Source organism: Hevea brasiliensis, chromosome 1, assembly GCF_030052815.1.
Source record: "Hevea brasiliensis isolate MT/VB/25A 57/8 chromosome 1, ASM3005281v1, whole genome shotgun sequence".
In the NCBI taxonomy this organism is placed as follows: Eukaryota; Viridiplantae; Streptophyta; class Magnoliopsida; order Malpighiales; family Euphorbiaceae; genus Hevea; species Hevea brasiliensis.
Window position 1 is genome coordinate 25,842,498 of NC_079493.1, and position 72,089 is coordinate 25,914,586.

At 32.5% G+C, this 72,089-nt stretch overlaps 3 protein-coding genes, 1 long non-coding RNA gene and 1 pseudogene across 4 annotated transcripts; 2 read left to right on the forward strand and 3 right to left on the reverse strand.

The window, feature by feature from the left end:
• The first annotated feature begins 15,931 nt into the window (after window positions 1-15,931).
• Window positions 15,932-17,124, forward strand: LOC131177851 (uncharacterized). Its single transcript, XR_009147122.1, has 2 exons — window positions 15,932-16,458; window positions 16,632-17,124. It is a non-coding gene; the product is annotated as an uncharacterized LOC131177851 (long non-coding RNA).
• Window positions 17,125-19,958: 2,834 nt separating this feature from the next.
• LOC131179134 (rust resistance kinase Lr10-like) lies at window positions 19,959-21,584 on the reverse strand. The gene has a single exon (XM_058145090.1). It carries the CDS (start codon window positions 21,213-21,215, stop codon window positions 20,130-20,132), a length of 1,086 nt encoding a protein of 361 aa, XP_058001073.1. The 5' UTR covers window positions 21,216-21,584; the 3' UTR covers window positions 19,959-20,129.
• Window positions 21,585-21,657: 73 nt separating this feature from the next.
• On the reverse strand, window positions 21,658-26,853 carry LOC131183089 (uncharacterized). The gene is made up of 2 exons (XM_058153001.1): window positions 25,839-26,853; window positions 21,658-21,685 (listed from the first exon to the last, which is right to left on the reverse strand). The coding sequence occupies exons 1-2, from the start codon at window positions 26,537-26,539 to the stop codon at window positions 21,658-21,660; spliced, it is 729 nt and encodes a 242-aa protein (XP_058008984.1). The 5' UTR covers window positions 26,540-26,853.
• A 1,262-nt stretch (window positions 26,854-28,115) lies between these two features.
• LOC131169260 (uncharacterized) lies at window positions 28,116-30,340 on the reverse strand. The gene is made up of 4 exons (XM_058153005.1): window positions 29,483-30,340; window positions 28,708-28,740; window positions 28,573-28,602; window positions 28,116-28,267 (listed from the first exon to the last, which is right to left on the reverse strand). Exons 1-4 carry the CDS (start codon window positions 30,243-30,245, stop codon window positions 28,116-28,118), a joined length of 978 nt encoding a protein of 325 aa, XP_058008988.1. The 5' UTR covers window positions 30,246-30,340.
• Window positions 30,341-64,544: 34,204 nt separating this feature from the next.
• The window catches only part of LOC131183092 (protein GAMETE EXPRESSED 2-like), an 8,325-nt pseudogene continuing 780 nt past the window's right edge, over window positions 64,545-72,089 (forward strand).

Here is a 72,089-nt window from a genome sequence, read left to right on the forward strand (position 1 = left end):
TGATCATGTAATAGTGAAAGTAGGTTTTAATGGTCAATTAGTGACCATTTGGTTTTGTTTGAATAAGAAATAAAGTGGTTGGTTTAGTGGGAATTGAAGTTGGTGTGGCTGCCCTTGGTGACTTGCAGAACTGGGCATGAGTCCGGCAGGTTTGGGCAGCAATAACTAGAGTTGTATAGGCTTAATTGGTGTAAGGCTAATTGGACATGAAACTAGACACATAATAGCACAACTTTGGTGAAGAAACTATGCCCAGAAAACCAAACCAAGTTGGCCTAAAGATTGCCCTAATCCGGGTGACCTGCATTCTGCCTGGGCAAAATGACCAAATGAATAGTGTTTAGTCATTTGGCCATAACTCAGTGTAGAGAGGTCCAATTGATCTAAACTTTTACCAGCAACAAGCTGAGATATAGGCCTACAACTTTCATGAAAAAATCTAACCCAAATTATGATCATAACATATTCAAAAAGTGACATGCAATCACTGTTCAAAATACTGTAGATTTGGTCAGTCCAGAAAATCTGGAAAATTTGTAATCCGGCCAGTTGTGGTTTTTAGGCCATAACTTGAGTTACAAAACTCTAAATGGAGTGATTCAAAAAGGGAAATGTAACTAGACAAAATAAGGAACAACTTTCATGTTGACCACTTTGCCAAATTCCCACTGTAAAAATGACTAATAGAACAATAAACACAAAGCTTGAAATCTGAAAATTTTGAACAATTAACATTAAGCTTGGAAATGGTATTGGTAACCAATACCAATAATTTTAGAATCAAAATGTGGTATGTTGGGAATATTATAACCAATGTACCTATTATCCATGCAAAAGTCAACATTTTTGTTGACTAATGAAATGAATAGTAACACCTAAACTTAAATTTCAAGAATTGTATAATTTAAGAATGTAATATGCCCTAATACACTTAGCAAGATTGGTTTGGATAAGTTGACATGCCAATAGGGTTCTGTTAGCAGCACTGTATATGGCTTCATGTCATTCTGTGTTTTATGGCCTCACGTGCCATTCTGTGACATAATAGCCTTTGGCTATGTTATTTGAGTTGTTATACTCGGGTTTTATCCCTGATAATTATTACAGCTTATTAGCTGTTCTGTTGCACACTGAGAGACACAATGTGACCGATGGTGTGATGGCCCGAGGTACTTAGTACCCAGTGTTAGTTTACCAGTTTATCCAGTCTAGTCGACTAGTAGGGGTTACTCGGACAATGATAATAAATCTTACCAAATTTTAATCGAATAATACTGTAATAAATATCAGAAATTAAGTCTACCAAAAATGTAAACATACATTCTGCATATTTACTTTATTTTAGTTATTTTATTTTATATTGTCACCACTAAGCAGAATTGCTTAGCGCATCGCTTTTGCCACACGCAAGTACTGGAGACATAGCTGGGGAGTCCAGCAGACCTCATACAGGGTGAGCTTTCAGATCTGCACACGGGAGTCTAGAGTCACCTCACATTTGCAGTGCATTTGGTAGGACATTAGGCCACTTTTGGTATTTTGTATTTTGTAAACTTCTGTAATGAATATTATAAACTCATGTAATTATGCTTTTGATGTAATTATCTATGAACTATGATCAGTAATAAATGTGAGCATTTCTCATTGAGTTGACTGTGATATGAATTGAATTTAATTTTAAGATACTGAAGTCATTTGAGAAATTATTGAGAATATATTGGTGGTTGACTGAGAATGATGTGATGATTTTATTGGAAGTATTTTTAACAGATTCAGAAGAACAGTTTTTTCAATTTACAGCCGGCACTCTGCCGGATTTTTTATAAAATTTGCAAAAAATTCAGATTAATAAAAAATTGTAAATAAATAAGTAAAAAGAGCAAATTGAATTGAAATATGATTTGGTGCTCCGGCACACTGTGTGGCATATCTTGCTCGGTTATACTGTAGACGGGTAAGGGGTGTCACATTTTATAGGATGGGAAGGTTTAGCTGCTGATGGGAGAATACTTAGAGATGCTCTTAACAGAAGATATTCATTAAAAGTACCTCATGGTGAGGCGAATTATGATTGAGTAATGCTAATATAGAAAATAAAAAGTTACTAAGCATTTTTTTTATTTTATTTAGGTTATTATTATCTTGTTGATGCTGGTTATACCAATTGTGAAGGATTTCTTGCTCCTTATAGAGGGCAATGGTATCACCTAAATGAGTGGAGAGATGGTCGACATCCTGTAAGTTGTGAAGAATTTTTTAACATGAAACATTCGGCTGCTAGGAATGTGATCGAGAGATGTTTTGGTCTATTTAAAATGAGATGGAAGATCCTTTGGGGTACTTGTTGCTATGGAATTGATACACATATAGATATCATATCTGCTTGTTGTCTTCTTCACAATCTCATTAGAAAAGAAATGCGATATGACCCTTTGGAAGTTGCATTAAATGATGTAATGGAGCAAAATGCAGAACAAGGAAATGATGAAGAAAATTACATTGATGTGATAGAGAGTTCAAATGAGTGGTAGATATGGAGAGATAATCCATTTAATGTTTTTTTTTTCATTAATGAAATTAGACTATATTATTTGAATATGGGTTCTTTTAGCATGTTAATTCTTTTATCTTGTAATTTATATTAACTTGCTTTTGGTTCATTACTTTAATTGGCCATAGCATAAGTAATTCTGAATAAGTTAGAAACCAAGCCAAAGATAAAGCTCCTAGAAGAATATGGACTAAAAAGGAGGATAAATGCATAGTTGAAATTTTACTAGCAATGCACCGTGAAGGAAAGTATAAAGAAGGTAATTTTAAACCAGGTTATTTGTTTGAACTAAAGAAATGAATGGCTCAAAAAATGCCTGAAAGTGCTTTGAAAGCTACTAACATAGATTCTAGATTGTCTTATTTGAAAAGACAATTTTATGCTCTTCATGAAATTAAGGAGAAAGGTAGTGGATTTGGATGGGATGATAAGCAAAAAATGGTCACAAGTGACAGAGCAGTATTTGATGAATTCGTGAAGGTAATTTTTTTTTAATAATATATTCATAATTTAAAATTATTTGGATCTCAAAGTTTTAGTGCTTTTTTTATGACTTGTTGTTTATTGCTATTTTTTTACAGAGTCACAAGGATGCAAAAGGGTTATTCAGGAAACCCTTTACATTTTATGATATTTTTGAAGAAATTTATGCTAAAGATAGAGCAACTGGAGTTAGTGCTACTAATCGAGTAGATGCAGAAAACAATCAGTCCACTAATTGCATAAGTGAAAGTAATCCTGCAGATGATGATGCTAGTGGACAATTTATTGGAACATCTCAAGATCCACCTTCTGGGAGTAAAAAGCAAAAGAGAAAATTTGAAGAAATTGAGAAAGTACAAGGACAATTCATAGACATGATGCAATAAATTATGAAACATGATCAAGAGGTAATGACTCAATTGGTAAGCACTCTTTCACGAGATGAGAGGAGTGATAGAACTAAACTTCGACAAGCAATTAGTGAGATTCCTGGATTGACAACAACAAAAATTCTAAATGTTATGAGAGCAATGACTTCTGGTGATGTAGCTATGTTCTTGAGTTTGGAAGATGTGGATGAAAAGTCTAATTTGTCTGCACGATCCTTGGTTACTTTTGATAATATAGTAATTATATATCTGTTGAAACTTTATGATAGTCATATACGCTTTTTTGTAGCTCAGGTCATATTAATTTGTATGTATTTGTAATAGACAAATGACTATCTCCAATAGTCATATATGCTATTTTGTGGCCTAGGCTATAGTACTTTGCATGTGTGTTTGTGTGTATATATATATATATATATTATTTATGTGCCAACGACAGTGACAATATCAATTATCAACATCTTTATTATGTTTATTGCAATGGTGTCATTTATTAAATTTAGTTAATGTTTATTTATAAAATTTTCATAATAATAAACAAATAAATTGAGAAATATATATTATTTCTCAATTAACATCTAAAATGTTTAAAATGGATAAATCTTTTTTTTTATTTCTTTATATGACTTTTTATTAAATTAAATTATTAATATTTGTTTCCAAAATAAATAACTATATAATATAAATTTATTTTTAATAATATATTCTTTAATTAAATTGATAAAAGTAACTTATATCTTTCATTCATATAGACATACCAAACACACTTAACTATTTCAAGTGCAATTGTTACTCTTCATTCGTGGTAATGCTAAACATACTTAATGGTATTGATTGTTGCATCTATAACTATTACACTCTTAATTATTACCCTTGTAATCCTTAACCCCCATTTCGTTCACCCTGTACCAAACGCACTCTTAAAAGCAAGAAATAATTTCAAATGGGTAAAATAATGTTAGGTAGCTTTCGATCATTTGAAACAATTTTTATTATCACCACTGTCACTTGCCAAAATTGGGTGAGGTTTGTTTCTCTATCTTACAATGACAAAAGAAATAGTCAGTTCGATCCTTGTTAGGGAGGAAAAAGGCAAACAAAGATAGGTGTATTACATATGTCAAGTGCTAAAAGGATTTGAACTCAACTACCCAATCCTTGAAAAGCTTGCTTATGAGGTTCTCTCAACTACAACAAACCTAAAGCCATATTTCGAACCCCTTACCATAAAGTTCCAAACAAACTACCCCTTATGGAAAATCCTACATAGACCAAAAGCATCCGCATGATTAGCAACATGGTCGGTAGCTCTCTAAGCATATAACATAAGATACATCTCGAGGAAAACATTCAAAGCACAGGTACTTTTAGACTTTATAGCCGAACTAATGCTAGTGCCAGAAACCAAGGAAAAACCAAAAGAATAATGGAGCATTTAGGTAGACGAAGTGTTAAGTTTATCAGGTATAGGTATAAATGTCGCCCTTAAAGGGCCACACAAAATAAAATTAAAATATGCAGCGAAGCTAGCATTCTGGGCAATAAATAACGTAACCGAATATGGAGCTATCCTCATGGCATTACGAACCATCAAAGAGGTAAGAGCCCAAAAGGTCAACATTTACTGTGAGTCACAATTGGTTGTTAATTAATTATAAGAAACTACCAAGTAAAAGACCCAAACTTAGGTAGTTATGAGCTATGAATATAAAGCATGCTAGCACAAATCTGAGTAGATAACAGAAATGTGAAATCCTTTAAACACCAAGGGAGGAAAACTAAGAAGCAAACACTTTAGCAAAAATAACCACAGTAGGAGAACAACTCTTCTCACATCCCATTTCTTTGGAAGAGATAGCAATACCAATTATTGATAAGGAAGAGGTATTACTAATTGATATTAGAGAAAAATGGATGACACCCATTTTTGTCTATCTTGACCAAGGCTCACTCCCTGACGATCAATTGGAAGCCAAGAAGATAATACAGAGATCAACAAAATACAATACACTCGGTGGCTAGCTATACAGGAGATCCTAACTCTAACCATGGTTCAAATGTATTAGTAGAGAAGATGGTTTATTAGTCTTGCCCGAGATCCATGAGGGGCTATGAGGTAGCCATAAAGGGGCAAGAATGATCGCCAAAAAAGTATTCAGACAGGGTTATTTTTGGCCCACTATCGTTCACGATGCTAAAGACTTAGTTCAAAAATGCCAAAAATGCCAATAGCATAGTAACACTCCTCTTCTCCTAATAGAAAAACTTTCGACCATTGGCAGTCTATGGCCCTTCTACCAATGGGGTATAGGCATTCTTAGACCTTTCCCAACAGCATCAAGTCCACAAAAATATGTTATAGTTTCCATTAATCACTTCACCAAGTCGCTAAAAGCAGAAGCATTGTAGTATGTGATAGTTAATAAAGCAATTACCTTTATTAGAGAGAACATTTTCTGGAGGTTCAAAGTTCCCAAAGTCATCATAATAGACAATAGGACATAGTTTGCTTGTAATAAATTTAGAGAGTTATGTGCCAAGTGGGGGATTGATCTTCATTTTGCCTCAACCTATCATCCACAGACAAACAAAATGACCGAAGTCACAAACTGAACGATTCTTTATGGATTAAAGAGATGGTTAGTTAAAGCAAAAGGAGCATGGCCTGACCATTTGCTGAACGTCTTATGGGCTTACCGAACTACACCAAAGATGGCCATATAAGAAACTCCATTCTCACTTATATATGGAACAGAAGTAGTAATCCCAGTAGAAGTCAATGTTTCATCGACACGAACAGAATGCCCTGAGGAAGCTTCATAAGAAGAAGACCTACGATTTAACCTCAACACAACAAAAGAGCTAAGGGAGATAGCCTTTGTTTAGATGGCACAATACAAGAAAAAGATGATTAGCATGTACAACAGGAAAGTCAAAAGCTGAGCATTCAGGGTAGGAGACTTGATTCTTAAAAAGGACAATGTCAGAGGTGGTGTGGCTGAAGTAGGGAAATTAGGATGTAACTGGGTCAAACTTTTGTTATTTCTAAGGTTATCCACCCAAGGTCTTGTAAACTAGTTAAGATAGATGGAAGAGTATTGCCCTGAGCATGGAATATTTGTAATCTTTGTAAATATTATCAATAAAAGAGGAATTTTTTAGTGTATTAAAATTTAAGGGTGCTGCCGTGAGAGCCACTCCTCGGCTTGCTAATAACTAAAACTTAGAGATGATACTAATTCCTATAGATGAGTTTCTTCTTCTGATCAGAGCCTAGAGATGTGGAGCAGTTTGGCCATGGTGTCATGAGCTTTATTATATTCCTTTTGTAATTCTGAAATGAGCTCAGCTTTCTTCTATTCTCTAGCCTGGAATTCAGTTTTGAATTGAGTAGCTGCATCATTGTAAGCAAGGATGGCAGCTTCTACTAGTTCATCCTTTGCCTTGCAATCTTGGAACTCTTTTAACTGTTATTCTAAGGAGCTATCCTCAGAACCCCTTTGATAACTCTTGAGGAGATGTGCCAAATCTATACAGAGGGTGATAAATGGGCTCGATCACCATGAGATAAAGGAGTCCAAAGCAGAAGTGCAATAGAGCCATCAATAAGAGTAAGATCATCAACAGACAATCGGTCCAAGGTCTGAGCCAGAAAATTATAGAGTTTTTGCTGAGCTTCCTAAATTTCAGCTGGATCGAGATCAGAATCTAAAGATGGTGAAGTAACTGCCGAGGTGGATAGAACCAAGAAATCTAGTCTAACTGGTGGACTCTCAAACTTGGATAACTCTGGTCATCTGAAAGTAGACTATGGAAAGAAAGGCATCATTGAGGCCTATGATAGACAAAAGCAGAGTTAGCAAGCTGATTGTTATGTGACTAACTAGTAAAGTGAAAAAGATACTTGGGGGACAGCAGCTATAGAGCTAGAAGGTTCCTTTTTGGAGCTTTTATTGGATTTATAAGTTGGCTTTATAGGATCCTCCTCAATGGATGTGGAACCAGATATCAATCTTTCAGCCTAGAACATAGCATGGATTTCCCACATGAACTTCATCAGGTTATCATCCTGGCTAGTGAGAGGCCAGCAATTAAAAGAAGTAGGAGCAACTAGCGGCTTCACAACTGAGATATCTAATGGAGCCCAAGGAGTCTATTATATGGACTATCACAACCAATAATGGCAATAGTCTCTGATAAGTTGCATAGTCTTAGAGGTGGATGCCTTGTAATGTTTAGAGATTGCCAAGGAGGTGCAGTAGCTTTGGTGAAACTCTGTGGCTTGTGGATCTTAACCCTAGATGGAGTGATAGTTAGTTTTGCTTTCTTTAGAGGTGGAGAGTTTAAGGCATGACCTACAAGGAGATGGTTAGCACACAGTAATAGAAAATAAGCCAAAAATTAAAAGTTTTGAGCCATACCTGATCGAGGAGTGAGGAAAGTTTCTATTCGAATCTTCCATTAATCAGAAAACATAAAAGTATAACCAGTAGACATATCATGAGCAAAAAAGTGCTTAAGTGCTCTCTGAATCTCTTTAGTTGCATGATGAATGTCATCTACTAAAGTCCATCTCAACCTATTAGCAAAGGCTAGCCCATTAGACAGTAAAAGAGGAAGGTAAGGTACAGCCTAAACATACCCCTATTAATATGCAAACAATTAAGGAAGATACAGCTCATAGCCATAAAGAGAAGTATGAGGCCAGTTGATGGAAACTCCAACATACAACCACCGACTAACATCAAATTTGGCCCATACCTCAGTAACTAAGCCAAAAGTAGCTCTCATGGTATTAAGATCTAGATAGCATAAGACCTAATCAAGATGGTAGATAAAGAGGTAAAATTATTGTGCTAGAAGATCTGAGCTAAGGGACTAGAAGAAGTGAATCAAGTCTAAAGGTATAAGTGCAGTCCGTCATCCATCTACAGTGATACTATATGAGGAGCAGCGTGGTAGGACAGTGTGAGAGGATGGCTAGAGATTAAGAGAGTAATGAAAAGCCTAGAGTTAAAGTAGCCATAAGATGCTATGTCCACCACCAGAAGTAGCATTATCTCCAACCAACGAGCCCAAAGAGGAGTACAGACAGCCTAACAACATCTTACCAAGATTCAAGGGTATGCCATCAGATAATGCCTTAGCTATGGGTAGCAACTCTTAGGATGGTCTGCCTAAAGGTGGGTAGAAGACAAATTTACTGATGATACCCCACATAAAGAGGATTTGTTCTTCATTGGTGATATCACATTTCCTAGCATTAAGTGAGATAAAGTTAATAAAGAATGTCCCGAATATATAGTAGGCCGAGTGGATGCCATATCAGTAGCTAGAGCTGGTGAAGTCTCTCTATGGATGGGTAGACCAGTAAGAGCTACTACATCTCTCAAAGTAACAAACACGGGTCCTGGTGGGAGTATGAAATAGTTGTAGTTTTGAGACCAGAATGGCAACAGAGCAGTCAACAATGGCTCATCATAGACAATATCAACCAAGCTCAAGTCTATCAACTTCATCAAGTACATATCTTGCTAAGTTTGCTCATATTTGGGGCGAAGATGTTTAACCCATTCCATCTAGCCATCGTGTAGCAAGGGCTAAGATTTCATGAAACTAATGTTCCATGAAGTAGTCTATTTGCCCAGAAGGATTTCATATGAATTAGACAATGGATAGGGTAGGACACATTGAGCAATCTCTTCAGAAGTGGCAACTGAGCCAAGACAAGAATCGGGAGGATTGAAAGAATTAACAATGGTGGCCCTATTCAAATGAGATAAGAGCAAGTTATGGTTTGAGTATAGAAAGAAAAGTTAACGATGGTAGTATTACACTTACCTTGGATCTGCTAGAATAATAGTAGCAGCCAGTGGTGGATTTGTTTGATTGGTAGATGGGCCTGAGGAAGGAAATCTTGCTATGGTGATATGTAAAAGGCAATGGTTAGCTTAGAAGGAAAGCATGCAAGAAGTAAGTCATGATCCTAAAGGACTTACTAGAGATGTAATAGTAAGCAGTGCTGAGAATAAAGAGCTGGTGCCTTATGCTGCCTACAAATAAGTTCAATTATGTCAAAAAAAAAAGCATATATGTTATACTTGAAAAAATGAAGAAATTCTCCCAACTGGAGCAGAAGATACAAAAGCAGATGAGGGAGTCACTACAAGCAAAATCAAGTGACAATAAGTTCATTGCAAATGGAGAAAGTTTGAGGAGGTACCTAGAGTGATAGCTGTTGTAATAGGTGATGTCAACATTCCCATAGTTGTACTAAAGGGATCTAAAAGTTCATGGAAAGTCAACACAATGGAGACAAGTAAAGTGGATGGTATGTATAAAATGGACAATAATACTCACTAGGTTTGGTGGATGAAGGCCTGTCCATTCTGGCAACACAAGGTGGGGAGAAGATTGTTAAGGGTGCCAGTGGGGTGCCAACCCAATTCTAGTTGTGAAAACAAAAGCACAGTCATCAATGGAGCTTGAAAGGTATTTCTTATTGCCCACAAGTTTCACTATTTAAAGATTTTGGCTATGTTAGAAGTGAGTTCTTAGTTGAATATGTGTGCTCTATGTGTTGAAGTTGAATGACTGGAAGTGGGTTTGGGTAGATTAAGTTAAATTACAATGTGGATTGAGGTTTAGATTTTTGGTATGAGGTGTGTTCCATGGGTACCTTACTAAAATATTCTTGGTGATGGCCTTGGATTTTGGAGATGGTTCTTTAGGATGCATAATTGGTGCTAAATGTGGCTTGATTCCTAGTTTGGGGAGAGAAGGTTTTGTGTTGATGGGCTAAATTTTGGTGCCATGAAGTGCATTTTAAGTGTGCGCAAATCTGGTGATGGATTAGTGTAAAATTTAGTATGAGGAAATTTGAGAAATAATGAAGGACATTGATAGTGTGTGAAGTAAAAGTCAAGTTGATATAGCTGTGTAAGATTATTTTTATAGTTTATCCATATTGGGCAAGCAGTAAAATTGATGATAGTACCACAAGTCAAGATGCAAATAGTTTGGTCTAGAATTTCCCAAAAAGAATAGCAAAGTGTTAATTTATGTAGTTTGCGGTGAATAAGAAAATTGGTATTATAAAGTAGATTAGGATTCTACGAGAATTTTGGCAGCATTTCCTTATAATAGTGCTATGCCAAAAGTTTTCAAACACCACAAAGGGTCGCAATCAAGACACAAATCACAAATCAAGATGTTGTTCAAGGTCTACATATTTTTGGGTCATGCAGTTAGGTCCAAAATAATTCACAGAAGCTCAAATTGTAAGTATCATTCGTCAATTACATGGAACAAGTAAGAATTATGCAGCACAATATCAGTTTTATCAAAGGTGCGTTATCCAAAAATATTCTAATACTAAAAAGGTATGCTACCCAAAATTTTTTTGATACTCAAATTTCATCTTTTCCATCAAATTCATTACTCATAGATTCTAGTATCCTAGTTTGTCAATTTCTATCAATTTTTCCTTACTCAAAAAATTCTGATATCGATATTTGCTAGCTACGTCAATCCTAATTGTTACCTGAAAAATTCTGATACCTAAAAAATTCATAGAATCTCATCAAATTAATCAATTTCTTATTTTTTGAAAATTTCTAATAAATCAAAATCATCAGAAGATTTAAAAAAAAAAAAAAACCTTTTCTTCACGTTCTTTCCTTTTTCTTTACTTTTCTCTTCCTTTTCTTTCTTTCTTTTCTTTTCTTTTCTTTTCTTTTCTTCCTTTCCTTCCTTGCGCCGCCCACTCTTCCTCCTCTTTCCTTATGCCGCCTTGACTTCCTCCTTTGGTCGGCTATTCTTCCTCCTTCCTCCCTTGGTCAGCTACAATGGATATCTTTACTCCTTGCTTGTTAAATTTTTTAGTGTTTAATTGGCTTGGATTGCGATATTTGGGAGGTTTTAAGTGAGTTTTCTTGGAAAATTTGGGAAAAAGTGTATATGGTGTGTGATAGGAATAGGAATTGAGAAAAACATTGTGAAATTAGGAAAGTGAAAGAAAGAAAAGTTGATGGAGAGTGAGAGAGAGGGCGAGCAACAGAGAGAGTGAGAAAGAGATCAACAGAAAGAGAAAGAGAGTGGTGAGGGTCTTGATCTTTTGTTAATTTGGTTTATTTGTGAGGTTTGGGTGTCTATGTGAGCTAATGACCTTGTGTTTGGGTGAGCTAAAATGGTGATTTTAAGACATTAGTGAGAGTGATATGAGTTTGGGTTCAGTCCAATTGAAATTATTTGTGTCCAATGTGTTTGGATAACATGATTAAGAGAATGGGCTTGATATTGTCAAAGGATTAAATGGAGTTGTGAATCAAGCCCATCTTGAGAGAGCTAAAGTCCATTATGTACGGGTAAGGAAATTGTAAGACTAGGTTATCATCCATTGGTAAGAGAGTTAATGGGTTCATTGTAATTGGGTGAGAGAAAAATAAATTATGAGTGGGCCTCTAAGAATTAAAATATCATATTATTTTAATTTTCAAGCTCTATTAGGGTTGTAAGAAAATTGATCCATGGGGTTATAAAATGAAAAAAAAAAGTTGGTGTGTATAAAAAAAAAAGAAATAAAGAGTTAAGAGAAAAATGTGAACTTAGTCATAAAAAAAAATTTATTAAATAAATTTTGGCTGACACATCGCTAGTTAAATTTTATTTAATGGAATTAAAATGTTCTCTTATTTAATTTATTGGGTAAAATTTTGGCTCTACCAATATTGCCAATTTTTATCCAATGGGTTAAATTTTTCAAGAATTTCTTCTTGGAAGGAAGACAACAAGAGTAACATACGAGCTACAGAATTCCAAGTCTAGTTCAAGACAGCCAAGTGACAGCTGAGGTGACATCCAACTTCTTCTTTACATGTGTATAGCCTAAGTCCTCAAGCTATACACATGGAGAGGGATCTATTTACACTATAATTTAATTTTAATATTTTTGGGCACAATTAATTAATGGGTCTGAAATATTAAATTAAATTTCCAATTTAATGTGATCAAGCCCATAGCTTAAGCTGGCAGAAGACTAACAGTCAGTGATTATCAATTGCATGGAGCTAGACTGATTAAATAATTACACGTACCAGTGGGTGTTATTTATTCAGTGTCTAAAAATATCTACTGAAGATAGTGGAGTAGTGGGCACGTGGACAATGAATAAGTGGTGTAGTGGGTGGTTATTGGAAGAAAGTGGGTGGTTATGAGAGTTACTTGATGGTTGTGGAGGTTACAAAAAGTGAGCTAGTGGGGAGAGAAAGGTGGCTAGTGGTGGAGAGATGGTAACCACCTTGCTTGGTCACCAAGCAGATTTTTCCTATAAAGAGACGTGCTGGGCAAAAGCAAAGACACACAGCCAATCAATCAACACTTGATAGACACAATGTCTTAGCTCAAATTATCTCTAGTTCAGCAATATTTACATTTTCAACCATCTTTTATTTTTTCAGCTAAGCAATTAGTCTTTTATTTTTAGTTCAAGCAATCCTTTACAATTTTCAATGCACATATTTTAATTCCTATAAGCGATCTTTACAATTTTCAATGCATATATTTCAATTCCTGTAAGCGATCTTTACAATTTTTAATGCAATCTACATCTTTTATGTTCATATTTCTTTTTAAGCAATCAGCTCATTTAATTCTCAATGTCCAATTTATTTTTCAAGTGATGATTTAATTTTTTATCAAGCGATCATTTATTTTTTTCATGCACAGATTTACTTTTCCAAGTGATAAATTTACTTTTCTGCAAAGCAATGAATTCACATTTTCAATACACAAATTTGCTTTTCCTACAAAGTGATCAATTTACTTTTCAAATGCACAGATTTAATTTTTAGTCAAGTGCTCGGTTTACTTTTCCAATGCAATCATTACATTTCTGTGATGATCAATTTACTTTTCAAGCACACTTTTACTTTTCAATGTATAAGCTCCCTTTCATATTCTCTTAAGCAATCAAGTCCTTTTCCAATTTTACAAAAGCTGAACAAGTAGAGATCCTAACAAAGAGCATCCTAGTGGAGTTAGGAAACCCAAGGGAAGATTAGGTCCTTTCTTTCTCATTAATTGTCCTGTTCAGAAGTTAGACTAGAGCACATTTATTTTACATTGGGATCATACGCGTCTTTGACATGCCTGCAATCCAGTTCACACGTAAAGAAAGGCCATACGTGTTTTTGACACTTATAAATTGATTCAAATCAATTTCACTAGGAAATAGTTTCTAATTTTTATTCTTAAACAATAGAACCATACTTCAATTCAACTATCTGCTGGGAGGGGTAGCCCTAGCTTTACATTAGTCATTAGCAATCACTTGCAAACTGGTTCACTTTGAGGTTTCAAACTTTGTGTCTCTCTCATCACTTGCAAGAAGTCATTGGGCTCCTTTCCACCACTGTTGTCTACGTCTTAGCTACCTTTAAAATTTTCTTTTACATACAAACAACTCAAAAGAAATTCTTGACAGATCAGTCACTTAGGATGGGTTTAGGAAATGAAAGTGGAAAGTTATAGAAATAACCCATAATTAATATTTTTAGATTTTTTTGTCATTTATTTCAAAATATTTTATTAATACTTTATTAAAAATTGGATTTTCTAGTCACCTCATTCTCTAAACTTTCTCTCTTTTCTTTCCTTCTTCTTCTTTTTTCTTTTTTTGAGTTTTTTGGAGTATTTTCACATATGGTTACACCTCTCCTTTTTCTTTCTTTATTTTTTATATATTTTTCTCAATAATCTCCAAGTCAGTATTCTTTTGAGATAAATCTATATTTATTCACAGTCTATTCTTATTAATAAATCTAAGTTTTATCTCCTTTTTTGAGAGTATTTGGTGTCTCCTCTTGTACGAAGATTTAGTATTTTCTCCTGTGCAAGGATTTGTTGTTTCCTTCATTGCCATGATCTATTTTTTCTTTTTTTTTTTTTTTTATCATAGAGTTAGTTGTTCTGTCTTGTTATTTGGATAGGAGAGTAATGATAAAAAATATAGATTTTCTCTTCATGAGTATATAAAAATTTGATTGTTTTCATATTGGACTTGTAGAAAAATTGTGATTCAAATAATGGCATATTACCATTGAATGGAGCGTACTTCCTGTTGAATGGCCAGATCAAATACTCTTCTTTAAATTAAGATAATTGCTATTATATTTTGTGTAATTAGTTTATTTTAAATTTTCTTATGCAAAATTATAGTAACATGAAATTTTATATTTTAGAATTGTATTCTGTCTCCATTTAATGAAAGCACTATCCCTTATTTTCTGAGAAAAAAAAATTTCAAAAACAAGATATAATTAATGGTTGTACATGACATAATAAAATCTTAACTAGGAATGATAATGGGTAAGGCACCCCCTAAAATTTTCTTACCCAAATTCAAATCGATTTAATTTTATCAATAATTAAACCTACCCTTTTATTAATACCCAAAAGCTCCCAAATTCGTTTAATTGTATATATTTTAATTAATAATCTACATAATTTTTTTATTAGTAATTTATATTTTAAAATTTTAATAATTTTATAAAATATTTAAATTCCTTTCATTTAAAGTATACAAAAATTTATAAATATTATTATAAAAAATATATATTTTATATTTAATTAATTATTTATATAAATGTGTTCGGGTAATAGGTATCCAATATGTAAAACCCAAATCAAACCCAAACTTGATCATGGACATTATTTCTCAAACAAGAATCCACCTCAAAATTGGTTATATACTATTTAAAGCCATTCTATTAGAATTTGGTCGGATCAAGTGCTCATAAATGCCCGACCCGTTGCCGTCCCTGATCTCAACTACTGGTTTTAACATTTGTAATTAAAATTGCACAAACATTTCATGTTTATTAAAACTTCAGGGAGTCTCATGAATCCACAAACAACTCATTCTCTTATCTTTCAAATAGGTCATAAAAAAAAAATTATAAATGTTCAATTTTATGTCCAAATATATATTGGTGTAATAGATATAATGTTACATACCAAGCAGAGATGATAATTAATAAATTCAATCCATCAATTTAACTAAAATATATCAGATTCATAATGTGATTAAAATCGCAATCAATCTAAAGTGAATTAAATATATAAATGATTCATAAAATTATGATGAATTTAACAATTTTTATGATTCGATTTAAAGAAAATTTGTTTTGATTTATCAACTTAAATGTGATCTAAAAATTAAATGAATAAATTTATTTTTTAACTAATTTTTTATAAAGAAAATTAATATAACCTAACGCAAAAAAATTTGCGATACACTCGATGTCAAATTAAAATTATTTTTTAAATTCGTTTTATAATTAAAAATATTTGATTTTATAATCCAAATATTTTTTAATAGTATTATTAAATAAAAGAAAAATATTCTTAATTTGCTCAGTTGACTAGCTAAGAAGCCAAAGCTATACAAATAAGATTGCAGATAGCAATGGCGAGATGAATATGCCTTTGATTTGCTTCTTGTGTTTCATTATGTTCCTTGAAGATCATGGATTATGTGTTAATGATTGCAACACATCAGCATGTGTGAGACACGGACCAGCCGTCCAATTTCCCTTCTGAATCAAAGGCAGGCAATCACTCCAAGTTATTTATACTAATGATCCAGAAGGTTGCCTTCGGAGAAGTCTTTTGAGCTTCGATCTATCTGTTTCTCCCTTCCATCTTAAGGGGCATTATGCCTACGAAAACACATTATTCAATTGCTCTTCAACGGGAGGCTATAAGCCAATCCACTGCTTTAGTAGTCCACAATATCAGGTCTATGCCGTTTATTCAGAGAGTTCTATTGGTGACTTGGACCTGAACGTTGTCTTGCAATAAGATACATGATATTTCTCCAGTTCCATATCATTCTCTCTATTCCCTGGGAACATCGTTTGAGTTGGGACAATCCCAAGTGTAAGAGTTGTGAAGTAAAAGGCAAGTGCTGCAGATTGGAGAGCAACAACACTAGATCTGAAACTCAATGCTACGGCATGCTCAAGCCACAACAAGGTAATTATGTATTAATCTGTTTTTGCTTCAGATAAATGAATTACATAAAATTTCTTGAAGGTTACCTCTCTACTCTTATCTCCACTTTTATACATGGTTCATTTTTAATAAGCTCTTTACATAGTTATCTAGAGTATGGCTTTTTTGACTGGGAATGTTTTATATATTCACAGGTGTAATCCTGGGTTCAATCCTTCTTGTACACTACCGCAGATATATGTTCAACAAAATAGAAAGACAATATTAGTCCAAGATTGAAAAATTTTTGGATGACTACAAATCTTTCAAGCCTACTAGATATTCTTATGATGATATTAAGAGGAAGACTAACCAATTCAAAGACGAATTGGGCTAAGGAGCTTATGGAACTGTGTTCAGAGGAAAGCTATCTGATGAAATTATGGTAGCTGCTAAAGTCCTCAACAACTCCAAAGGAAATGGAGAGGACTTAAACCGCATAAACCGCATGACATCTTGTTTGATTACGACTTCAATCCCAAAATCTCATATTTTGGATTGGCTAAGGTTGGTGCTAAGGATCAGAGTGTGGAGCCCATGACAACGGCGAGAGGGACCTCTATTATGTGAATTTAAACCATGCAATGTAGAGATTGGAGGAATTGAGAAAACATTAATCAGATTGTGTTTTTGCTTTAAATTACTTTACTCAATTTGAGCGTATCAAAAGTAGATATGGTATTTTTTGCACGTGTATGTTAGATTGCAGATGTGCTATGGATGCGTATAAGATTGCAGGTGTGCCAGAGATGCATATAATCCCATTTGTAAATGTACTTGCACTAGTCTGACTTCTAATTGGAATGATTGGTAGGAAATAAAAGATTGAATTTTCATTTGGGTTCCTTGATTCCACTAAGATGCGCTTTGTCAAGATCTCTACTTTGAAAAGTAAAGGTTGTTCATAATTGATTGCTTTGAAAAGTAAATAAGTGCAAAAAAGGTAAAAATTATGCTCGATTGAAAAAATAAATTACTTGTTGAGAAAAATATTAATATGTGGAATAAGTGTAAATGAGAGCTTTGAGAAATTGAAAGACTGATTTGCTTGAAAATGTAAATATTTACTAAAAATTGTAAACTAGCATGCTGAAAAATTAAAGAGTTTATTTGCGGAAATTAGAATACTCAACTCAACTCAACTCAACTCAACTCAACTAAGCCTTTATCCTAAAAATTTGGGGTTGGCTTTATGGATTCTCTTTCTCCACTCTAAACAATTTTGGGTTAAATCCTCAGAAATGTGTAATGCTTCTAGGTCATATTATACTACTCTCCTCCAAATCAGTTTAGGTCTACCCCTTCTTTTTTTTCTATCCTCTAACCTAATATGCTGTACATGTCTAACTGGACCCTCTGTATATCTATGCTTCACATGACCAAACCACATCAATCTCCCTTCTCTCAACTTATCCTCAATTGGCACCACTCCTACTTTTTCTCTAATACTCTCATTACGAACTTTATCTAGTCTAGTATGGCCACTCATCCACCTTAACATTCTCATCTTTGTAACTTTTATCTTAGACACATATGACTCATTCAGTGCCCAACACTCACTACTATATAACATGGCCGGTCGTATGGCTGTACGATAAAATTTTCTTTTCAACTTATTGGGAATCTTGCGATCACATAAAACTCCCATGGCACGTCTCCACTTCAACTATCTGATTTTAATCCTATGACTAACATCCTCCTCACATCCCCGATCTACTTGAAGAACTGAGCCGAGATATTTAAAGTGATTACTTTGGCACAGTACCACTCCATCCAAACTAACTCCTTCCCTATCACTAGCTCGGCCTTCACTGAACTTGTAATACATGTATTCTGTCTTCGTTCTACTTAACTTAAAGCCCTTTGACTCTAGAGTATTTCTCCAAAGTTCTAGCTTTCTATTAACTCCTCGCGTCTCATCTATTAGAACTATATCATCTACAAACATCATATACCAAGGGATACTCTCTTGTATGTGTTTCGTTAATTCATTTAAAACTAATGTAGAAAGGTAAGAGCTTATAGCTGATCCTTGGTGTAATCCAACTGAGATAGAAAAATCTCTTGTGTCCACTCCCACTGTGCACACAATAGTAGTTGCTCATTCATACATATCTTTCAATACTTGTATGTACCTAATAGATACCCTCTTTTGTTCTAACACTCTCCATAGGACATCTCTTAGAACACTATCATAAGCCTTCTCCAAATCGATAAAAACCATGTGTAGATCTTTCTTCACATCTCTATATTTCTCTATCAAGCTTCTAATGAGAAAGATATCTTCCATAGTTGAATGACCGGGCGTGAAGCCAAATTGATTAGGAGAGATAGAAGTATCATGACTTAGTCGATGCTTCACAACTCTCTCCCACAACTTCATCGTGTGGCTTATGAGTTTAATTCCCCTATAGTTTGAGCAACTCTGTATGTCTCCCTTATTTTTAAAAATAGGTACTAAAATACTCCTCCTCCATTCATCAAGCATTTTCTTTGAGTTTAGAATCTTTTTAAATAATTTAGTTAACCTAAATATTGATTACAAGAATTGAAATATTTGCAGAAGAACTAAAAAAATAGTTGCTTGAAATAAAAATTAAAAGCTGGAATTGAAACTGATGTTGGACTAAAAAAGCAAACGATCGCTGAACTATAGAAAATTAAAACTAAGTCATTGTGATTGTCTGTTGCTGAGAGTTGTGTTGGTTGTGCGTTTTTTGGTCCTTGAAATGAAGTTCATCACATCTATTTATAGGCAAAGTGGCTTGGTGGCCTAGTTTGCTGTAACAAACTTACTTGGTGGCCTAGTTTGCTGTAACAAACTTACTTGGTGGCTAAGTCTTTTACATTAGGAAATTACCTATTGTATCAATTTCTGCACCTTATTTTACTTGTTGCACCAAGCTTCTCTGACAAAATTCACGTGATTTTATCCAGAAGAAAGTGGTCCATTACTTGTACCTTTCTCTCTATTTGTTGTAACCACTTGTAACATTCTGTAACCGCCCATCTACTATTCCACTTTTGATGCCACCATTTAATCCAAATATGACCCGTTATCTGATACCTATTATCTTTTGTAGATATATTGGAGATACCAAATATCTGTAACTACCCAATAAACAACCAACCATTTGTATAAGTAATAATTTAATTGTTCTAGTTCTAAATAATTAATACTCAATGGCGTTGATCTTTTGTCAGCCTGAGCTATAGGTCAAACCATATTAAATAGGCAATTTAATTTAATATTTTAGACCCATTAATTAATTAGGGTCCAAAAATATTAAAATTAAATTGTGGTGTAAACATATTGTTTTATTACTATTATTGAAACATATTCTAAAGATGCTTAACTCAAATAAGGTTTTTCCTTGTCAAACTCTGTTGTTCATATACTCAAATAAGGACAACAAAACCAATAAATGGTGAAACATCTGCAAATGCTCTAAACATCATAAAGTTTAGAAGAACCTAAAATATGATGCAAATATAAGTAGCGATCACTTGCAATTTAAACATAGAATTATTACAAACTATCATCAATTCATCAATTAACTCTAGTGTTTAGAGCAATTTTAAAGGATACAAGAGGAAGAAGATTATTGTTCCATCATTTGAAATGGAAGACTGCTATTTTAATGTGTGGTATGTTAGCCTTCCCCCACCACACTGAGCAGAATATTTCCTGAGTTCCCTTGACTTGGATTTTCAGCCAGGCTATTCGATTCTGTAGTCACTGAATCTGCAGGAAATAGAACAGGCCTAGGAGGCATTTGTAGGCTTTCAATATCTCCTTCAAGCATCTCTACAACTTTGTTCATTGCTGGACGATCGGAAGGCTGAAACTGTACGCACCATAATCCTGTTATAATCATTTTCCGAGCTTTTATATTTTCCTCTTCCGCTGTCTCTTCTATTGGTAAATTTCCACTAGAGAGTTGGTCATAAACCCGAAATGGACTATAAACTTCACTTAAACTTTCAGCAAATCCATTTACTTTCTTCCCTCTATCTGCAACTTCTAACACCAACTGTCCAAAACTATACACATCTGCCTTGTGTGAGACACGTCCAATGTTTTTGTAGAATATCTCTGGTGCCATATATCCTAATGTTCCCCTTTTAGCTGTAAGAGATGCAATGCTTCCCTTAGTTGGATAAAATTTAGCAAGGCCAAAATCAGAGATCTTTGGAGTGAAATTTTCATCAAGAAGAATATTGTGAGGTTTGATGTCAAAATGAAGGATTTGCATGTCACAACCTAGATGTAGATATTCAATGCCATGAGCAACTCCAAGTGATATCTTATATAGTTTTTCCCAACTTAAGGAAACGGATCCTTTATGACAATCAATATAATTATTAAGAGATCCTTTAGACATGAATTCATATATAAGAGCTTGCTTTGATCTCTCAGCACAAAAACCAATCAATTGTACCACATTAACATGGTGAATCTTCCCAATTGTAGCGACTTCATTGATAAAATCTTGTCCATCATCTTTGGGTTTATTTAATATCTTTACTGCAGCAAATTGACCACTACGAAGCTTTCCTTTATACACAGAACCAAAGCCTCCTTCTCCCAACTTTTCCTTGAAACCTCCTGTTATCTTTTTAATGTCTGAATAAGAATATCTTATTGGCATGAGGTTATTGTGACTCTGAAGGAATTCTTCAATGGTATTGTATCCTGATAAATGTCTCCTTCGCCATTTATAAATGATAAATGCCATCACACATGGAGTCCCACATAGGCATTTTGCAGCAAGAAGCAAAAAAAGAAGCTTTCCTGGATGAAATTTTGATTCAAGAGGGGTATAAAATTATCATTAGTTTTTTGATGTTACTTGTGATCGCACAAATTTTATTCCTTGGTTAAACCAAATTCAGTAGACTAAATCAATGAAATTGCAGTATTTTGAATTAAATTCAAAAATTCTGAAATGAATTTCAAAATCCTGCAATATCATAGGTTTGGTCCATATTTAAAGACATAGCCAATAAAGTCTAAGTTGCTATACATAATGTGTCATGTTTTTATGTTGTCTCTACATATAATTAGACTTTATGTCCCTACATTCATTAAAATGAAAGGAATTCTTACCGCCATAAATAGAGATGGCTGCCAAAATCGCTGCGAAAAAAGTGAACCTATTATGTAAAAAAAGAGTGATCCTACCTCCTATCATGTAGATGTTTACAACTGCTTTACCAAAGAAAAAAAAAAAGTCAGTATTAAAAAAAAATATTTAGCTTATTTTTGTGATGAGGTCATATGAAAAAGAACAAAACAAAAATAAAATAAACATACATCGCATAGATTAGATCCTTCATGCAGATCTTAACTATCAATAATATATATTTTGCCTGTATTATATACATTATGTATTTATCTCATAATAATAACAATAACAATAATAATAAACTAGAAAGTCAGCCATTTCTTCCTATTGTGTGATTTATGAATCGAACGAAAAATGGTTGAAAGCATTACTTACACCACGCGTTCTTGTACATGCATCGAACACTGTTTCTGCTGTCCAGAATGCAACTCCGAGAATAACATTTTTCACATTTGATGATGTACTTGTGACGCCCCTTACCCGTCTATTGTATAGCCGAGCAAGAAGTGCCACATTCGGTGCCGGAGCAACCTATCTTGTCTTGTCATGTCTATTGTAAATTTTAATGTCCTTTAAATCAGGTAATTTAAGCGTAGAATTTTTTTTTTTTTTTTTATATCTTATTTCTGTGGAGACCCGAACAGATCCTTCTCTATTTTATTAGCATCTAGCGGGTTCCACTATCACCTGTTAATATATTCATAGTCATCTCACATATTTCCATATCATATTCTCTTGTATCATATCATTCACAACTATTTATGAGATTTCAAAATGAAGTGTCATCTATTGCATTCATATGGAAATTCATAGATAATAAATTATAAGTTTTCATTTCAAGTCCAAAATGAAATACATCATAAACTAGTAATTACATTATGCCTAAACATAATGAACCAAAATACTAGTCTATACATGGGCCCTACCAAAATACAAAAGACCGGTGAGGTGACTCTGGACAATGGCGATCCGATCGAGTTCGCGGTGTACTCTTGGTGGTGCTATCTGGGTCTTGGGACTGATCTCCAGTACCTACGCGATGGAAAACCAACGCGCTAAGCATAACACTTAGTGGTGCATAATTTATAATAACAATAATTTAATAATTTGAAATAATATATGCAACTCATAATTTCTTGATCTTTTATATTTTTATTGCTCTTTGGAAACAATTAACATTATCGGAATCTTTTATAATTACTTATTGTATTTTAAGTCTTAATTAATTTTTATCAGTGCCCAAGAAACCTATAACAAATTTATAAAGGCTGAATGCACGGGTGTATACTGGTTAGACAGCCATATGTCTATCCAGAATCACGCATCGTGCACGAGGCCACCGTCGCACGAGACCTGCTATCAGGCTTGTAAAGCCAGAAATAAAGTAGGCACAATAGCTAGTAAGTAGGCATATAGCCTGTAGAACAATCATACCAGACATATATTGTCAGTTCATGATTTTCTCGGTAAGCAGTACTGCTATCTGTAGTCCCTAATTGGTATACCAATTTATCCAAACTAAATAAATAAGTCTAGATATACTATGGGCAATTAAATATTTTTAATTAATTTAGCACTATTCACTGTTACTATTTTCTAGTACTGTTTATTAGTACCATTAATTTCATATTAATAGGACATTAGTCCCAATTTACATATTCATATCATTTTTAATATTTAATTTTCCTTATGAGTATTTTAATTATCATATATAGCATTTTTCCCATGAACCTTTCTTTAGGTTCATGTTGATGTGTTATCTTTATCTAGGAATTTGACTAGGTTAGGATGTCTATTTAGTCACACTTTCTTCATAACAATTGCTCCTCTATGTTTAAACTTGAATTTCAGCTTTTGAATTACTGAATTTGGAGTTATAGAACTCAAGTTATGGTCAAAATACCATAACTGGTCCGTTTGCCTCTAAGCTGTCCAGAATTTACAATTTCGGGTCAATAAACTTTGACCAGTCATTTGATCATTTTATTGTCATTTTTAGACTTAGGTTCCTTCACAAGATATGTTCCTCTATGTCTTAGGGACTCCCAGGTACAATTTCATAATTTTTCAAGCTTGGTATAGTGAGTTATAGTCAGTGTATTAACCTGGACTCTCAGTCCTATAAGGGCAATAACCAACTTCAGGGCAGTATGTTTGACCCTCTTTTTAGGGTCTTTACACTTAGAATTTGGCAAAGGTGTCTAAATCAATGTTGTAGCCCTAAGTATCATGTTTCCAGATCATATTTGCACATCTCAAATGGAATTTCCTAGTGGGAGTTATGGCCAAATGAACACACGGGTATCAAATGGCATTCTGGGTTCAACTTAACATTTTTCAGATTTTTATTCCTAATTTTGGCTAATATTTTCCCTAGGATGCAATGATTTCTAGAGCTTGGTCAAAACATAAAAATTGTTGTTCTATGTCTTATAAAACTTTTGGCACTAGTTTCACTCAATTTGCAGCTTTGGAGACCAAGTTATGGCATTTTTGCCAAAACTGGTCAAGCATGCCAAAGGAACAGTATTTTGGACAATTTCTGGGTTGGCAGTTTTAGTGACTCAACTTGTGCTAACAATTTGATTTGGTTAAAAGCAAAACTGGGTTAAGTGGTCTTCATGAAAAGTGTAGCCCTATGTCTAGACTTTCCATGGGTAAAATTTTAGGTCATTTGGACCAGTACAGAGAGAGTTATGACCAAATGAATACGTACTGTTCATTTGGTCATTTTCTGGGTTGGCAGTTTCAGTGGCCCAACTTGTGCTAACAATTTGAATTGGTTAAAGGCAAAACTGAGTTAAGTGGTCTTCATGAAAAGTGTAGCCCTATGTCTAAACTTTCCATGGGTGAAAGTTTAGGTCATTTGGACCAGTATAGAGAGTTATGACCAAATGAACACGTACTGTTCATTTGGTCATTTTCTGGGTTGGGTGCAGGGAAATCCGAATTTGGACAATATTTAGCTCAAGTTTTGGACAAAATTTGGGCATGGTTTCTTCATGGAAAATGGGCTATTTTGGGTCTAGTTTCACCTCCAATTGGCCTCATACCAATTGGGGTCACACAATTTCATTTATGGCCTAAAATGTACACTGCCCTCAACAAACACAACCTGCAGAAAATTGACACTTCCAAAACTCAATCTCCTCCAACTTCCTTACTTCAATTTGCATGCAATACACTTCTATAAGCAACAATCTCATCCCAATTAGGTCAAATTTCAAGCATTTACACAAAATCTCCAAGTCATGTACACAAACCCTAATTTCCAAGTTTCAAACTCAATCAATTCAATCCCTTTTCACTTCTCATACATATAAGCATATCAATCATCATCTCTAAACTCATTTACATTATTTGAACACAATAAAGCCCAACACATTTCATGGCTGCCAAAATTTGGGGACATCATGGGTTCATGAATTTCTTGTTAATTTCTTGAAATTTCCACTTATCTGAAGTCACTTTCAAGTATTAAAAGAAGAAGGAAGGGAGAAAAGCACTAACCTCTTGTGACCCAACTTGAAAATTTTCCCAAAACTTCAACTTCCCTTCTCCCTATGGGTACCTAGAGCTTCCTTATGATGTGGGCTAAATTTTTAATGAAGGGGACCATGGGTTTTGGTGGATAAATGAAGAGAAACTCAAGCTCAAAGCTTGACCAAAAATGGTGGAGAGGAGAGAACATGGAGACGGCAAGGAGAGAGAGAAGAGGAAATGAAGAAGACTTGTGGTTGGTGAATTTTTGTCTCTTGTGTCTTATATTTATATATATATATTCTATAATTATTGTACTTTATTTTTTTTTAAATGCCATAAGTCTATTTCCTTTTTTTTCTTTTCTTTCCTTTTCTTTTCTTTTCTTTTCTTCTTCTTTCTCTTCTCATTTTCCAAATTCAAATTCATAAATTTAATTTATGTTAATTATTTTATTTCCTAATTTTAATTTGACATTTAAGTCAAAATTCACCTCTAGGGGTAAAATGACCAAAATGCCTTTAATGGTGCTCATTGGGTTATTTTTATTATTTTATACCAATTTATAAATTCTCTAAATTTTAATTTATTTTTCTCAAAATTTTTCCTATATTTTTTTAATATTTATTTCATTAATTTATGCCTCCTCACTATAGTTTAAGTGTAGTTCCAGACATCCTGACTGTCCGAACAGACATTACTCGTCGGAACAGTAAAATGTACGGACTATCTACGGTGAGGGCGTTACAGTACTTGTGCCAGGAAAGCTGAAACCCAAATGCAAGTTCCCTGTGAATTTCAATAAAGGACATATTCTTCTTTGTCGTAACAGGAAACAAACTCATCATGTCCACGCTGCACAACTCCTTCAAATCAGATACCTTCATGTCTCCTATATTTACATAAGAGTAGTGCCTCTTCAAAGCAGATACAGAAGAATTGAATCCACGTAAAACGCAAGGAGCGGTGTCCACGTAAAGGGGAGAGTACACTGGATTTGGGCACTTGATGAAAATAATCCTCTGCGATAACATGGGAGGTTCTTCCAACTTATCCCATTTGTCTTCTTCTGACTTTGTCCATTGGTATTTATAATAGGAATATGGAACAATCCCATAATCATAATAATAATAATCAATTGGTAAAGGAAAACGAGGAAAGGAGGAGCAATCATCTTGATGGACGCCGGCATCCGCCAGTCGGATTGTGAAGTTATCGTAATTAATGGAATGAACATAGTATCTTCCTCGGAATAGATTTAACACCGTGAAATTATTTTCACAAGAAAGCTCAAATCTATGGTCTCCGCAATTGTTTGGATCAGTTTGTAATCGGAAAGGGTAACTAATGTTGTGGATATTGCCACATGAAGAAGGGGCACAGAGACTTGTATCCCTTCCATTGCAAGTTTGGGAGAAAAGCAGGAAAAGAAAGATGAGCGTTTCTGTAGTCATGGGAGGACAGCAGAGAGAAGTTTATTCTGCATAAACAATTCTTCTAGCTATTTTCCGTAACATTTCTACTGGTGGTGGTGAAGAGCCATTGTAATTTTATATTGGGAAAAAAATGTTGAAATATATATATTTTCTTATTATTTACTAAAAATTGGGTGAAATTCCTGTAAAAAAAATTGAGAAAAATAAAAGTTTAATCGTCATTAAATTTAAATTTCTTATGAAGTTGGACATTGATTAAAATTCCAACCCATTAAAATCAAATTTAATTTGGGGACCCATGGGATGGGAGTAAAGTTGGGTGCAACAGCTTTGAGCTGAAGGTGGCTCTGCCTCAGTGATCAGTCATCACTTGCAAACTGGTCCACTTTGACATTTCAAGCTTGGTGTCTCTCTCATCACTTGCAAGAAGTCATCAACCATTGCTGTATACGTCTTAGGATGGAATTAGGCCAACAAAACACCATGTGATTGCCACTAGAAAGAGTAGAAAAATAAAGATACAATCTTTTGTTAATTAATTAATTCCTATGGTTGAACCCTAGCTATATTTATAGATGATAATACAATTTCTGTTGAGTCGTAGATGCCTTCTATATTAAGTTTGGAATTGAAATTTATGATTGTTTTGCATTTATTTTTAAGGCTCCATTTATTTTATAAAAAATAATTTATATATGAAAAATATTTTTTATAGAAAAAATATTTTCATTGTTTGATTGTAATTTTGAATTAATAATATATATTTATTTTATATATGTACAAGTATTTTTATATTTTAATAAGATTATAAAGTTTAAAAAATAGACTTAATCTTTTGAAAAATATAAGTTATTTTTAATAAAAATAATTTAATTTTTTCTTTGATAAAAAAATATTTTTTATTAATTAATTTTTTTAAATACCCTAAATTCTGTAAACTGTGAAAAAATATTTTTTAAAAAATATTTTTTATAAAATAAACAGAGCTATGCATTCCTTCCTATTTCTTTTTCCTTGGTTGCCTTCATTAATTTCGGAAATTGAGATTTCTAAATGAAATTATTCACTTTTAAATTGCAGCTATTTTGTTTTAGCTAGACATGTACCATTTTCGGATATTTTCTTGGTAGATGTGAATTTATAAATGAAAATTTTAAAGATACACTCTTGTATGGTTGGTATGATTTATACACATTTTTTAAGATATAATAATCTTATGCCTTCCACATCAAGTTTGGAATTGAAATTTCTGATTGAAGTAAATCCCAATCAATTTAATATTTTAATCTTGAGAATTTTCAAATAGGGTGAAAAGAATTTAATATAATTAAGTCGGTAATTTGATAAAGAAGAATTATAATTAGTTGAATAAAATAAAAATGAAAACTTAATTACGAGCACATCCACGTAAATACAATAGACTATTAGCTTGTACTGTTTTGCATTTACTTTGATTTGTACTGTTTTGCATTTACTTTGACGGCTAAATGATTTCTTCCCATAGACTAGAGCCATGTGTTCCTTCCTAGAAAGCGAATATGGTGTTTTCACTCACCTTCTTTTATTTTTTCTTCTTAATTTCTAAATCTGATGTTCATTCATTTCTTATTGGCATGAGGTTATTGTGACTTTGAAGGAATTCTTCAATGGTATTGTATCCTGATAAATGTCTCCTTCGCCATTTATAAATGATAAATGCCATCACACATGGAGTCCCACATAAGCATCTTGCAGCAAGAAGCATTCCTGGATGAAATTTTGATTCAAGAGGGGTATAAAATTATCATTAGTTTTTTGATGTTACTTGTGATCGCACAAATTTTATTCCTTGGTTAAACCAAATTCAGTAGACTAAATCAATGAAATTGCAGTATTTTGAATTAAATTCAAAAATTCTGAAATGAATTTCAAAATCCTGCAATATCATAGGTTTGGTACATATTTAAAGACAGAGCCAATAAAGTCTAAGTTAATGTGTCGTGTTTTTATGTTGTCTCTACATATAATTAGACTTTATGTCCCTAAATTCATTAAATGAAACGAATTCTTACCGCCATAAATAGAGATGCCTGCCAAATACCCTGCGAAATTAATGAACAAGGAATTGCTGATGTTATTAATGTTAAAGGAAGTAATAATTAATTAAATATGATCACATATATTATATAAATAAAGAGTGATCCTACCTCCTATCATGTAGATGATTCCAACTGCTTCACCTAAGAAAAAAAAAGTCAGTATTAAAAAATATATTCACCAGTATATATATATATATTGTAGGATGTCATTGGCAGAAACAAATTGTGGAAGAATTTAGTTTTAATTTCTTGAATTTATCTATGCATAAAAAAAATGTTGAAAAACTTAATAAAGAGCAAAATAAATATATTTTGACATATATATTTGATATTTTGGGTTCAGTAGTAATGCATCGTTTTGAAAACTGTGAAATTACAAGATTAAAATGCAATTTGAGTCCAATCAATATATGGAGTTTTTATTTTAAAAAATATGGAGCTTTGATCATAATTTTATTTTTTATAAAAGAAATTTTATTTTGCTAATAACTAATATTAAATTAATTAATAACTTCTAATCTAATAGCAAAAGGCCTAAGTTTTAAAAAAAAAAATTCAAATCTTTATAAAATTTGAAAATCTGACTAATTATGCGAAGATTTAATTGTTTGAATTAGATTGCAAAAATACAAAAAAATATTTAGCTTATTTTTGTGATTAGGTCATATGAAAAAGAACAAAACAAAAATAAAATAAACATACATCGCATAGATTAGATCCTTCATGCAGATCTTAACTATCAATAATATATATTTTGCCTGTATTATATACATTATGTATTTATCTCATAATAATAATAATAATAATAAAATGGAAAGTCAGCCATTTCTTCCTATTGTGTGATTTATGAATCGAACGAAAAATGGTTGAAAGCATTACTTACCCCACCTGTACGTGTACATGCATCGAACACTGTTTCTGCTGTCCAGATAGCAACTATGACACTTTTCACATTTGATGTACCTGTGCCAGGAAAGCTGAAACCCAAATACAAGTTCCCTGTGAATTTCAATAAAGGACATATTCTTCTTTGCCGTAACTGGAAACAAACTCATCATCTCCACGCTGCACGACTCCATCAATTCGGATGCCTTCATGTCTCCGATATTTACATAAGAGTAGTGCCTCTTCAAAGCAGATACAGAAGAATTGAATCCACGTAAAACGCAAGGAGCGGTGTCCACGTAAAGGGGAGAGTACACTGGATTTGGGCACTTGATGAAAATAATCATCTGCGATAACATGGGAGGTTCTCCCAACTTAGCCCATTTGTCTTCTTCTGACTTTGTCCATTGGTATTTATAATTGGAATATGGAACAATCTCATAATAGGATAAAGGAAAACGAGAAAAGGAGGAGCAATCATGTTGATGGACGCCGGCATCCACCAATCGGATAGTGAAGTTATCGTAATTGATGGCCTGAACATAGTATCTTCCTCCGTTTAAATTTAACACAGTGAAATTATTTTCACAAGAAAGCTCAAATCTATGGTCTCCGCAATTGTTTGGATCAGTTTGTAATCGGAAAGGGTAACTAATGTTGTGGATATTGCCACATGAAGAAGGGGCACAGAGACTTGTATCCCTTCCATTGCAAGTTTGGGAGAAAAGCAGGAAAAGAAAGATGAGCGTTTCTGTAGTCATGGGAGGACAGCAGAGAGAAGTTTATTCTGCATAAACAATTCTTCTAGCTATTTTCCGTAACATTTGTATTGGTGGTGGTGAAGAGCCATTGTAATTTTATATTGGGAAAAAATGTTGAAATATATATATTTTCTTATTATTTACTAAAAATTGAGTGAAATTCCTGTAAAAAAAATTGAGAAAAATAAAAGTTTAATCGTCATTAAATTTAAATTTCTTATGAAGTTGGACATTGATTAAAATTCCAACCCATTAAAATCAAATTTAATTTGAGGACCCATGGGATGGGAGTAAAGTTGGGTGCAACAGCTTTGAGCTGAAGGTGGCTCTGCATCAGTGATCAGTCATCACTTGCAAACTGGTCCACTTTGACATTTCAAGCTTGGTGTCTCTCTCATCACTTGCAAGAAGTCATCAACCATTGCTGTATACGTCTTAGGATGGAATTAGGAAATTTAAGAGAAATTGTTGAGAAATCACTTAGGATGGGGTTAGGAAATTAAGGTGGAAAAATCATATAATTAACCTATTTTTGGAAGTTTGCCTTCCAAGAAGGCTTTTGAGCTTCAATCTATCTGTTTCTCCCTTCCATTTTAAGGGGGATTATACCTACGAATACACCTTATTCAATTGCTCTTCAACGGGAGGTTCTTACCCAGTCCCCTGCCTTTATCAAAACATCTTTTTTTTTTTTTTTTTTTTTTGAAGTATAAAAAATATTTACGCACACAAATGGATAAGATTTAACAAATAATTTATCAAACATAAAATATTAAGATTTTGAAAAAAAAAATTAAAAATATATTATATAAAGAACAATTAAATTACCGAAATTAGCGAGTTCAAAAAGTAGATTTTAATAAGCACTATATCAAATATCCAATAAAAGTGAGAAATGACTTTATTTTCTAATATTGATAAATTTTGTTAAATTTAAAATTTGATTTTAATAAATAATAGATTATTTATATTTTTTAATTAGTTCACTCATACATATTATCTGAATTTTAAAATTTAAAAAGATAAACTGACTCAAGTAAATTTTAAATAATTATTATTTTTATATACTTATTTGCATATATATATATATATATATATATATATATATATATATATATATATATATATATGTCCTAATTAATTTTAAATTTCTTATGAAGTTGGACATTGATTAAAATTTCAACCCATTAAAATCAAATTTCTGACAGTTTGTGTGGTGGACCAATCAAATCAGGTAATGGATAACGAAATTTATACGCAATCCCATTCCCATAGTCTGTGGGTTCTTTTTCTTTTTTTTTTTTTTTTTATGATGAGGATCCTGAAAGCTATGATCCTATAAAGTCATTTTCAGTTTTTCCAAGAGGATAAGTCGCCCTAATAATTAATTCATTACTTTTTGCAATTATTTTTGTGATTCCCAATTTGACCCGCCAGTTGAGCCACCATGAATGGTTAAGCTATTCATGAGAAAAAGTGGGTTGATTCTCTTAAAAGCTAAAACAACTATATAACTAAAAGTATTTAATTGTATTTCTCAGATTTAATTGTAATATATGCCCACCACTACTAATTACAATGATTTATTATTATTATTATTATTATTATTATTGTTCATAGAAACTTTGAAGAATCAAATAATAATAGGTAGACTGTATAACAGATAGTAGTCTTTTTCCTTGAACAACTCTCATTATAAAAGTGATAACTCTCATTATAAATGTTAGCATGATTATAGGAGATTTGTTTAGCATAATTGCAGCAATTAACATGATTATAGAAGATTTGTTTAGCATAATTGCAGCAATTAGCATGATTATAAGAAAATATGTCTTTACATGATTAGAGGAGATTTATTTAACATAATTACAGTAATTATTATTTTATTAAAATTAGCTCATATTCTCATGTATAAATAGATGTAGTATCTCTACAAATAAGACAAGATACATACACACAATCATTTCCATCATTACTTGTATTATTTCTACTAATATGGTATCAGAGCCATAAGACTTTTATTCCTAGTTTCTAGGGTCTCTCTTCTCTCTCTACAACCTGTTCTGGTTCATTCTTTCATTCCTGTTATTATCCCACTTTTTCTCCTCATCTTGTTATCAATCTACACTCTGCTATAGATCAGGAAACCAATGGAGAAGTCTGATATTTCAAAACCTATTGCAACAGTTCTGACTGGTTTTAACTATAATCTTTGGGTTCAAGGAATGAAAAGTTTTTTGATAAGTCGCAAGCTTTGGCATATTGTTACCGAAGATATCACTACGTCGACAAGAGAGAACGATGAAACTGATGCAAAATTTGCTGATTGGTTTAGCATAGTAAAAATCATCAGATCATCACCTGGTTTCGCAATACCTCTGTCCCGTCCATTCACATCCAATTTGCTGATTATGACTCTGCAAAAGAAATCTGGGATTTTTTTGCTAATCGATATCAGACCACTGGACTTGCCCACTATTATCAGTTGTGGACTACTCTTCATAATCTGAAACAAGAAGCAGGTCAATCTGTGAATGATTTTCTTGCCCAAGTCTAACTCATTTGGAATCAAATATCTCAGGCCAAAATCAGTGAAGATCATCTTAATCTCATTCAAGTTTTAATGGCTCTTTGATCTAAATATGAGGCCATTCGAGTGTCCCTGCTACATCGAAATCTACTCCCATCATTGAATACTGCTATTCAAGAGAATAATTTTGAAGAGACTCGTCTCAGTTTGGATAAAACTCCTCAATTTGAAACAACTCTTGCAACTACTCGATCCTCACATCAGAAATCTGGCAATCAACTCTGTAAGAATTGTAATTAAATTGGTCATGCTTTTGCTTATAGTCCTACTATAGCATGCAAATATTGTCATGGTTACGGTCATATTCTTGAACATTGTCCCACACGCCCTCCAAGACCAAAAGGAGGGCATTCTAAATTCAAGAATGTCTCAAAGCCGGGATTTTCCTCTGTCACTGTTGTTGCTGCTACTGAGGGGTCTACTGCCATCACCATGAGTGATCTTGAGGCACTATTCAAACAGGTTATCTCTTTTAATTTCCCTGCCACTCCGGGTAATTCTTATTGGCTTTTTAACTCTGCATGTTGTAATCATATGACCACTAATCTTAAATTCTTGTCTTCTACAAAACCTGTATCTTCCTTACCACCAATCCATACTGCAAATGGTACTAAAATGAACATCACACATACTAGTTGTAACACCCTCCCTATAGCAACTCCGTACATTCTACTGTTTCGGTGACCAGTGTTGGTCCGGACAGCTAGAACGTCCAGAAAAATATTTAAACTAAAGTGAGGAACCATAATTAACTCAAATATTAATAAGAAAAATTTAGAAAAAATTTTAGAAATAAAATGCAACCAAGTTAAATGAGCTGGTGCCCTAGCGATGGGTAGCCTAGTGGGAAGTTGCGGTTCTCGCAACTAGGAGCCCTAGACCTAGGGGAAAATTCATAAAATAATTTTTGAGACTCCAGAGAAGGGTCAATGAGGTTTCTATGGCATTAGAATGCCAAAAAAATTCTTAGAAAAAATTTTCAATTAGTACAGACAATTTTGGTCTATTAAGCCAAACGGAGGGCATTTTGGTCATTTCGTCTTTAGAGATGATTTTTGGCCGACTTGTCCAGTTAAGTAAATAATTATTATGACGTAAAATATGAATAAATATTGCTACCAATTAAATTGAAATTGAGTAGAAAAGAAAAGAAAAAGAAAATAGAATTAAATTATATTTATGACATAGGATGACATTATTAAAAAGCTTCCCACCAATTAGAAATTGACAAGCCAATTAAAATGAGATATACAACTAAAATGAAGTAAAAAACAAACACAAATTCTGCAATTCTCTTCCCATTTCAGCCGTGCTCCTTCCTCTCACTCCTTCCACCATTGTTGATCAAAACTTCTCACTAGAATTCCTTGACAAACCACCATAAGATTTTAATCTTGCTTCACAAAACCTCTTCCTCACACGTTAAACAACATCTAGCTAGTAAAAAGAAGAAGGAAAAAGGGAGATTTGGGAACTTGGAAGAGAGGCCAAAGAGTTTAGTGCATGTTAATTACTTAATCTTGTTTATTTCTTAAAAATTTAGTTTGAATATGAACAAATAATTAAGAAATTGAGATAAATCATGTGTGAAATTGAGAATGGAATTTTTTTGAAATGGATTAGTATGCCTAATTGACATGTGTTGTGTGAACCTTGAATTTGAGCTAGGGTTTGGACACAAAAACTTGGATCTTGTTCATGTGTTGGTGAATGAAAGTTTAAATGGTCAATTAATGACCATTTGGCTGTGTATGATGAAGAATTGAAGTGAGTTGTAGCTTGGGATTTGAGTTTGGCTAAGCTGCCTTGTGTGACCTGCAGGTCTGGATGTGAGTCCAGCCTGTTTGGGTAGCAATAACTTGGATTGTGTAGGTTCAATTGGTGCAAGGCCAATTGGACATGAAACTAGACACATAATGGCACAACTTTGGTATAGAAACCTTGCCTAGAAAACCAAACTAAGTTGGCCTAAAAATTACCCTAATCCGGGTGACCTGCAGTCTGCCTGGGCAAAATGGCCAAATGAACAGTATTTATTCATTTAGTCATAACTCAGTGTAGAAAGGTCCAATTGACCTGAAATTTTACCAGCAAAAAGCTGAGACATAGACCTACAACTTTCATGAGGAACACAAATCCAAATTCTGACCATAACCTAGTCAAATTGCTAACCAAACTTAGGTTACCAAATCTGGCAGAACCAGTTTTGCCCAGAATTTTGGATTTTGTCCAATCCGGCCAGTTATGGTATTTAGGCCATAACTTGAGTTACAAAACTCCAAATGGAGTGATTCAAAAAAGGAAATGTAACTAGACAAAATAAGGAACAACTTTCATGAAGACAACTTTGCCAAATTCCCATTGTAAAAATAACCAATGAAACAGTAAACACAAGGCTTGAAATCTGAAAATTTTGAACAACTAACCTTAAGCTTAGAAATGGTATTGGCAACCAATACCAACAACTTTAGAATGCAAAATGTGGTATGTTGGGAGTATTAGAACCAATGTACCTATTGTTTATGCAAAAGTCAACATTTTAGTTGACTAATGAAATGAATAGTAACACCTAAACTTAAATTACAAGAATTGTAAAGTTTAAAAGTGTAACACGCCCTAGTACACCTAGCAAGATTGGTTTGGATAGGTTGGCATGCCAATAGGGTTCAGTTAGCAGTACTGCACATGGCATTATGCCATTCTGTGATTTCATGGCTTTTAGCCATTCTGACATTGTGTTGATGCTTGGCCTTGTGCCTAATGTTATTACAACTTATTCGTTGTTCTGTTGCACATCGGGAGATACATATGTGACCGATGGTGTGATAGCCCAAGGTACTAGATACCCAGTGCCATTTTACCCGTTTATCCAATCCAGTCATCCAGTATAGGTTACCTGGGCAATCAAAAATGAAAGTTGATAAATTTAATGAAATAATGAATATAACAAGTACCAAATAAATAAGACTACCAATAATTATCAAAAATTTATCTGCATGAGACATCAATACACTCACTGCATATTTATTTCTTTTTAGTTCTTTTTATTTTATTATTGGCACCACTAAGCATTATTGCTTAGCGCGTCGCTTTTTGCCACGCTTAGGTTCTGGAGAGACAGACAGAGAGCCCAGCAGACCATAGACTGGGTGAGGTCACAGATCTGCCTAGAGTCAGAGTCACCTCTCATCTACAGTGCATCAGTGATAGGACCTTTAGGTCCCTTTTTAAATTATGTTTTTGCATTTTGTAATAGGTAGTAGTTTGAGAATGATTATATGTTGATGAACTCATGTAAATAGTAAATTTATGTAATTATATGTTGATGTACATATTTGAAGAATTTTATCAATTAATATAATTTGAGAATATCTTCATGAAATTTTAGTTGATTTTGAATTTGAATGAAATTGTGGATTAATGTTGAGAACTTGAAATGATTGCTAATGTTGAGACCATGTTGATAGTTATTAGAGTTTGAGAATGATTGGAAATGATTATTGGAAGTGTTTTTCACAGGTTCCGAAGAACTGTTTTCTCCATTTTTAGCCGGTACTCTGCCGGATTTTCTATAAAATTTTCGGAACCTCAAATAAATTATAATTTCAAATAAATGACTTAAATGAATTATATTTCACAAATTGTATTCATAACTATGATAAAAATAAATTAAGGAAGAATAAAAATGATTGAGATAAAATAAAGTGTTCCGGTACACTGTGTCACACTGGTCATGTGTCTACCTTAAATCTTCATCTCCCTGATACCTATCATATCCCTAATTTGGCACTCAATCTTATTTCTATTGGTCAGTTGTGTGAAAAAGGACTAAATGTTATTTTTTCTCCCCATGGTGTCCAGGTATAGGATCCACAAACGGGACAGATTCTTGGGATGGGTCACAGAGTGGGTCGATTATTTGAGCTTGCATCTTTACATCTTCCTTAGAGACCTGTGTCTGTAGCTACAATCCCTAATTCCTCTATTCACCAATGGCATCTTTGTCTTGGTCATGCCTCTACTAGTAAACTTCAACCTTTAATTTCTCGGGGATTATTAGGATTTACTAAGTTTGAGTCATTTAATTGTTTAAATTGTCAGCTTGTAAAACAACCTGCATTGTCTTTTTCTCATAATAATACTACTTCAGACACTCCTTTTATCTTAATTCATTCTCACATTTGGGGTCCTTCTCCGATTTCTTCAATAAATGGTTTTCTTCAATAAATGGTTTTCGTTATTTTGTGATATTTATTGACGATTATTCTCAGTTTACTTGGATATATTTTTTGAAACATCGATCTGAGTTATAATAAATTTACATCACATTTGTAAAAATGATTAAAACTCAGTTCTCTTGTGATATTAAAATTCTTCGAACAGACAATGCCATGGAATATCGGGATTCTTCTTTACTTCAGTTTCTTAGTCAACAAGGCACTGTTGTTCAACGTTCGTGTCCTCACACCTCTCAACAGAATGGGTGAGCCGAACGCAAGCATCGCCATATTCTTGATTCTGTCCGTACTCTTCTTCTTTCTGCCTCACGTCCAGAAAAATTTTAGAGAGAAGCAGCTCTTCATGCTATTTATATTATTAACTGTTTTCCTATGTTGGTTCTTCATAATTGATCTCCATTTAAAAAGTTGTTTGGACAACCTCCTGACTATTCCACCCTTAAACCTTTTGGATGTGTTTCTTTTATTCTTTTACAACCTCATGAACATACCAAATTAGAACCCTGTGCTCGTCTGTTGTTTTCTTGGTTATGGCATTGAACATAAAGGGTATCGTTGTTGGGATCCTGTTTCCAATAAGTTATGCATCTCTCGTCATGTTACCATTTGGGACAATACTACGTTCTCTTCTCTTTCCATATTTCATCACTCTATCAATACCGACTCTCTATTTTTCACTGACTCCTCCAAAGAGCTATTTCCAAGTCCTCATCCAGGTGATTTTGATGTGCTCAATACTAGCCCAACTCCACCTGCCCCTGTTGAACCTGCACCAGTTGTTGATCCAGTACCTGCGCCTGCATTTCCTCCTACCACTACTCTTCATCGTTCTACCCGTGTAAGAGAAACTCCTCATTATCTTTCTGATTTTCACTGTTACTCTACTATTGCAACCCTTCATGAGCCTTGTTCTTATTGTGAGGCAAGTACTAACCCTCTTTGGCAGCAAGCTATGACTAAAGAACTTCAGGCTTTAAAGAAAACTCATACTTGGGATTTAGTTGATCTTCCACCAAACAATACCCCTATTGGTTGCAAATGGATTTACAAAATCAAGACCCATTCTGATGTAACTATTGAATGCTACAAAGCTCGCTTAATAGCCAAAGGGAACACTCAAGAGTATGGTATCGACTATGAAGAAACTTTTGCTCCAGTGGCTTGATTAACATCTATTCGCAGTCTCTTAGCTATTGCTGCAGGTCGTAAATGGAAACTTTTTCAGATGGATATCAAAAATGCTTTTCTTCATGGTGATTTAACAGAAGAGGTTTATATGCATCCTCCTCCTAGTTTTCATTCTCCTCATAAGGTTTGCAAACTTTGGCGAGCCTTATAGGGATTAAAACAAGCCCCCAGGGCCTGGTTTGCCAAATTTAGTTACACTCTTGCTCAACTTGGTTTTCTCTCTAGTCCACATGATTCTGCATTATTCACTTGCCGAACTAACAGTGGTATTGTTCTTTTATTGCTTTATGTTGATGATATGATTATAACAGGAGATGATTCATCTGGTATTTCAGAGTTACAACATTATCTCAATTAGTGTTTTGAAATGAAAGACCTGGGTTCTCTCAGCTATTTTTTGGGTCTTGAAGTTTCTCAAAATTCTGATGGCTATTATCTCTCTCAAGCCAAGTATGCATTCGACTTACTTTCTCGAGCAGGCATTACAGATAGCAAAATAATATCAACCCCGATGGGGCTCAATTGCAAACTTACACCTCTTGATGGCACTCCTCTTGATGATCCTACTTTATATTGACAGCTTGTCAGGAGTCTTGTTTATCTCACAGTTACTCGACCTGATATTTCATATGTTGTTCATCTGGTCAGCCAGTTTATGTCTGCTCCTCGCTCAACTCATTTCTCTGCAGTACTTCAAATCCTTTATTATATCAAAGGCACTCTTTTTCATGTTTTTCACTTTTCTGCTACCTCCTCCCTGGTATTACCTGGCTACTTTGATGCTGATTAGGCCAGTGATCTGACAGATCGTCACTTTATAACTGGTTATTGTTTCTTCTTGGGTGATTCTCTTATTTCTTGGCATAGCAAAAAGGAAACTGTTGTTGCACGGTCTAGCACAGAATCTGAATATCGTGCTCTTGCTGATGCTACATCTGAATTACTTTGGTTATGGTGGTTACTAACTGATTTGGGTGTCACTCATTCTTCTGCCACGATGCTTCATTACGATAATAGAAGTGCCATACAGATTTCTCATTATGATGTATTTCATGAGCATACCAAACACATCGAAATTGATTGTCATTTTACACGTCATCATGTTGCTCATGGCACCATATGTTTGATTCCTGTCTCCTCTGTCAGCCAAACTGCTGATATATTCACCAATACGCATCTTTCCGCTCGCTTTCAGGATCTCTTAAGCAAACTCAAGTTGGCACCTGTGCTACCACCTTGAGTTTGAGGGGGGGGGGGGTGTTAGCATGATTATAGGAGATTTATTTAGCATAATTATAACAATTAGCATAATTATAGGAAAATATGTCTTTACATGATTATAGGAGATTTGTTTAGCATAATTACAGTAATTATTAATCTTGTCAAAATTAGCTCATATTCTAATTTATAAATAGATGTAGTATCTCTGTAAATAAGACAAGACACATATACACAATCCTCTCCATCATTACTTGTATTCTTTTTGCTAATAATAAAAGCGATAAAATCAGAAATTGGTAGGTAAACAAATTCAAACTCGAGGCCTCTTTATTTTTATAGCTTTTAAAGATAAATACACCTTTTAAAAATGAAAGATGACCAATCATACTACCATTTATTGACAATTTGATATACTTATTGATATATGAAAAAATTTTACAAATACATGAAACAAACATTTAACAAAAATTGTGTTAGGGTTAATAGAGATGGTGTCCATGGCTCCTCCCAAGTGGAGGAACCCGACCCCCCCCCCCCCCTCCCCCCACCCCTCCTCCATTGCTTGTCACCCTCAACAACCATCCAAATTTTCCAATCTTCATTCTAATCCGCAAAAAAGAACCTCCCCAACCATATAACTAGAAAGCTTTCCAAAGGAATTGTGGGGTCATGTGGCGTGAGGCAAAAGATCATCTACTAAGATCACATAATGTAACACCCTAGGTAAATCCCACATCGACAAAACAAGGGAGAGATGCTGGGTTTATAAGTTGGTGGTTCGTAACCCCTAGTGACGCGTTTTAAAACCGTGAGGCTCGGGGCGGGCGGATAATATCACTAGTGGGGGGCCATTACATTTGTGGTATCGAGGCGGCTCGCGTGCAACCTTGAGCGATGGTGGGGCAAACGAGATCGAGGAGTCCCATAAGGGGTGGATTGTAACACTTAGGCAAATCCACATCGACAAACACGGAGAGATGCCGGGTTTATAAGTTGGTGGTTCAGAACCCTAGTGACGCTTTTAAAACGTGAGGGCTGCCGTAGCGACAATATCACTAGTGGGCCGGGCCATTACATTCATTACATTCAAACAAATGTAATGGCTCGGCCCACTAGTGATATTGTCCGCTCTGATCCGAAGCCCTCACGGTTTTAAAACGTGTCACTAGGGGTTACGAACCACCAACTTATAAACCCAGCATCTCTCCCGTGTTTTATCGATGTGGGATTTGCCTAGGGTGTTACAATCCACCCCCCTTATGGGACTCAGCGTCCTCGCTGAGGTTTGCCCCACCATCGTTCAAGGTTGCACGCGGAGCCGCTCTGATACCACAAATGTAATGGCCCGGCCCACTAGTGATATTGTCCGCTCTGAGCCGAAGCCCTCACGGTTTTAAAACGCGTCACTAGGGGTTACGAACCACCAACTTATAAACCCAGCATCTCTCCCGTGTTTTGTCGATATGGGATTTGCCTAGGGTGTTACACATAAAGTGCATTAAGTAATGCCCAGGAAAATGGTTGAGTCACATTGGTCTCACTTAAGTACCATCTCCTTAGAAAACATTTTCTAGACATGCAATTTATATAATTTTAATAGAATCAAGTCCACTAATAAGTATCATCTTTCCATAACACTACCACGGTACTAAGGATCTACGACACAAAGGTATACGTAGACAAGTCACCACCTGGGTAACATATTCATTATTTCTTTCTAGGAACATCTGATTGAGGTATCAATTTTTGAAGGAACATATATTATAAAAAAAAATTACCAAAAAATTAATTATTACTAAAAACTACTATTACAAATAAATTACTAACAAAAAGTACATTTGTATAAAAAATTCTATTTTATGACTAACAAAAAAAGTTAAATAAAAAAAGATAAGAAAGAAAAAGATAATGAAGAAGAAGAAAGATGTGAAAGAAAATGATGATAAAAAAATAAATGAAAAAGAAAAAGATAATGAAGAAGAAAATAGAGGAGAAACAAAATTGATTAATGGAAAAAAAAAAGATGAAAAAAATAGACAAAGATTAAATGAGAGAAATAAGAAGAAAACGAGAAATGAGAGAAAAAGAAATGAAAGAGAGGTGATGAAAGAAAATAAGTAGTAGTTTATATAAGTGAATTAACAATTGATTTTAACAACTTATTCAGTCGGTTGCTATTTTTTAAAAAAACTAGCAGGAATTTTCCCTCTATTAATTAGTAACCTATTTCAATAAGTTGCAAAAATCAGTTACTAAATTGTGGAGTCAATTAAAAAGAGCTCTACAATTTAGCAACCACTTCAAAATCGATTTTTAAATTTAACAACCAATTTAAAAATCAGTTATTATTAGCAATCGATTTGATAAATTAGTTGCACACATAGCGATTTGCCATCAGTTGCTAATAGTATATTTAAAGTTTTTTAATAGTGTTGATTTACAATCGATGTAGTGACCAATTATATTTGAGTTGCTAATAGCAACCGAATCTTGAATCTGTTGTTAAAATTTTGCTCCATACTTTTTTATTAAAAAAAAATGGAAATTACAAATTAGTTGTAAAATCAGTTATTGAGAGCAATAAATTCTAGTTGGCTACAAAAATTGATTGCAAATTTGCTTTTTCTTTTGTAGTGTCAATTAGAATTCACTCCTTGCTCTCTCTCACTCTCTCTCTCTCTCTCTCTCTCTCTCTCTCTCTCTATATATATATATATATATATATTGAAATTCCTCTCAAACTCCATACCAAACTACTTGAATATATTTTATGAGGATGGGATTGAGTGGCTAAGAAAAATTACATTGCCATTCCAATCATCTATCACTAGTGGTGTTGACACAATTTACTTTAACTATTTCTTTGTAATTTAGTTTTATATTCAATAATAAACAGTAAAAAAAGAAGTTTTATAGTTCAAATCTTTTCGTGTTTTGACAATCTAATTCAAACGTTTAAATTTTAGTAATGTTAGCAAAATTTTAAAAAATTATTAAAATTTTATCCAATTTTTCAAGGGTAACTAATATTTTGGTTATTGCCACATGAAGAAGGAGCAGTGATTTTTTTGCGCAGCATTTCAAATCATTTGGGAGATAAGCAGCAAAACAAAGATGAGCCTTTCCCCAATCATTAAAGCTGGAAGTCAAGTGGAGAGCGAGGGAGAGATAGAGCCTCTGTGTTTATTCTTCATTAACGATGTTTCTAGGCTCTGCCTATTGTATTATTGGTGCTTACACAATAAAAAAATAATAACAAATATAATTAATTAATAATTTCAAATAAAAATATTGAATAACCATAAAAGATTAATATTAAAAATTCTCGTTACACCTTATGTAAGAACTACCATAATTTTAGTTAATTTTACAAAACTAACTATCATAAAATTATCATAATTTTAATGAACATAAACTAAAAGTAGAAAAATCTTCTCCGCTTAACATCAGTCATCGATCAGTCAACGCTTAAAAACTGGTCACTTCGATATTTCAAATTTGCAGTCTCTCTCATCGCTCGCAAGAAGTCAGCTCTTTACCACCACTGCTATTGATATTCTTATCCATGAGGATGTGTTGTTGAAGACTTGAAAACTTTGATCCTATATAAAATCATTTCCAGTTTTTCCAAGATGATAATTCAACCTAATAATTCATTACTTATTACCCATATATTATTGGGATATAACTCAAAATTTTGTTATAATATTTTTTAAATTTAAATAGAAAATTATTTTTTAATTAAATACATAATTATTTTCTATATAATTTAGAACTCTTATTTTAGTGTTTGTATGATTTTTATTGAGATTATGATCGAAGGTATTAATGCCATAAATAAAAGTATTAGAAGTAAAATTATTTGACTTTAATATATGATAAAGAGAAAGGGTATAATTTAAGAGAAAAGAACTATCACCGCTATCTATAAAGAGAAAGTTGCATTACGGATAATGTGAAATTGTAATATGATATTACTATCATTACCTATTTGACCCCAATTAAACTGCTGATTCATGAGAAGAAATTTGGGTTGATTGTTTTAAAGGAACTACATAACTAAAAGATGATTTAAGATAAAAAAGGAAAACTAAAAGAATTGGTCATCATCAAAGGAAAGTCTAACACAATTATCTAATTTTCTTTTTTTTTTTATTTATTTAAAATTTTAGTGATTTTCTTCTCATAATCTCATTGCTATTACTAAATTTCATCATACTCATATTATAAAAAAAGTTTTTTTTTTCATAACTTATAATCATGTCATTTATTTTATTTAATCTAAAATTTTAATTGAATTTACTTTTTATGATTATGTAAAAAAATAGATTTGAGTTAAATTGGATTTTTTTTTTTAATTTTAAGCCATTAATATATTTTAAGTTCAAAAATATTCATTATATTTTTGAATTGACAGCATAATAACTCAATTTCATTTTAAAAATATTCCCTTGTCAACTTTCATTTATTTTTGTTTATAGAAACCACATATTTTAATTGAACCCCTAAATTCATCGATGGTCGGTCTGATTTATACAATTTTAAAGATATAATAATCTTATGGTCTAGATTGTGACTAAGAATTACAATATGGTAGGGAAGGATAGGATTAGTACTATTTGCTTGCATATCAAAGAAGAAGCAATTAAGCTGGAACGAGCAGCGTGGAAGAAATTGCATTAAGTTTTCATAGAAGGAAGAGTAGAAACTAAAGGGAAAAGTTTTGGTTAAATATAATTCCTATGGTTGAACCCTGCAGCCACAGATGCCTTCCACATTAAGTTTGGAATTGAAATTTCTTACTATTTTGTATTTGTTTTGTTGACTAAATAGACCTACACGTTCTTCCTAGAAGGCAAGCATCGTGTTTTCAGTCAATTTCTTTTTCTTTCGTTGCCTACCACATTAAATTTGGAAACTGAAATTTCTAAATGAAACAATTTAATTTTAACTTGCAACTATTTTCTTTGAGCTAGACATGTATGATTTTTTGATCATTTTCTAGGTAGATATGAATTCATAAATGAAATTCAAAGATATATATACAGTTTTATATGATTGGTCTGATTATACACGGTAGGATAGTGTAGGATTGGGACTATTTGCGTAGAAAAAAGAAACAAACTGGAATGAGCACCGTAGAAGACATTGCATTCAGTTTGTCTTTGGTTGAACCCACACTCTAAGAGCCTCATTTGCTTTCCACATTAAGTTTGGAATTAAAATTTCTGATTATCTCATATTGCAATCCCAATTAATTAATGTAGATAGCGATAATAACTCTAATGAAAATAAATCCCAATGAATCTAATATTTCAATCTTGATAATTTCCAAATAGGATGAAAAGAATTTAATTAAGTCAGTAATTTGATTAAAAAAATTATAATTAGTTCAATAAAAGAAAAATGAAAACTTAATTACTTACATATGTAAATACAATAGATTAATGCCAACTATAAATAGTAAAGGCAAAATTATTATTTAATTTTTGTGTTTTAATAAAATTAACTATTTAATTCTTTGATTTTAAAAAATATATTATTTAATCTCTTATATTTTAGTCTGTGAACTATTTAGTTCTTTCTATTATTTTAAAGCAACTGTCATGTTAATAAAATTAGGTAAAGGAGAGAAAATATATAATTGTATTATACAAATTATAAGAACTTGATAGATTTACAATTATGAGGATAGTTATATTATTCAAATTATAGAGGCTGAATAGTTGAATTAGAAAAAAAGTTTGCTTTAAAATAATAGTAAGAACTAAATAGTTTGCGGATTAAAATAATAAAGGGATGAAATAATATATTTTTTTAAATTAAAAACTAAATAGTTAATTTTATTAAAATATAACAATTAAATAGTGATTTTAACAATAGCAAAGCACATTGGTAGAGATAAGGGGCCAGCAAGGGCTATTGCCTTCCCAACCTGGTCAATATCAGTCATCACCCATCGCTTGCAAACTAGTCCACTTTGATGTTTTAAATTTCATTTAGGGAACTTTTTAACTGTACTAGGGTGCATACACTCATCCAATAAATGACTAACATATCATTAAAATAATTGTGAACACTACTATAGAACATGATGAGTTCCACTACAAAATCTAATTTCTTGATTTCTAATTAGTTGGGTGTATAATAGTTTTATACATCTTAGTGCAACTAGGGATTTTCCTTAAATATATGTTCTTTCTCATTACTTGCAGGAAGTTATCAAACACATTACCACCATTGCTATCGACATGTTAGCCTGTGAGTTCTATTTTTTTATGATGAGGGTACGTTGTTGAAGTCCTGACGAATTTGATTCTATAAAACCATTTTCAGTTTTTTCCAAGACAATAATACAACATAATAATTGTTACTTATATATAAAAAAATATTATAGTTAAAAAAAATAGTATAATAATAGTATCGTTGGAATAGTATAATAATAGTATCGTTGTCAACTGCCAACTCTATGGATTAACTATGGGTAGGGAAGCCTTAAACCGTATGGGTGTGCTGCGTACCAAACACATCATCTACAACATTTAATTTAGAATTTTACATTCTTTTGAGGGAATAATAAAAGATTTTACAATAAAATTTAAAATTTTTTAAAATAAAATATTAAATTTAAATAAGACTAAAATAAACGTACAATCAAAATAAATTAATAATTAATATGACAACTTCTCATATTAGACTACATTGGATAAGTCAAACTTACAATTCAATAGTTAATATTAAAAATAATACAAAAATTAAAGAAAAAATTAGTGTCATTGCTAACTGCCAAGTCCATAAAATATTAAAACATAAAAATTAGCTTTTCTAAAATGTTATCTAATTAGTAATTGATCAGTTTAGAAATGAAACCCATTAATATATTTGAGCTAAAATAATTTAAAACTAATTCAATTTAGATTTTCTTTAAAAGTAAGTTTCAAATATTTGAAGAATTTTACTTCTTTTTCAATCTCTAAATATATTTAAATTTAAATTAATTTAAATAATTCAATTTAAATTTTCTTAAAAAAAATAATTGACTGAATATACAAATTTACTTTGAACTTTATTAAAAATACTCTTGTGACATCTTGAATTTTTAAAACATCGCATAACACATTTTAAATGTCGTATGGCTCGTAAGAATGGAATTAATATATCCTTTGTACAAGTAATAATTTAATTTTTCTAGTTCTAAATAATTAATACTCAATGACGTTGATCTTTTAACAGCTTGAGCTATAGGTCAAACCATATTAAATATGTCACACCTTACCTCTCTGTAAGTCATAACATGATCCCGTAGTATACCTAATGAATTACCGACTCCGTCTACCGATAACCCATTAAATACACTATAAGGGATTTTAAAACAATTTTCTTACTTTTTGAAAGCAGTAAGCATTTCTAGTAGACATTAAAAATATTTAATTGAAGTTTAAAAGTTATGTAAAATTTTTGTTCATTTTTATTTTTCTGCAAATTTTGAAAAAATTTCGGCAGAGTACCGACTGTAATTGAGAAAAAACAAAAAATTTTGACCAATAGAAAACACTTCCAAATATTTCACTTCATCAAAATCAACCACCAACACAACTCAATTCAATACAAATTTACTCAATCTCCACAATTCAATGCAAATTTCCATAATTCATAATTCTCAACTCAAATATTTTCAAAAATAACATTGAATAATAATTTCCACAATTCATAATTCTCAACTCAAATATTTTCAAAAATAACATTGAATAATTTCATTTACATTCTAATAAAGAAAAATTGATGTATATTCATCAATCAAAATTTACATCAGAAAATCCAAAATATTTTATTACAAGTTTTGTACAACTGCTCAAGACCAATTTACAACATGTATATACAGTCACATATAGCAAAATAAATTTGTACAATAAGGGTATAATGTAATACCCGACAAGAGATCCAAAGGTAGTACTATGATTCTCGACAGCTCACTCGACTACTTTACTAGTCTCTCTACTTGCGACAGCAATAAAAAGCCATCGCTGAGTACAATGACTCAGTGGTACACAACATACTAAAAATACTAATTTAAGCATAAATTAAATCACACTTATATAAATATGGTACTGAAAATGGTACACAGATATAAAACACAATTTAACATTTTAGTCAAATAAATTTTCACTTCAGAAGTCACAAAACAAATTTTATAAAAACACACAGTCATATCATGCCATTAATATATTGTTTATCTCAATAGCCAAAGGCTTGTGAGGAATACCAAGGCTAGCTAGCTCAAACTATGGGTACCCATTCAAATTTCTTCGTCTACTGGCACACACCTCAATACTTAGCCAGAGAGGAAATACAAAACTAATTCCTCCCACTAGTCAAGCTAGTGAGACATTCAGTTATGTGGTCACGACACTGTGGTTTCAAAACTGTCTTAGCAATTTTCTAAACATTAGTTTGTAATTCAAACACACACAATTTATTTTTCCAATAGTTTAGATCAAAAGTATATTGTTTCTTTCAATAATAATTTTAATACAAATAAGTCACAATTCAATATCACAATTCATTCAAAACAATTTGCAGAAGAAAATTTACAGAAATTTCTATGTTGTGCACAAGCCTCATACGAGTCACCTCTATGCCTTGACTCGATGTTTCCTTTCCTTTCTCCGTATTCTTGTCAACTGAAACACACAATTTGCAGTATTTGAGTATCACAACTTATAATAAATCCAATAAATAAATTTTGATTCAAGAGGGGTATAAAATTATCATTAGTTTTTTGATGTTACTTGTGATCGCACAAATTTTATTCCTTGGTTAAACCAAATTCAGTAGACTAAATCAATGAAATTGCAGTGTTTTGAATTAAATTCAAAAATTCTGAAATGAATTTCAAAATCCTGCAATATCATAAGTTTGGTCCATATTTAAAGACATAGCCAATAAAGTCTAAGTTGCTATACATTAGAAATATTTAAAAAGTTGATTTCTATTGAATTTGTGCATAGCACAGGTATTATCTTAATTTTTATTATTTAAATTATTATTTTCTTCAAAAATTTGCTTATTCAATTCTCAAAATTTTTTACAATATACTTTAAACATACAAATTAGAAAACAATGCAATTTATTAATTGATAATATTATATGTAAAATTTCAATGGAAGTATATTTTTTTATGTTTTATTTCACTTTTTATTTATATATTTTTTAATTATTTGAGATATTAATGTAAGTATATAATAATAAATATTTCTTTTAACATTTTACATATTCTTAATGCATTTTAGGGATATGTCTTTTAAAAATTTATATAATATTAAATTTTATTTATTGTATTATAATTTATTAATGTTAATTATAAATATAAATATAATAAAAATTTAAATAATAAAAATTAAAATTAATAAATTCACATGCAAAAGCATGGGCATTTAGCTAGTTGGTTTATACAAGTGCGCCATATGACATAAAACGGATTCTTCATAAATCGCCATGTGGCAAAAAATGACTTATAAAAATGTGACATTTAACTTACCCGTGCGAAAAGCATGTGGATTTGTTAAATTTTAATTTTATTATTTAAACGGTTAGTATTTTTATATTTACAATTAATATTAACCAATTATAATATAGAAAATATAAGTTCAATATTACACAAATTATTAAGAGGCATGTATAAAATGAATTAAGAATATATAAAATGTCAAAATAAATCATTATTAGCATAAACTTATATTAATATCTCGAATAATTATTAAAAAAATTATAAATAAAAAGCAAAATAAAACAAAGAAATATACTTTCATTTGAAAAATTGAATCAATGAAATAATATTTTTGAATGCAATAATATAATATTATTTAAATAATATTATGTAAATTATACATTATTTATGCGTAAACATGTTTAATCAAAATGGAACATGCAATATACTATTTGAAAGAACTTTTTTTTTTTTCTATTTTTAATGGTATCAATATTGCACAAAAATATAAACCATTTAGGAAGATATAAAGGCCTAAAGTATGCCTCTTGATTAGATTTAAAAATTCTAGAACTTGAACCATACAATTCTAAAACTTGTATAAATTTATTCTAACTCATAGAAGCATGTTATAAACACATGAAATACTAAGAAATAAATATTAGGGCTCTGATACTAATGAAGAAAAATTAAAAGACTCAACTTATGAATTCAAATACATGAGTTTTAATCCATATTTATATAACCCCAAAATCTCTGCCATACTTATTTCATTAGTCGACTATATAATTATATGCTTATAATCGTGAACTACATAGTTGAATTTCAATTTGAGTCTCAAGTGCAAAGCTTAAATGAGAAAAAAGTTTAAGGCTCCATTTGTTTCACGGAAAATAACTTGTATATGAAAAATATTTTTCATGGAAAATATTTTCTACAAAAATATTTTTCATGGAAAATATTTTCTACAAAAATATTTTTCATGAAAATATTTTTCGTTATTTGATTGTAATGTTAAAATAATGATATGTGTTTATTTCATATATTATAAGTATTTTCACAATTTAATAAGATTATCAAAGTTTAAACAATAAAAAAGGACTTAATTTTCCTTTAATCAAGAATATATTTTTCGTTGACCAATTCTTTTTAGTGTTCTAAATGCTAGAAAATGTAAAAAATATTTTTTAAATTTTTACTAACATGTGCATTTTGAATAAATAAAATTATATTATAAAATAATTATTAGAGGGAAAAAAGAACAAAGAGAAAAACAAAAAAAATTAAAATTATTTTCTACTCTTTTCCAATAATTTTACAATTCTTTTCTTTTTTTTTTCTTTATTTCAAAATGAGGGAATTTAATTTTTTTTTTATTTTTTTACTTATTTTAAGATTTTTCCCTCCCCTACTATTTTCCTTTCGATTTTCCTTATTACAAAACACGCCCTAAATCAAAATGCCATATTCAGACACAGGAACAAAACACCAAACCAAAACATTAAGATTCAAGTGGAAGAATAAAACCTTAGCACAAAATCAAAAACCGAAAAACAAAATTGGAGCCCTTGGGCTTTGCATCAATAGTGGTCTTTTTCTTCCCTTTATAGATTCCTCTTCCAATTTCTTAGCAGCCTGGGATTTGGAGCTTTCGATTTCATGCTCGCAGGTTCATGTTTTTTGCTCTTGGCTGTTGGTCTTCTCGATTAGTTTCTTCTACATTCTCAAGGTCCGTGACACCAACAAGAAAATCATTATACAAAAATAACCTATTGTTGTAACCACTTGTTGTGATATTTTTTTTTTCACAGAAAGGAGCCAGTCTGTGACACCAACAATTGTTAAAATAGGATTAATTTAAATTTGTAAGTGAAGTCTAGGACTAACTTGATCAAAAAGTTGAAAGATCCAGGCCACGAGATGGAATCTGTCTCATCAGTTTCTATATGGAAAATTTCATTGAGAAATGGATAATTTATACTAGGGAAGAGAAGGGTAAAATCTAAAAAACTCATTAGTATTTCTTTTTATCCAAATTGTATTGTTGGTGCAAAATAGCTCCCAAGCCCATATTGAAAATGTTGCTGTTGATTCTGCTTGACATGAACCAACATATAATCTTAAGTTTTGTCTTTTTAAAAGCATGAAGTTATATTGTTGTCTTCCTCTTGTTCTTCTCCTTCTACCTTCTTTTTTTTTTTTTTTTTGACTCTTTTGAGCTGTCTTTTTGCAGGGCCTCCGGATGTTTCCAACTGCCTGCCAAAATGGAAGTTTGAGACAAATGCTTGGTAAATATTTTCCAAAATGGAAATTTTTATACATCAACAAGATCAGTATGGGAATCTTGTTTCTGGATTATACGAATTTGATGCTGATATTATTGAGAAAGATACAAATCTGTCTATACCTGTCACAGATTTGTACTTTGAAGACATGGTACCAGGAATACAGTTATTCTCTTTCAGTCTATTGGAACCAGGAAATTTCTTGCTCACTATATCTGATTTGAAGCATAATAGAAGCATCTCCAATATGCCATTTGCTTATACTGTCTTTATAGGTATGCTCAAAATATCTGCTAATTATGTTATTAGAAAATCTGGTGGTGCTAGTGTTGAGCTCTTGCCTTCCTCTACCCTACTTCTCTCATACCAATACTTCTCTCAAATTTGGTATCAGAGCCTCACTCTATATGGGTCGGTGGGCCATGTACAAAGGTTCTCTGACGTTCTTCGGGAGAGGTCGAGGTGAACAAGTCATGAACCTCCCCTTGTAAATTTGATGCGAACCTCAAGAACAATGCCTTGAAACCCACGAACAGGTTTGGTTTATAATACCAAGAAAGCCAAATTCAAGTTCAAACACTAAAGAATACTTTGACCTATCAATTATATAGAATTGAAAATCAAGATAATTCAAAGATAGAATTAAAGATTTTTGACCCAAAGTTTATAATCAAACAAGAACAAAAAATATCAAGATTGTTAAATCCTACAAGATTAATCACTATTGAAAAATTTAGTTTAGTTCAACAAAGAACTTATGAAAAATCCCTCTCTTGTATTAATTTAATCAAAAGTAATGTTTCCCTCAAAAAGTATTAAGTTAACCTTATATATACTGCTGAAACTCAAATTCTCTAAGCTAAAAAGAATAAGATAAAACCCTAAAAACTAATAAAAAAGCTGGAGTAGGCTGCACTCCTACCTAAGGCCCAAAAACACATAAATAAGGCTCAAAACACATATTTGACTAAAAATAATTAAATAAAATCATTCAGACTTGTCCTAAATTAAAAAAAAAAAAAACTAAATTTGCATAAAAATCCATCAATTCTGTCCAAATATTTTTTTGATCATCTCCTACTCAAACTTGGGTCAAATTAAGCCACTTTTTATCTTCTTGGAACCCCAATTTATTGATTGTATCTCTATATTTAGCTTCTTGTGCAACCGCTTCCTCAATCAATTCTTGCATCTTTTTAACTCTAGTCCTTGTGATTGGAGCTTCTTGTGCAATTGCATCTTGAATCCTCTCATGAACATTCCTAGGATCTTATTGTTCTTGTTGATTTCCATCATGTATGGTGGTAAGTTATAACAGCATCAATGCATATTAATCTCTCTTCACTATAAACTATCATTAATGTATATGCTTTAGGATTTGGTGGTGTCTTTGGTACAGCAAGATGAACTTGATTTGTCCTCTTAGCATGTGATTTGAAGATGTTTAAACTTTGTTCAAGGTTTATAGGAAACTATCGTTGGAATTCTATGAAAAATGACAAAGCACTATATATTCATCAGTTTCTAATTGGTAGAAATGCCTGATTTGATTTGTTTTTAAAAACCATGGGATAGTACCTTATCTCAAGTAGGGGACCAAAAGGCTTGTGCTAGGTGCAAATTAAGATCAACTCTTTTTTGAAATTTTTATTCAACAAAATATGATATTATCATGTGTAGCATTGATTTTTGACTACAGCAACAGCTTTGGTAAAAGGAAGTTTAATAAGAGTACGGATTTATAAGGATGATATATAGAAGAAACATAATTTTGAGACAACTTATGTTTTCTTTGTTGGGTATTTAAAGAACCCTCTTCATATACATTTTTGTTGGAGATATAACCTATTCCATTTAAAAATAGTATAAAGTTGTTTTATTTGACATCTCCATTAGAGGCTGGTCAGTGGAACAATAAAAATATAAGTGAATTTAGAAATTATAACCTCTATAATGCATGTTGACCCCCCAAAAAAAAAAAGAAAAAAAAGGAGCAAGGTGTAGATTATGTAAACACAGGAGATTTTGGTAATTTTCCACACTTTTTACTGTATACATACTATTATTCTTTTTCCCTCTTTACAGCAGCATGTAAGAAAATCTCCATTTGCTAAAGGTTATTTAGTGGGATAAAATTATGAGATCAGTGATTTATCAGTTTGAATATAAAAGATAAAATTCATAAACACAGTTTTCTTAATGGGACAATGAGACACTTCAACACTTTCTGCATGGAAGCGATGTGTTTGTGATTACCATAATGGAGATGCCAGAATTATATAATCACATGTTTATAATCGTGAACTACATAGTTGAATTTCAATTTGAGTCTCAATTACAAAGCTTAAATGAGAAAAAGTTTAAGACTCTATTTGTTTCATAAAAAATAACTTATATATGAAAAATATTTTTTATGGAAAATGTTTTCTAAGAAAGTATTTTTCAAGAAAATATTTTCTTAGAAAACATTTTCCGTTGCTTGGTTGTAATATTAAATTAATAATACGTGTTTATTTTATGTATGTGTAAGTATTTTCACATTTTAATAAGATTATCAAAGTTTAGACAACGGAAAATAACTTAGTTTTCCTTTAATGAAGAATATATTTTCTGTTAACCAATTCTTCTGAATGCTCCAAATATTAGAAAATATAGAAAATATTTTTTTTTGAAACAAACGAAGTTTAAAATAGCATATAGATTTATGAATTGAAGCAAGCTGATGCAGCATTATTTGAGAGAAAATAATTCGTTTACACCAAGTAATGAAACAACCAAGTCCCTCTTGTGTGCAATTAAGAGTTTCCTAAACCTATTCTTTCCAATGCTCAAAATTTTTAATTAAACATATATTCTTAACAATTATAAAAGCAATCACAACTTTTTGGGAAAATTTAAATATGACAAATTTAAGTTTTTATCTAATTAAACCACAACTTTTAATTAAGGTCAATTCAACTAGTCACGCTCTAATAAAATATTATATTTTTTGAAAATCAAATATTATTTTCTATAACTTTTAAAGGTTAAAAATCATTTATTATTTTTCATTAAGATAAAAATTTCAAAAAAGTGGAGAACAACACACCATTATAGTAAACCTAGATCAGCCTCTCCCTCCAGATTCTTCCATCTACCCATCCTTTCCAAAAGCTCTATTCCAATTCATTCGAAAAAAAAAAAGCTAAATTCCAATTCAAGCAAAATAGTCAGAAGATCAAACTTCTCCTCAAAAGCTAAAAACATTAAGGATTTGTTTTATAGGAAAGAAAGCCATGGAAAATAAAGTGGTTGAAATTATAAAAAAAGTAAAATTTCTATGAAAACGGAAATTATTATTATTTTTATAAAATTTTCTGTAAGTAAAGAAAGTGATTTAATTATTTTTCATGTTTTGATAGAAAGAAAAGTGATGAGTGAATTTTTTACATTTTTACTAATAAGTGCATTTTAAATAAATAAAATTATATTATAAAATAATTATTAAAGGAAAAAAAATCGAGAGACAAAAAAAATTAAAATTATTTTCTACCCTTTTCCACATAATTCTACAATTCTTTTCTTTTTTTTCTTTTTATTTTTTACAAAATGAGGGAATTCAACTTTTATTATTTTTTTTTTGGTAATTTTTTTACTTATTTTAAATTTTTTCCCTCCCCTTTTCCTCCTTGCAAAACCTGCCCTAAATCAAAATGTCATATTCAAACAAAGGAACAAAATACCAAACCAAAACATTAAGATTCAAGTAGAAGATCAAAACCTTAAACAAAATCAAAAACTGAAAAACAAAATTGGAGCCCTTGGCTTTCCATCACTAGTGGTCTTTTTATTCCCCTTTTAGATTCCTCTTCCAATTTCTTAGGAGGAAAGGGGAAGAAGGAGGTGTGATTTTTGAAGATTATGGGTTGGATTAAATTCGAAAATTATGGGTTAAATTGGATTTGTTCTTAGTTTTTTATATTTTTATTTTTTTAAATTTTATTTTAATTAAAAATAATAAATAATTTTTAAATGAAAATAATATTTTATTTATACAAAATAATATTTTGTTAGAATAGGATTAATTTAAATTTGTAAGTGAAGTTTAGGACTAACTTGATAAAAAAGTTGAAAGGCTGGGCCCACGAGATGGAATCTGTCCGTTTAATTTAATTAAATTTATTTAGAAGTGTTAATTTAGCTTAAAAATTAAAATTTAAGAGTTATTTTTTTTTATTTGAATAAAAATAAAGTTTAATTTATTAATTTTAAAATTAAATTTCATGATTTCTTAATTTAATTTTAAAAATTAAGAAGTTTATTTTTTTATTTTTTATTTTTAAAAATTTTTAAATTAAATTAAATTAAATTTAAATTTTATATTAAATTGAATAAAAAATTAAAAATAAGAGTAAATTGAATGTATAATCCAGCTTTAAGGAAAAAAGAGAAAAAAAAAAAAAACAAACACCAGAACCCACGTACTCAACAGTTGGTAACCGTTGATAACTGCTCCAAAATGTGGAAACCCATATGCATTTATTATTTATTATTATTTTGTTTTAATTAGCTAACAATAATTTAATATATTTATAATATATATATATATATATATATATATATATATATATATATATTATTTTTGAAATTAAATATATATCTACAATCTGAACAACTCAGTTCAATAATAACTCTTATCCCATTCTACACCTAATAGAACTCTTGAAATATATATATACCCTAATCATCTCTTCTGCTAAACTTTGCTCTCAAAACCTGTTTGTCACCTCATTTTTCTATCAAATACTCTCAACAGAGAATCCCTAAATTTTTACTTCTCTATTCATCACATTCGATTCTGTTTTCAAGGTAAAAATTCTCATTCTTTATTCAATAATGAGTGAATTTGATTTTATTTTCTTTCATTGATTTGTTACAACTACCCCAGAAAATTTTTTTTTTCTTTGATCATTAGTATTGAATTTGGTTGATCATAATTGTTGTTGGACAATAATTGATTATTATATATATATATATATATATATATATATATATATATATATATATATATATATATATAAGTTATTATATTTTATTATTATTTGATATTTTTCTTTAATATTTTGGGTGTGTAAGAGATTTGAATATTCAATCAGTCAGTTGAAATTGTCTCTCTTTTATTGAATCTAGCTATTATTTTAGAGGTTCCAGGTGAGTGGTAATTATAGTACATAGCACTGTTTTAGTCCCTTTTAAAATTTCTTAGCATTAAGTTTGTTATTAAATGAAATTTCAAATCAATATTTTAACAATTATTTTATATGTGATTTTCTAGAGTTTTATTTTATTATTGAATTTTATTTCGATTTTGATTAAATAATTGATTTTGTCAACTATCTCTGCATTAGACCCATTAGGATTCCGGGAACAGGCCTTTAATGTATTTATATTGATTGATATTTGACTATAAAATTTACCGATGGGTTATACTGAATTGATTTGAGATTGATTTGATTTTATTGACTCTCTGAAACTATTGAAATACGCTATTGGAATTGCACTATCAGTTATTATTTGCTGTCTGAAATTTTTTATTGATTTTGATTGATTTGTACAAATTGATTTTCTATTTTGAATTGGTACCAGTGCCCCAGTATCTGTTTCTGTTATCTGGCCCCGCCGTGTGGACTATCATGGTATTAGGTTACATTATCGAGTCATGCATCATTGCAGTTTATGGTTTGCATTAGTATCATATGCATTGATATCTGTGAAGGAGGAGGAAGGCATCTGATATCTGGTAGCGCGCTTACCATCTGGCCTTTGGTGATGTGGGGTATCATCACTCTGGTACACTGTACCATAAAATTTTTATTGAATGAATTTCTTTTATATATATGTTTTATGAAGTTATTTTATTAATGATTTTGACAGCATGAGCATGATTTTATTGAATAGAAAATTTATTGTGAAATTAATCAAGCGTCTGCCTGTTCCTATTCCGTTGTGTGCTATAATTATCATTCATTGAGCATCTAGCTCAAACCACGTTTTCTCATGCATATCTATTTCAGATCAGTAGAATTCTGCAGCTGATCCAAATATTCAGTCCATTTTTTGGAGAGGGACAACTTTGATTTGTTCTCATGGTATGCCCGAATTCATGTTTTCTCGGGCTAATAATTAGTTTAGTTTATTGAACAGTTTAAGTTTTTATTGAAATCTGTAGAGACTCCGCAGTTTACCAATGGGATATTTATGATGTTTATTTAGCATTTTGTTTATTTGGATTTTTTCTATTTTTGGGATTAATAAGTGACAATATATTCATTCAAGATGCTCTGATAAGGCTTGCATGATTTAAGAATACTTAAATTATGCGCCGGTCACGGTTCAGAATTTTGGGTCGTGACAAAGTTGGTATCAGAGCTCGGTTGAGGTCTAGTAAACTTGTGGAGCATAGGATCCTTAACGTCTTTTCAGTTTATCATTGCTTTAGATGTCTGCGTCCTTCGTACCTTCTCACCTGTCTTAATTTGGCTCACATTTTCAAATTTAATGCTTGTTTATTAAAATGAATAGGTGCCTGGGTCTGTTAGATGTAAGAGGAGAACTAGGGCCAAGGGTCTTAATGGTGCGAACCTTGATCCAACAGGGGAGGTACCACCTCAAACTATTAATCAGACATCTGAACAGATGCCTATGGCTAAGACTGGGGCACAACCATTCTAATTAGCTACTGCAGCTCAAGCACCTAGGGCTGGTCAAGTTACTGTGGCAGATCTGGCAGCGGGATTGCATGCAGTGAATCGTGCTGTTAATACTATAGCTGAGTACCTTACAACTCAACCACAGCAACCAGTGGTTGGCTCTATTTCAGCACCAGCTCAGGATAGGGCTCGATTCCTTGACTCTACAGACTTTCTCAAGCTAAAACCAAAGGAGTTCACTAGAAAGGATGCATTAGCTGATCCCTTAGATTTTCTAGATGACATGGAGAGGTGTTATGACACTATGGGTTGCAGTAGTGCTAGGATGGTGATGTTGGCAGGAAATCAGATTAAGGGAGTTGCTCGTGAGTGGTATATCTCTAAGAAGAATGGGCGACCTGAAGGTTATATCCTCTGGCTTGAGTTTCACTCTCTCTTCTTGGAGCGATTTCTCCCTCCTAGTGTTCAAGAGGCTAAGGCTTTGGACTTTGAAACCTTGAAGCAAGGTAAAATGACAGTTACAGAGTATGAGATGAAGTTTACCAAATTATCCCGTTTTGGTAAACACTTGATTCCAAATGAGGAGAAGAAGGCTCGCAGGTTTGAAAGGGGCTTACGAGACAGGCTAATTGATCGTGTAGCTCCTTTACGACTACCTAAATATGAAGAGGTGGTTGATCGGGCTAGACAGATGGAGATGTATGATGATGAACGTTGGGCTCGTGAGCAGCGTAAGCGGTTTAAGAAAGATAGTCAAGGTAATCAATTTAACAGAGGACAGAGCCATCAGGGTTCTTATCAGGATAATAAGCAGGGTTCTCAGTCTACAGTTGGCAATAGGGCACATCAATCTGGAGTTGGTCAGGGACGTGAGCAGAGGACACATGCAGGGAATGCTCGGTATAACCAGATTAGCACTGAGCCTATTACCACTCCTTGTCAGCATTGTGGTAAGCCACATAAGGGCACTTGTCATTGGGTCACTGGAGCATGCTTTGGTTGTGGATAGCTGGGACACCGTTGACAGGACTGTCCTACTAGTGAGACAACTCAGGGTGCTAGTCAAGCAACACATTCTGCTCCCTCTCAGGTTCAACCAGTTTCACAGTATAGTGGTAAAAGTCAGGGTTTTAGTGGTCGTGGATAGGGTGGTAGAGGTTCTGGTGGTAGAGGATTTGCTCAAACTCAGGGACAGACACCTGGTGGTAGAGGTCAAGCTAGAGTTTTTGCTTTGACTCAGCAGGATGCTCAGGCATCTAATGCAGTAGTGACAGGTACACTTCCTATTTGCTCATTTAATGCTAGAGTACTGTTTGATCCTGGTTCCAGTCATTCCTTTGTTTCTCCATACTTTTCCATGAGATTTAGTACACCACCTACTTTGTTAAAGTATCCTTTGTCTGTATCAACACCTATGGGGGATGCAATAGACACTGATATGGTGTATAGGGGATGTATAGTTCACATTGGAGATAGGGAATTAGCTGCAGATCTTATTTCTTTGGATATGTTTGAGTTTGATGTGATTTTAGGCATGGATTGGTTAGCCACTTATCACGTTTGTCATAATAAAGTTGTACTCTTTAAATTCCTGGGGAGGCAGAATTTCAATTTCAGGGAGATCGCAGTATAGCCTCTAGTAATCTTATCTCCGTAGTGAGTGCTAGACGATTATTGCGAAAGAGGTGTAAAGGGTATCTAGCTTATGTTAGAGATGTTCATGTATAAGGTGCAGGTTTGGAGAATGTTACAGTAGTTAAGGAGTTTCCTGATGTGTTTCCAGAAGATTTATTAGGTTTACCCCTGGAGTGAGAGGTAGAGTTTGGTATAGACTTAGTTCCTGGAACTGAGCCCATATCTATGCCACCTTATCGTATGGCACCCGCAGAACTTAAGGAGTTGAAGGAGCAACTACAGGACCTACTAGATAAGGGGTTTATTCGCCTTAGTGTTTCTCCATGGGGTGCTCCTGTGTTACTTGTACGGAAGAAGGATGGGTCTTTGAGAATGTGCATTGATTATAGGCAATTGAATAAGGTAACTGTGCGTAATAAGTATCCTCTTCCACGCATAGATGACCTGTTTGACCAAGTTTAAGGTGCAAAGTATTTTTCCAAGATTGATCTTCGATCTGGGTATCATCAATTGAGGGTCAAGAAAGAAGACATACTCAAGACGGCCTTTAGGACTAGGTATGGACACTATGAATTTCTTGTAATGTCTTTTGGTCTTACCAATGCTCCGGCCGCTTTTATGGATCTCATGAATAGAGTTTTGAAGCCTTTCTTAGATCAATTTATTATAGTGTTCATCGATGACATTCTAGTGTACTCAAAGAGTAAGGAGGAGCATGAGCAGCATTTGAGAATTGTCCTTTAGACCTTACGAGAACACAAGCTATATGCCAAGTTCTCAAAATGTGAGTTCTGGTTAGATAGTGTGGCTTTCCTAGGCCATACAGTATCGAAGGATGGGGTGTGCGTTGATAAGAAGAAAGTTAAGGCAGTGCTTCATTGGCCTAGACCCACAACTGTGTCAGAAATTCATAGTTTCTTGGGTTTAGCAGGGTATTATAGACGGTTTGTTCAAGACTTCTCTAGTATTGCAGAACCTTTAACTAAGTTGACACAGAAGAATGTGAAATTTCAATGGTCTGAGGCTTGTGAAAAAAGTTTTCAGGAGCTTAAGACTCGTTTAACTACAGCACCAGTGTTAGCCCTTCCATCTGGATCAGGGGGTTATGTAGTATATTGTGATGCTTCTAGGATTGGTTTAGGATGTGTTTTGATGCAACATGGACGGGTTATTGCATATGCTTCTCGTCAGTTGAAAAGGCACGAACAGAATTATCCAACTCATGATTTGGAAATGGCTGTAGTAATTTTTGCTTTGAAAATCTGGAGGCACTATCTGTATGGTGAGACTTGTGAAATCTTCACTGACCACAAAAGTCTCAAATACATATTTGACCAATGTGATCTTAATCTTAGGCAAAGGAGATGGGTAGAATTGCTGAAGGATTATGATTGCACCATACAGTATCATCCTGGAAAAGCTAATGTAGTGGCTGATGCTCTAAGCAGGAAGTCTTCTGGTAGTTTAGCCCATATATCTACCAAGATGAGGCCTCTGATTGGTGAATTACATGGGTTGCTAGATCAGGGAGTAGAGTTTGAAATCATAGCTAGATCATTCTTAGCACATTTTCAAGTTAGGCCTATCTTGATTGATAGAATTAAGGCTGCTCAAAAGAGGGACTCTCAGCTATGTGTGATTATAGATAGTATTCATCAAGGCCAAGCTCAAGGGTTCATGTTAAATGATGATGGAGTTCTTCGTTATGGCACTAGACTTTGTGTCCCCAATGTTGATGAGTTGAGAAGAGAAATCATGGAGGAGGCACACCATTCTACTTACACAGTACACCCAGGTTCAATTAAGATGTACCGTGATTTAAGGGAGCATTATTGGTGGGGTGGCATGAAGAGGGATGTTGCAGACTTTGTTGCTAAATGTTTGACTTGTCAGCAGTTTAAGGCAGAACATCAGAGACCATCTGGGTTACTTCAGCCATTGCCTATTCCCGAGTGGAAGTGGGAGCATATTGCCATGGACTTTGTTGTGGGTTTACCTAGTACACGAGGTGGTTACAATGCAATCTGGGTGATAGTGGACAGATTGACAAAATCTGCTCATTTCCTTCCTGTGAAGACTACATATGACTTTGCTAAACTTGCACAGTTGTATATAAACAAGATTGTTAGTCTTCATGGAGTTCCAGTTTCCATTGTCTCTGATCGTGGTACTCGCCATTTCAATTTTGGAAGAAATTCCAAGAAGCTTTAGGAACACTAGTAGACTTTAGTACTGCTTTTCACCCTCAGACGGATGGACAGTCAGAAAGGACCATACAGACATTAGAGGACATGCTTCGTGCATGCGTTATGGATTTTGGTGGCTGTTGGGATCATCATTTGCCTTTAGTGGAGTTTGCTTATAATAACAGTTATCAGGCAAGTATAGAGATGGCTCCATATGAGACATTATATGGTCGAAAGTGTAGGTCATCGGTTTGTTGGGATGAAGTTGGAGAAAGAAGGCTTACTAGACCAGAGTTGATACAATTAACTTCAGAGAAGGTTTGACTAATTCGTGATCGACTTTTGACTGCTCAAAGTCGACAGAGAAGTTATGCTGACCCTAAGCGTAAAGATGTAGAATTTATGATTGGTGATCATGTATTTCTGAGAGTTTCCCCTATGAAAGGAATCATGAGGTTTGGGAAGAAAGGGAAGCTTAGCCCTCGTTTTATTGGTCCATTTGAAATTTTGGAGAGAATTGGAGCAGTTGCTTACTGTTTAGCCCTTCCACCTGGTTTTGCACATGTACATCCAGTTTTCCATATTTCTATGCTTAGGAAGTATGTACCAGATCCATCTCATGTTTTACAACCTCAAACCATGCAATTTAGGGATGATATGTCATATGAGGAGCAACCAGTAAAGATTTTATATCAACAAATTAGGAAACTCTGGTCTAAGGAAGTGGCTTTGATCAAAGTCTTGTGGCATAATCACTCAAGTAGTGAGGTCACATGGGAGGCAGAATCTGAAATGCGAGCCAAATATCCTCACTTATTTGATTCTTCAGGTTAGAATTTTGTCTATTCAAATTCGGGGACCGAATTTTTTTTAAGGGGAAAAGTATGTGGAAACCCATATACATTTATTATTTATTATTATTTTATTTTAATTAGCTAACAATAATTTAATATATTTGTAAAAAATATATATATTTTATTGAATGGTCTGCTTATTTATTTTTAGATCTATATATATATATATATATATATATATATATATATATATATATATATTATTTTTGAAATTAAATATATATCTGCAATCTGAACAACCCAGTTCAATAATAACTCTTATCCCATTCTACACCTAATAGAACTCTTGAAATATATATATACCCTAATCATCTCTTCTGCTAAACTTTGCTCTCAAAACCTGTTTGTCACCTCCTTTTTCTATCGAATACTCTCTACAGAGAATCCCTAAATTTTTACTTCGCTATTCATCACATTCGATTCTGTTTTCAAGGTAAAAATTCTCATTCTTTATTCAATAATGAGTGAATTTGATTTTATTTTCTTTCATTGATTTGTTACAACTACCCTAGATTTTTTTTTTCTTTGATCATTAGTATTGAATTGGGTTGATCATAATTGCTGTTGGACAATAATTGATTATTTTATATATATATATTATTATTATTATTTGATATTTTCTTTAATATTTTGGATGTGTAGGAGATTTGAATATTCAATCAGTCAGTTGAAATTGTCTCTCTTTTATTGAATCTAGCTATTATTTTGGAGGTTCCAGGTAAGTGGTAATTATAGTACATGGCACTGTTTTAGTCCCTTTTAAAATTTCTTAGCATTAAGTTTGTTATTAAATGAAATTTTAAATCAATATTTTAACAATTATTTTATATGTGATTTTCTAGAGTTTTATTTTATTATTGAATTTTATTTCGATTTTGATTAAATAATTGATTTTGTCAACTATCTCTGCATTAGACCCATTAAGATTCTGGGAACAGGCCTTTAATATATTTATATTGATTGATATTTGACTATAAAATTTACCGATGGGTTATACTGAATTGATTTGAGATTGATTTGATTTTATTGACTCTCTGAAACTATTGAAATACTCTATTGGAATTGCACTATCAGTTATTATTTGCTGTCTGAAATTTTTTTATTGATTTTGATTGATTTGTACAAATTGATTTTCTATTTTGAATTGGTACCTGTGCCCAATATCTGTTTCTGTTATCTGGCCCCGCCGTGTGGATTATCACGGTATTAGGTTACATTATCGAGTCATGCATCATTGCAGTTTATGGTTTGCATTAGTATCATATGCATTGATATCTGTGAAGGAGGAGGAAGGTATCTAATATCTGGTAGCGCGCTTACCATCTGGCCTTTGGTGATGTGGGGTATCATCACCCTGGTGCACTGTACCATAAAATTTTTATTGAATGAATTTCTTTTATATATATGTTTTATGAAGTTATTTTAATAATGATTTTGACAGCATGAGCATGATTTTATTGAATAGAAAATTTATTGTGAAATTAATCAAGCGTCTGCCTGTTCCTATTCTGTTGCGTGCTATAATTATCATTCACTGAGCATCTAGCTCAAACCACCAGATCAGTAGAATTCTGCAGCTGATCCAAATATTCAGTCCATTTTCTGAAGAGGGACAACTTTGATTTGTTCTCATGGTATGCCCGAATTCATGTTTTCTTGGGCTAATAATTAGTTTAGTTTAATGAACTTAATGAACTGTTTAAGTTTTTATTGAAATTTGTAGAGACTCCGCAGTTTACCTATGGAATATTTATGATGTTTATTCAGCATTTTGTTTATTTGGATTTTGTCTATTTTTGGGATTAGTAAGTGACAATATATTCATTCAAGATACTCTGATAAGGCTTGCATGATTTAAGAATACTTAAATTATGCGCCGGTCACGATTCAGAATTTTGGGTCGTGACACAAAATGAGTCCAATCGATAAGCATCATCACTTTCAAAGGTTTAATCTTTCCATGCAAATGCAAGTTTCAGGTTCTTTCTGTCTCAATCTCAATTATGGCAATTCAAGTTCGCTTATGTAGTACTCTCATTTCCCTCCTGGGTTTCCTTTCCCTCTCCTCCCTTCCGTTTGAATCATCAACCTCAGGTATCCTATGATTACCACTTGTTTCATAATTTGTGATGAAGAAACTTGAAATCCTTTAATCTCTCGCAGATAAAGCACAAGTTCCAAATTTCGCTTTCAGTTGGTTAAATGACAACAACAAATTCCAAGCTGGGGATACTGCAGCCATAAAATTCATAGTATTGGGAGAGTTTGACAGTAAAGGAAATGCTTCACTTGATAAGAGTGCTTTTAATCCTACCTTACAGTTAATGGGAAGAGAGTAAATAATTCTTTTGTATCTGGGGTTTTCCTGGATACTGCAGGGGATACCAGTACCTGGAGAATTCTCTTCACTTCAATCAGGGTTGGGGTTTTTAATGTCTTTATCAATGATGACTCTTTCAAAGTATTTGATTCATCTCTCCATTTCGAAACTGTGCCAGGTCCTAATGTGCAATTTTTAGCATTTAACTTCTATTTTCTTTTCTAAAGTAGAACTTGATTTATGATAAACGTTTTCCCTGGAAATGATTAGTAAGTGAAGGCAATTCGTTATTTTAATCATTTTGGCTTTAATTGCTGTTTTTTAATTAAGGAAAGCTGAATTTTTTTGCAAGCATATGTAAAATGTAATCATGTTAAATTATTGGTGAAGTGCTATTGATTGTTTTAACACTGCTATTGCTCAGTATTATAATGCTCTGCAAATCATCTCTTTGTGAAATGTTATTATTGACTGATATATTTTTCAAGGACTTTCATATTGTCAAGTACATGTAAAGATGCATATTAACCGCAGTTGCCATTTCTGATTCAAGGTAAAATTTATCCATCTGTCTGTATAGCTTCATGGATGGGATATTTAAACGAGTTTGAAGCTGGGGAAAGAGCTACAGTTTTCATTGTTCCTAGAGATGCATTTGGGAATAATGTTTCTTCAACTGGTGAAGAATTACATCCCTATAATTTTACATCATGTGCACTTTATGCAAATGGTTCCCTTGCTAATGTACCAAACGTCACTCATACTGGCTGGAATGAGCTTGGTTTTATTAACATTGAGTTTATTGTGGCAAAAGCTGGAAACCTTTTATTGCATGTGAAAGGAGGAAATCAAACTTTGTCCGCTTCCATTGACGGTGAATCCAGGTGATTATGCTGTAGCTCGTCATTTGTTCATGGCTTGTATTTAGAGGATTAATTTTGCAAATAAGATTTGGTTTTTCATCAATTCATTACTTAGTTAGGTCTTTCTTTCTCAAGATGTTGAAGTTGATGAAATCAATAGGTATATTAGAAACTTACAATGCATAACTCTACATTTTCCTGAAGTCCATTCTTGTTACAATGCCATAAACAGTTGCATTATTTCCGTGACTTTTGAGGTACTCTTTCTATATGACATATTTCATTGAGAAATGGCTAATTTGTAATGGGGAAGAGAAGGGTAAAATCTAGAAAACTCATTAGTATTTCTTTGTATCCAAATTGTGTTGCGGGTACATAATAGCTCCCAAGCCCATGTTGAAAATGTTGCTGTCGATTCTGCTTGACATGAACCAACATATAATCTTAAGTTTTATCTTGTTAAAAGCATGAACTTATGTTGTTGTTGTTTTTTTTTTTTTGACTCTTTTGAACTGTCTTTTTGCAGGGCCTCTGGATGTTTCCAACTGCCTGCCAAAATGGAAATTTGAGACAAATGCTTGGCAAATATTTTCCAAAATGGAAATTTTTATACATCAACAAGATCAGTATGGGAATCTTGTTTCTGGATTATATGAATTTGATGCCGATATTATTGAAAAAGATACTAATCTGTCTATATCTGTCGCAGATTTGTACTTTGAAGACATGGTATCAGGAATACAGTTATTCTCTTTCAGTCTATTGGAACCAGGAAACTTCTTGCTCACTATATCTGATTTCAAGCATAATAGAAGCATCTCCAATATGCCATTTGCTTATACTGTCTTTATGGGTATGCTCAACATATCTGCTAATTATGTTATTGGAAAATCTGATGGTGCTAGTGTTGAGCTCTTGCCTTCCTCTACCCTACTCCCCTCATACCAATACTTCTTTTCCTTTTCCTTTCTAAAATGTGACAAATTTTTAGTCTGCTATTTATTGATTATGGCTGTTGCCATTGGCAAGGATGCCAAATTAAGGTTTGATTATACACCATAAATAATTGTCATATTTTGTTTTGTGTTATTCCCTCGCCCCTCCTCCCCTCTACATCATTTGAAGTCATTACATCTTTGATGCTTCCACTGCTTTTGTATATATATGTTACTATTTCTCTGAAACAAATGCAATTTTATGTTTCAATTGAACAGGTTATTGTGATGGCTCAGCCAGCATTGTCAACGGATCTGGTTTAAATGATTCCGTTGCTGGTGAAATTGTGCAGTTTTCGGTTTATTTGATTGACATTTATCAATATCCTGCTTTTGTTGAACTAGGAAGTATTAAAGTGCAGATTGCAAGGGAAAATGATTCCTATCATATGCAGCCAAGCATCTTTCCAATCATCCATGGTATCTGCTATTTATAATTTCTTCCCTTTAGATGAACAATTTTAGCAGAGGTTCACAAGGAGGCATGCATCTCTTGAATAGGGAATGGACCTGCTCAAGAACTCAGCTATGCTACTATCAGCCAAACAGAAATTTCTCCTGCACCATCTGATGTTCCAAGGAACATTGTAAGTTGTGCACTTATATATTTCCTTCTGGTCATTGTTGAGAATTCTGACGTACTTTTCTTCTTTTCTTTTATTCAGTCTCGGAAGTTCTGGCCAGTGCTTTTACTGTGATTTATACTGCTGAGAAGAGTGGAATCTATGAAATATATGTATTTTGTGGAAATATTTTACTGAGTGGTCACTCATTCAGAAAGGAAGTTAGAGCAGGTATAGTAAGTCTTTTAGATTTTTGTTTTGTGTTAGTGTCATTTTTATTTTCCCTTTCTGCCTTTAGCGGTTGTGAACAAAAATGTTTCCCTTTTCATTTAATAATGCTTTAGATATTAAAATGTGGGTAAGAAGCAAATTATTTGGAATGATATTATGCTTTTCACATTTGCTTAATTAGTGTGAGAAGAAAATTAATCATAGAATAATTTTCATAACAATTTGATATTCTAAGCTAATTTGGCACTTGCACTACAATCCATGGTTTTCAAAACTAGACGGGACTGGACTGGGTTATCTAGGAATCAGACCACTGACAGATCCGATCTGGGTTTAAAAAAGGGTTTCTTTCTTCCTCAGTAAAATAAATAAATAAATAAATAAAAGTCTTGTCTATTGGGGGTGTTCAACACTTGAACTCGTGACTTGTAGAAGAAATTTTTTTTTTCATCAAACCAACCTATTTCCTTAGCAACAAGGGTGTGAATAATTTATCTAGTTAGTGTAAACTTGAATAATTTTTTTTTTTTTATCTTTTATATTTATAATATAAATTTTTATCTATTTATTATGCTATAAAATTTTAATATATCAAAATTTATTTTTCACTAACATAAAAATTTATTATTATGAAATTTTTTTTCTTATTTTTGATTATATATTATTATTATGATTCAAAAAATAAAATTCCAAATATGAATTTAAATTATTTTCAAGAAAAAATTTTATATAGAATTCAGCTAGCTTTATTTTAACAATTCTTAATAAAATATATCAAACTAGTAATTGTAATAATACACTATTATTATTATTATTATTATTATCATTATTATTATTATTATTATTTTTGAAGAGACTATTAATTTAATAATATATATATATATATATATATATATATATTTTTTTTTTTTTTAATTTATACCGATTAGACTCTATCTAACCTTAAACTCTTAACTCTTTTGCTTTTACTGGTTCAATGGGCTAAGTTTGAAAACCTTAATACAATCATAGCATACATTTGGGTTCATGTAGGCAACACCTACAATTTTTGGATAAAAAATATCCACGTTTGATTTTAAAGTGAAGGTCAAAGTGTGTAACGCCCTCACCGTAGGTAGTCCGTACATTTTACTGTTCCGACGACTAATGTCTGTTCGGACAGTCAGGATGTCTGGAACTACACTTAAACTATAGTGAGGAGACATAAATTAATAAAATAAATATTAAAAAAATATAAGAAAAATTTTGAGAAAAATAAATTAAATTTTAGAGAATTTATAAATTGGTATAAAATAATAAAAATAACCCGATGAGCACCATGAAAGGCATTTTGGTCATTTTACCCCTAGAGGTGAATTTTGACTTAAATGTCAAATTAAAATTAGGAAATAAAATAATTAACATAAATTAAATTTATGAATTTGAATTTGGAAAATGAGAAGAGAAAGAAGAAGAAAAGAAAAGAAAAGGAAAGAAAAGAAAAGAAAGGAAATAGACTTATGGCATTTAAAAAAAAAATAAAGTACAATAATTATAGAATATATATATATATAAGACACAAGAGACAAAAATTCACCAACCACAAGTCTTCTTCATTTCCTCTTCTCTCTCTCCTTGCCGTCTCCATGTTCTCCCCCCTCCACCATTTTTGCTCAAGCTTTGAGCTTGAGTTTCTCTTCATTTATCCACCAAAACCCATGGTCCCCTTCATTAAAAATTTAGCCCACATCATAAGGAAGCTCTAGGTACCCATAGGGAGAAGGAAAGTTGAAGTTTTGGGAAAATTTTCAAATTGGGTCACAAGAGGTTAGTGCTTTTCTCCCTTCCTTCTTCTTTTAATACTTGAAAGTGACTTGAGATAAGTGGAAATTTCAAGAAATTAACAAGAAATTCATGAACCCATGATGTCTCCAAATTTTGGCAGCCATGAAATGTGTTGGGCTTTATTGTGTTCAAATAATGTAAATGAGTTTAGAGATGATGATTGATATGATTATATGTATGAGAAGTGAAAAGGGATTGAATTGATTGAGTTTGAAACTTGGAAATTAGGGTTTGTGTACATGACTTGGAGATTTTGTGTAAATGCTTGAAATTGACCTAATTGGGATGAGACTGTTGCTTATAGAAGTGTATTGCATGCAAATTGAAGTAAGGAAGTTGGAGGAGATTGAGTTTTGGAAGTGTCAATTTTCTGTAGGTTTGGACTCAATGAGTCCAGTGGGTTTATTGACCCATAACTGAAAATGTGTGACTCCAATTGGTATGAGGCCAATTGGAGGTGAAATTAGACTCAACATAGCCCATTTTCCATGAAGACACCATGCCCAAATTCTGTCCAAAACTTGACCTAAATACTGCCCAAATCTGGATTACCCTTCACCAAACCCAGAAAATGACCAAATGAACAGTACGTGTTCATTTAGTCATAACTCTCTCTATACTGGTCCAAATGACCCAAAATTTCACCCATGGAAAGTTTAGACATAGGGCTACACTTTTCATGAAGACTACTTGACCCAGTTTTGCTTTTAACCAAATCAAATTGTTAGCAAAAGTTGAGTCACTAAAACTGCCAACCCAGAAATTGTCCAAAAATACTGTTCCTTTGATATGCTTGACCAGTTTTGGAAAAAATGCCATAACTTGGTCTCCAAAGCTGCAAATTGAGTGAAACTAGTGCCAAAAGTTTTATAAGACATATCACAACAATTTTTATGTTTTGACCAAGCTCTAGAAACCATTGCATCCTAGGGAAAATATTAGCCAAAGTTAGGAATTGAAATTTATAAGACGTTAAGTTGAACCCAGAATGCCATTTGATACCTGTGTGTTCATTTGGTCATAACTCCCACTAGGAAATTCCATTTAAGTTGTGCCAATATGATATGGAAACATGATACTTAGGGCTACAACATTGATTTAGACACCTTTGCCAAATTCTAAGTGTAAAGACCCTAAAAAGAGGGTCAAACATACTGCCCTGAAGTTGGTTTTTGCCCTTATAGGACTGAGAGTCCAGGTTGATACATTGACCATAACTCACTATACCAAGCTTAAAAAAATTATGAAATTGTACCTGGGAGTCCCTAAGACATAGAGGAAAATATCCTGTGAAGGAACCTAAGTCTAAAAATGGCCATAAAATGATCAAATGACTGGTCAAAGTTTATTGACCAGGAATTGTAAATTCTGGACAGCTTAGAGGTAAACGGACCAGTTATGGTATTTTGACCATAAGTTGAGTTCTATAATCCCAAATTCAGTGATTCAAAAACTAAAATTCAAGTTTAAATATAGAGGAGCAATTGTTATGAAGGAAGTGTGACTAAATAGACATCCTAACCTAGTCAAATTCCTAGATAAATATAACACATCAACATGAACCTAAAGAAAGGTTCATGGGAAAAATGCTATATATGATAATTAAAATACTCATAAGGATAATTAAATATTAAAAATGATATGAATATGTAAATTGGGACTAATGTCCTATTAATATGAAATTAATGGTACCAATTAACAGTACCAGAAAATAGTAACAGTGAATAGTACTAAAATAATTAAAAATGTTTAATTGCCCATAGTATACCTAGACTTATTTATTTAGTTTGGATAAATTGGTATACCAATTAGGGACCACAGATAGCAGTACTGCTTACAGAGCAAATCATGAACTGACAATATATGTCTGGTGTGATTGTTCTACAGGCTATATACCTACTTACTGGCCATTGTGCCTCCTTTATTTCTGGCTTTACAAGCCTGACAGCGGGTCTCGTGCCCGACAGCTGGCCTTGTGCCTGACAGATGTATACAGGGTAGACATATGGCTGTCTAACCCATATACTCCCGTGTATCCAACTTTTATAATTTGTTATAGGTTTCTTGGGCATTGATAATAATTAATTAATACTGAATATACAATAAGTAAACAGGAAAGATCCCAATAATGTTAATTGTTTCCAAAGAGCAATAAAAATGTAAAAGACTCAGAAATTATGATTTGCAGATATTAATTTAATTTTTTAATTATTGTCATTATAAATTATGCACCACTAAGCGTTATGCTTAGCGCGTTGGTTTTCCATCGCGTAGGTACTGAAGATCGGCCGCCACGGTGAGTATTCGAGCGAGTTCACCGGATCTGCCACCGACTAGAGTCACCTCACCAGTCTTTTGTATTTTGGTAGGGCCCATGTATAGACTAGTATTTTGGTTCATTATGTTTAGTCATGATGTATTTCATTTTGGACCTGTAATTAAACTTTGAGATTGAAATGAAAACTTGTAATTTATTATCTATGAATTTCTATATGAATGCAATAGATGATACTTCATTTTTAGATCTCAAAAATAATTGTAAATGTTATGATACAAGAGAATATGATATGGAAATGTGTGAAATGAATATGAATATGTTAACACGTGATAGTGGAACCTGCCAGATGCTAATAAAACAGAGGAGGATCTGTCCGGGTCTCCACAGAAATAAGGTA

What these genes read in the sequence shown, in the direction of transcription:
- LOC131169260 (XM_058153005.1), bottom strand. Translation starts at nt 30,245, where the DNA reads ATGACTACAGAAACGCTCATCTTTCTTTTCCTGCTTTTCTCCCAAACT. An exon ending in AATCATCTACATGATAGGAG is followed by an intron (nt 28,603 to 28,707) that starts GTAGGATCACTC and finishes TTAATTTCGCAG; the next exon opens with GGTATTTGGCAGGCATCTCT. An exon ending in AGGCATCTCTATTTATGGCG is followed by an intron (nt 28,268 to 28,572) that starts GTAAGAATTCGT and finishes AATTTCATCCAG; the next exon opens with GAATGCTTCTTGCTGCAAGA.
- LOC131179134 (XM_058145090.1), bottom strand. Translation starts at nt 21,215, where the DNA reads ATGGCATTTATCATTTATAAATGGCGAAGGAGACATTTATCAGGATAC.
- LOC131183089 (XM_058153001.1), bottom strand. Translation starts at nt 26,539, where the DNA reads ATGACTACAGAAACGCTCATCTTTCTTTTCCTGCTTTTCTCCCAAACT. An exon ending in TTTCAGCTTTCCTGGCACAA is followed by an intron (nt 21,686 to 25,838) that starts GTACTGTAACGC and finishes TTGGTAAAGCAG; the next exon opens with TTGTAAACATCTACATGATA.